This window comes from Hemicordylus capensis, chromosome 2 (assembly GCF_027244095.1).
Source record: "Hemicordylus capensis ecotype Gifberg chromosome 2, rHemCap1.1.pri, whole genome shotgun sequence".
In the NCBI taxonomy this organism is placed as follows: Eukaryota; Metazoa; Chordata; class Lepidosauria; order Squamata; family Cordylidae; genus Hemicordylus; species Hemicordylus capensis.
The window spans coordinates 420,621,137-420,682,084 of NC_069658.1; the positions used below are offsets into that span (position 1 = coordinate 420,621,137).

Consider the following 60,948-nt stretch of genomic DNA (forward strand, 5'->3'; position numbering starts at 1 on the left):
CCAGAATTGTACGCAGTACTCCAAGTGTGGTCGCACCATAGTTTTGTATAAGGGCATTATAATGTTAGCCATTTTATTTTCAATCCCCTTTCTAATGATCCCTAGCATTGAATTTGCCTTTTTCACAGTTGCCGCACATTGAGTCGACACTTTCAACAAGCTGTCCACCACAACCCCAAGATCCCTCTCCTGGTCCGTCACCGACAGCTCGGATCCCATCAGCATATACTTGAAGTTGGGGTTTTTTGTCCCAATGTGCATCACTTTACACTTGCTAACATTGAACCACATTTGCCATTTTGTCGCCCACTCCCCCAGTTTGGAGAGATCCTTTTGGAGCTGCTCACAATCCATTTTGGATTTCACTACCCGGAAGAGTTTGGTATCATCTGCAAATTTGGCCACATCGCTGCTTACCCCTGCTTTTAAATCATTTATGAATAAATTAAAAAGCACCGGTCCCAGTACAGATCCCTGGGGGACCCCACTTCTTACTTCCCTCCATTGTGAAAACTCTCCATTTATACCTACCCTCTGTTTCCTGTCTTTCAACCAGTTAGCAATCCACACATGTACTTGTCCCTTTATCCCATGACAGCTAAGTTTCCTCAGGAGTCTTTGATGAGGAACTTTGTCAAAAGCTTTTTGGAAGTCCAGGTATACTAATTCAACTGGATCACCTTGATCCACACACTCGTTGACACTCTCAAAGAAGTCCAAAAGGTTGGTGAGGCAAGATTTACCTTTGCGGAAGCCATGCTGGCTCACTCCCAGCAGGGCCTGTTCTTCTAGGTGCTTTACAATTTTATCCTTGAGGATGCTTTCCATTAATTTGCCTGGAACGGACGTTAGGCTAACTGGCCTATAATTTCCCGGATCGCCCCTGGATCCCTTCTTGAAAATCAGTGTTACATTTGCTACTCTCCAGTCCTCTGGTACAGAGCCCGATTTCAGGGATAAGTTAAATATTTTAGCAAGGAGGTAGGCAATTTCACATTGGAGTTCTTTGAGGACTCTTGGATGGATGCCATCCGGCCCTGGTGATAGTGGCCCAAGCAGATCTAAGTGGTTTAGATCTGCTTGTTCTGGAAGGGTTTACATCCCCCCTGAAAGATCAGGTACGTAGCTTGGGAATACTTCTGGACCCAAACCTCTCCCTGATATCTCAGGTTGTGGCAGTGGCCAGGAGTGCTTTTTATAAGCCTCGAGTGATACACCAGCTACATCCATTTCTTAAGACATCCATTTCTTTAAGACAAATTTCTTAAAACAGTGGTGCATATGCTGGTAACCCTGAGGCTTGACTATGACTACTGCAATGCGCAATACATTCGGCTGTCTTTGTATGTACTTTGGAGACTACAACTGGTGCAGAATGTGGCAGCTAGGTTGGTCTCTGGCGCCACCCATAGAGATCATGTTAGTCCTATTTTAAAAGAACTCCACCTAATGGCACAGCGGGGAAATAACTTGCCTAGGAAGCAAGAGGTTGCAGGTTTGAATCCCTGCTGGTATGTTTCCCAGACTATGGGAAATGCCTGTTTCGGGCAGCAGTAATACAGGAAGGTTCTGAAAGGTATCATCTCATATTGTGCAGGAGAGAGCAATGGTAAACCCCTCCTGTAGTCTACCAAAGACAACCCACAGGGCTCTGTTATCACCAGGAGTCGACACCGACTCAACAGCACAACTTTACCTTTACACTGACTGCCAATTAGTTTCCAGTGGGAAATACAAAGTGCTGGCTATTACCTATAAAGCCTGAAACAGCTTGGGCCCAGGGTATTTAAGAGAGCGCCTTCTTCTTCATGAACGCTGCCACTTATTCAGATAATCAGGGGAGGGGGTCCAGTTGCAGTTGCCACCAGCCCGTTTGGTAGTGACCCAAAACCGGGCCTTCTCTAGGCTTGCCCTGGGACCCTGGAACACACTCCCAAATGAAATCAGAATCTCCCCATTTCTGGTTGTTTTTAAAAAGACTTTTGAAAACACACCTGTTTTATTAGGCTTTTGGTTTGTGATGTTTTAAAGTTTTAACATTTTAATGTTTTACTTGTGGTAATTTTAACCTGTTGAAATGATTTTTAGGTTTTGGTCTGATTAGATTGTAAACTGCCCTGAGATTTTATATAGGGAAGTATATAAATGTGACAATAAATAAATAAACAAATACATACATACATACATACCTTAATGAGCCTGTATATTAGCCCTATGCGGCCATTCTAATCATGTGGATAGAACTTGTGTGGGCAGGTGGGGCGGCGTTGTGTGGTAGGCTCTGCCCCCACCTATGCACAAATTGATTACAGCATCCAAAATGCGTCTGCCTGTGAACAGTTGTGGCAGTAAATAGGTTAGTTTTAGGTTTTTTAAAGTGAACATTCCTTCAATAAAAGTATTTTGGGGATAATATTTCTACCCCTTGAAAGGAGCACATTCAACCAAAAAAATCAAAATGGGAGAACATTCAGTGCAGCTCTGATTAAAAAATATTAAGAGCTGGAGGCTGGCTGGCTTAGAAGAATCAGCCACCAATGTATATTATTGGCATATCTTTTACTGTTTATTTTGCTTACCTGTACATAACTCAAGATACACTGTGACAAAATTACAGTGCAATCTGTTCCTGTGCTATTTCACCCTGCCTATTTTGAGTTCAACTTTAATTATAAGCTGCATAACATCTGCGCAAACCAAGGAGAGTTGTGATTATCAGCTAGCACTGACGTTTGACCCATGATTATGACTTGGTTCCACACATGGCAATTTTGCAATCTGCAGATAGATTTAGGGGGGAATTGTATTGTGTAAATGTTTATTAAAAACAACCTGGGTCATCTTCTGTGTTACTGTTTTTACTAGGCCTGTGCAATTCAGTGCCCTGATTCTTATTTGGTGGCTGCCTCAGTTTTCAGTTCAGGGCTCTGGAGTGGTGAAGAGATCCAATTGTTTTGGCTGCATCACTTCAACCTGCCTTACCACTTCTTTGACAGCCCTTTCCTTCATGTTCTGTCTCCAAGCTCTTTAATTACAGGGAGAAGAAAGCTGCAGTGACACAGCTTATATTTGAAAATGATTTCCAGGAGAAGCGTTTTTTTCCTTTTCCTGCAGCCTTGGAAAAGTCCCAAGGTCTTTTGGGAATTGTAGTCTTTTCAGAATACCTTGCTACTTTCCCAGCACAAGAGGAAGAGGAAGAGGAAGAGGAAATAAACACTTCTCCCTTTTGCCCTTTTCAAATAAAAAGCTTTGGTGCTGCAGCTGTGTCTGTCTTCTCTCCGTAAGTAAAGGGATCTAGGAGAGGCATCGGGGGAGGACTAGTGAAGTGATCTGAAGCAAAGCTGGCCAGTTCAGCCTTATTGGATCTGAATTGGCCAGTAGTTTGATTCAGGTCCAAATGGGCTGAAACCAGTTAAAGCAGGCCTTTTGTTTTGGATTTGAATACTGGCCCAAATCTTCTGCCCTTCATACCAGGGCAGACCCCACTTAGCAAAGGGGATAATTCATGCTTGACACCACAAGATCAGCTCTCCTCTTTTCTGCAGGTTAAAGGACAAGATGAACATTCCTCTACTAAAGTATGGGCCAAACACCCCCCGCCCACTTTTCTTACACATTCTGAGTAATGTGTTCTATTTAGACATAGTCAATTAATTAGTTTATTCATTTATATTATATCCCACTTTCCTGCATTATGCAGAAATGTGGCCTGCACATCTTATGACCCACCAATAGTACTACAGCTCACAAGCCATGTCGGGGACCCACCAAGGGCTCACAAATCCTCCTGTTTGTTACCTGCTTAAGATTGCAAAAAGAGGGATATTGCACTTGGCAGCAAGGGGTGAATCTTCTATTAGGTGACCATGTGCAGTTAACATAGGCCACCCAATGGGGCTGGGCTGGGGGAGCCACCTGTCCACCTCTCCCCCAACACCCAATAGGGGTGTGCACAGAACCAGCTGGCCTGGTTTGGTTCGAGTCTGAACCAGACCCAAACCAGTTCAGTCTGGCCCCCCCTTCCCCCACCAGTTTGGTTCGGTACAGGGGGGTTGTGAATTTCCCCCCTATTTTTTTAAATCACTTACCCCCTCCGGGGAACTTCCTCTAGGTGGTGTGGTCATCCCATGACATGCAGAGGCCCATTGTGCAGGTGTGGTAGCCTCCAAAATGGCCACCACACCAGAGGCGGAAGGCCTGAATTATCCAAAGAGCTGGCCGAACAGATGATTAGGGAGACAAGGAGGCCGGCAACGGGTGGGGGGACCCTTGCAGACCCCCACCGCTACCTAGAGGAAGTCCCCCAGAGGGGGTAAGTAATAATTAAAAAATTGTGGGGGGGAGTAGAAATCGTGAACCCCTAGTGGGGTTCAGTCCAAAGTTGGACTGAACAGGGGGTGGTCTGATTCGACCCCGAACCGACCCAGTTCAATGTCAATCATGTTCGACATTGAACCTGTTTGCACACCACTAACACCCATGTTAGCACCAGCAAAGAGTTGGCATTCAGGCTAATGGCGTCACCATGGTTTATTTCTCAATTGTTAAAGCCCTTCCTTCCTTCCTTCCTTCCTTCCTTCCTTCCTTCCTTCCTTCCTTCCTTCTCCATCTCATCCTATTACTGTTATATTTTCTCAGGAGTCTGGTGAACAATGTTGTTGTTGTTGTCTGGGGTTTTTTAAAAGCAACATAAGGCTCATTTGAATGAGTGACAAATGTTCTTGTTCTTTCCCCTGACATCTGACATATGGTACAATAACCAATAATTAGCCTTAAGTCAGAGCAGACTTGCAGTATTGACATATCAGAAAAATAAATATGCTATGGCACAGTGTTGATGACATTTTGTAGTGTGAACACTTTCCAAACAGTTTGGATGCAGTTGTTTGCCTGGGCAGAGGAATGAATGCATCCAGTTGAAGCTCTGACTCAGCCAAACATGAAATGTCTTCCGGCTTTAGAGAAATGTACCTGTTTACCCACAGCCATGAGTTTATAAAATTACAACTGATGAAGGTATTTAAGTCCTGGATACACAGTGATCAGTCAGAGGTAGTATAAAAGAAGCATGTTAATGCTGAACTAACATGCTTTTCTTATCCTTCCCATCCTGGGGCATCAGGGGCTTTAAGAACCAGATACTAGATGTTGGGTAATGTGAAGTGGATGACATCATCAATAGTGTAACAAAGTCTGGGGGGCTCCATGTCCCATAGCTGAACACGGACACCCCCACCCACTTCATTTTTATTTATGTTTTGGTGGTATCATAGGTACTGCCATATTTTTCACTTAATTGGGGGGGGGGCTCCCACCACTGCCACCAGCCACCTGCATGCTATGCCGCCACCAGCAGAACAGCCAGCAGACAGCTCCCCTGGCCCTGGTCCCATGCACACTGGTTCTTTACTGGGGATGAAGGACAGCTGGTGGCAGGTAATTGGGGTGGGGGAAGGCAGGTAGGTGAGCAGCCCTTGGTGGCCCCTTTTCTAAGAAGGGGGCAGTGTGGCTTGAATTATTTGAGTCTTATAGATACACCCCTTGACATAGTAGAAGAATTTTGCTCAGACTTCGAGTCTGGCTGATAACAGCCAACTAATGGAAGCCCTCTCCAGGTAGATGAGAGATCCAGGTGGCTCAGCTATGATCGCCCTTAGCCAGAAGGGATGGTACTGGAGTATGACACATGTAGAACTGGGCTGAATGTTCTCCAAAGAAAACTTTTGGGCAAATTGGTAGGACTTTGCATGTCAAGGTAAGATGTGTTTCCCCATCAGTTTTTGAAAGGTGGGGGGCAAAGTTGGAGTGGAGGGCAAACTCAATGGCCTAGTGTAACCTCCACCATTACTACCAGTGTTATTGCTAACTTATGGTGAGGATTAGCAACAGAGGATCCCTGAATCTGGCAACTAAAGGATGTGGTGAGTTGCCCTCCCCTTTCTTAATGAGTAGTGGAGTGTGTTCAGAAGGTCTTTAGAATCTTCTGGAGTTTGCTGCACCAGCAAGAAGCAGAGTTGCTCCTGATCTGCGAGTGGGAAAAGGAGGCTTTGAAACACTTTGCTTTACAAACTTGCTTCTAATGTTGCAGGTAAAGTGAAAGGGGTCCTCCTGTTCAGAAAGAAAAGGGCAAATAGTTTTATGTAGGAGAGTGTTAATCTGAATCTAAGAATAAACAGTGTTAATTTGAATCTGAGAAATACAGTAAGGGTGTGCACGAACTGAGGTCCGAGCACTGGTTCGGTGCCAAACTAGTTTGGACAAGGTCCAAACCAGTTTGGCGCTGCAGGAAGGGGAGAAGGCAGTGGGAGCTTTAAGAAAGAGGAGAGCAGGTCCTTACCTACTCTCTGCCACCCCATGCAGCTTCCAGCCCAGGTACTCACATGTGGTGCCAGCATGCACATGGCATCTACGCATGTGCAGATGCCATTTGTGTGGTCAGCATGGTGTTGCCGACCATGCATATGGCTCTGCACATGCATGGATACCATATGTGTGCTGGTGCCATGTGGGCATACTTGAGACAAGCAGTAAGCGGTAAGGTGTGGTGGAAAGCAGGTTAGGACCTGCTCTCCTCTTTCTTAAAGCTCCTGCTGTCCGCTCCCCTCCCTGCGGCATGGAGCCTCGGTTTGTGCACACCCTTAAAATACACAGTTTGGTTGAAGAGTTCATATTGTTGTCACACACCATTGCTAAAAGACAATAATGATAATGTGAATGAATGTGGTGGAATATTGTAATTGTATGCATTTATGCAGATTCCATCAGAAAGTCTTTAGAATCTTCTGGAGTTTGCTGCACCAGCAAGAAGCAGAGTTGCTCCTAATCTGAGGAAGGGAAAGGGAGGCTTTGATACACTTTGCTTTATGAATTTGCTTCTGCTATTGCCGCTGAACTTCAAGCAAATTTGTGGTTTGTCCTTTTGTAAACTTGCATTTGGAATGTATGTCTACTTGCATGTAGATGAATTCATGTATTTGCATATGTATCTTGGAACATACAAGTCCTCTAGAACAATGTTACATGATGAAGGATAAAATTTTGCGGATGGTAAAATTGGGGAGGCTTTTCTTAAAAAAATAATTTTTATTGAGAAGTAAAGAAGACAAAGACAAATCACCATAAAGACAATACAAAACAAATCATTTTTCGTAATGAAAAACTTCATTTTTCTAATTAATTACAGCAGTAAAGAAAAAATATCTAAAACAAGATCAAGCAAAAGAAATTCAGACTCTTAAAATTGTAAAATCTAATCTATTCATCTTCTTGTAAGTTACATATCGAAAACACTATAAGTCAAATCCAGAAAATGGGAACAAAGTTTGACCATAATGGATATTATAATTTATAAAGGGTTCCCAAACAGACATGAATGATTCAGTAGTGATACCATGTACATAAGCCGAGACTTTTGAAACTGAAGCATAGTCCCACACTTTCAAAAACCAATCGTTTAAGGAAGGAATTTCCAAAGCACGCCAGTTAGATGCATATATAACCTTAGCCGCTGTAATCATATATAAACACAATTCATTTGATTTGGCAGGAATATAAGGTTTTATCATACTTAAAAGAAAAATTTCTGGAAGGAAGGGGATCTTAACTTCTAAGATTTGTTCAATTCTCATATGAATTTGTTTCCAAAACTGTTGAGCTTTACTGCAACTCCACCACATATGGTAAAATGAACCTAAATGTGAATTACATTTCCAACATTCTTAGAAAAAGAATCATCTATTTTATTAATACTCAAAGGAGTTATATACCATCTGAAAGGAGTTACATACCATCTGAAAAACATCTTATACCAATTTTTCCCTTAGATTGGTACACAAAGTAAATGTCACATTCTTTTTCCATTGGTATTCCCAATCCAAGAGATCGATTGATCTATTAAAGTTCTGCATCCATTTTATCGTACATTCTTTTATCTGCTCAGTCTCTGTTTCATACTTCAGTCATAGTTTATAAATTCTGCCTAATAAATGATCAGTGTTTCGGGTGATTAATTCTTCAAATTCAGTCAGATCTCTAAGTTTCCCACCCTGTAGCTGTAACTCTTTCCGAACTATTGAGCTGATCCGAGCTTGTTGAAACCAGGATGCTTGTTGAGTTGTTTGCCCAGAAGAAACTGATTGATCCAGAGCTAAATATTGGGCCAAACTTTGTAATCAGTATAGACTGCCTCATCAAAAATTATACTTAGAAGAAAATTCTTCTTCATGGAAATAAGCATTCAGTATAAGAACCAAAGGTGATAATCAAGGACTTATTCTTTTCTGATATTTATCCCAGATATAAAAAAAGACTGTGTCGGATAGTATGTTGTTGTATCTCCAAATCTTTCCTCAAAGCAGAAATCCATAAGTAATTATGCAATCCTCTAGTAAGACCAAATTCCTCATTCGAGTAAAACTTCCATAAGGGGATAAAATCCAATTTGAAATCCAAGTCAAGCTACTAGCATGATAATAAAGTTTCAAGTTAGGAACTCCAAGATCACCTCTTTCTTTGGAATCTTGCATCACCTTAAATCGAATCCTGGGTTTTTTATAATTCCAGATAAATGAATTAAGCTGACTCTGCCATCTATTCAATATCTTGTCGTCTATCTTTATGGGGATCATTTGAAAAAGAAAGTTCATCTTAGGTAATATGTTCATTTTTACTGCAAAGTTTCTTCCAAGCCAAGATAGAGTCAGCCTCTTCCATTTATCCAGATCAGTCATTATTGATTTCCAAATTGGGATGTAGTTATTCTTAAACAGATTTTTATTGCTCCTCATAAGATTAATCCTCAAGTATTTTATTGGCTTCTTCATTATTTGTAATCTTAAAACTTTAGAGAAATATTCTATCTCTTCTTCTAAGAGATTCCATGTCATGATCTGAGTTTTATCTCTTTTCATCTTATAGCCAGAAATTGAACTGTACTGATATATCTGAGTCATTAATGTATCCAAGGAGTCTTTGACTTGCGTGACAGTAAGCAATACATCATCAGCATATAGTTTTATTTTATGTTCACAATCACCTATTTTGATACCCTGAATCTGCTGCTCTTGTCTAATTTTAGCTGCCAAAGGTTCAAGAGCAAGTATAAACAGCAGGGGAGGCTTTTCATGCCAGCCATAGGCAGATGGCCATGATGCTGGAAGGCAATGCCATGCATCTGAGCAATATGGAGGAAGCTGGAGGGGAGGGGAGATTATCCAACAGGAGGGGGGAAAGGGGCAAAAAGCCCTTCATTTTCTGAACTAGGTAATTGTGAGTTTCCAGTAGCATTACTAAAACATCATTTTTCCACATTGGATATAATCTTGACACGAAGAATCTTTTTTTAAAAAAACTGCCTGCATGAAAACTGAAGTGGTACAATCCCCACCAAGGACTGCATCACCTCAAACTCATGTTGCAAGTGTACAGACAGAGGGAAAGCTTGAGAAGCAATTCCTCAATTAATTTTTTGTGTGTGGAGGAGGAAAGGCACTTTGGGAGGAACAGTTACAAGCACTGTTCCCTCTAACATCCCCAGGTGTTGTTGACTACAACTCCCAGAATCCCCAGCCAATGGCCATTGCAGCTGGGGATGCTGGGAGTTGTAGCCAACAACATCTGGGAATCCCTGTTAGAGGGAATTCTGGTTACAAGGCTTGGTTTGGGGGGGTTCAGTGAGGAGGAAACTTCTCAAATGCTTAGGGAGATGGGGCACACACAAACAAACACACACACACACACACACACACACCGCCTCACTGTGCAGTTGAATGTGCCTGATTTGTACCAGACTTTTCAGTTTTCTATCAAGCATCAGTGGATCATTTTCCTATCTGGTATTTATCTGTGGAACTCCATGCAATGCAAATGACATCTCAGCCAGTTCTCTTTGACATGCCGATTCCCTAAACTCTCCCCCTACCCTGTGACCTCATCTCAATTTCAAATGGAGCTAAGAAGTTATGCCTCCAAGTATTTAACTGTTTTCCATCCTCTAAACTACCATGAAGTCTCTATTGCTTTTGAAACCAGCGTAATTGGTGGGCTGAGACTTCCCAGGAGGTGATTCAACTAGATATAACTAGAAGAAATGGAGTGGATAATTTCTTTGTTTGTTCACTAGCATTATTGATGTTGTTGGTAGCACAGATCTGGAACTGGGTTTGTTAATTAACTGCCACTGCAGAAACTGCAGGAAAAGGTGAAAGTGTATAGCCCAGTTACACCCAAATACGACATTAGCAGTAGCATGCTACTGCTACTAATAATGTTTCATACTCCTTTCCGAGTGAAGGGTTAGCTGCATTGATATCAAAACCTGAAATCAGATCAGAGTAATGGTGTTTCTTATTGAGAAGATGTCCTAGTTCTGATACAGTTCTTCTCAAGTCCTGATTCACGGATGGTAATAAAGAATAATTATTTTTTAAAATGGCATCATTTGTAATGACTATAACAGTATGATCTTATACTTTCTATTTTCATCATGATTGACCTATATTATACATCTTTCATAGCTGCCCACCTTTCAGCTTCAGTTGTCTTCTAATACCCTAATGTTCTGCCCCAGATAATTTAGCATGAAAGATAGCAGGTCTTAGTTTATTGGCACTGACCCTTTAATTCCTTTCTAGCACAATTCTTCAGTTCCTATTGATAATAAGCCACTTCATCACGGCTTAATTCACAAATGAAGTTGCCAGGGGAGACCTTTGTGGTTATTCAATGAAGACAGAAGAGGTGAAGCAGTATTTAGTGAAGATGGAGGCTATGTTGTCCCTTTCCCTCCCCCTAGGATGTTACCAGTCGGCGATTTTACTTTCCTTCACCACGTGAAGGGCAGGTGTGCATTCATATATAGTCCAGATTTATGTCGAAGTCCCTGCAAGCTATCAGGGAGCACTCCATACACGATTCAGGTTTTTCAATGTGCATTGGAGCTTTGCCCAATTTATGTCCAGGGTTTAAACCCCCCCTTTTTTGGGGGGGGCAAATTCAAAATATCTGATATGCCCCATAACTCGCAGTACTTCACCCCTCTTAATCCTGCAGTAAAACCTGCTCTCTGGGAAAGGCCCTGGGTTTCAAACCACACATGATTATTCCTTAGGAGCACCAATAGCTCTGGTTACTATGTGGTATTTAAAAAGTGTCCCCAACCAATGGTGTTTTTTTTTTTTTTAAGGCACCTCTTTGGTAATTTGATCTTGAATATATCCAAGAACAGTCCTTTAAAACTTGCTGTGGGCCTGGTCCTTCCAGAAACATCACCTGTGAGAAGATGTGAGAAGATGCAATTTATATATGTTCAGATTTGCTCTTTCCCCAGACAATCATGCAAAGAGTGTCACAAGTCTTGTCTTTGTCAGGCTGCTGTAATGTTCAGTGTGTTAAAGAACATACAGAGACGCTCTTACCCCTGGACTTTGGAGCTGAAGTCAAGGGCCTCCACAGCCCCTGGGGCCCCCCAAATCTTATTTAGTCTGTCCTGGGTGGTGTGGTTGCCAGGCTGAGCATGATGATGCTTAATTTGCAGAGTATGGGGCGGCCTCCAAAGGCCTTTAGATCCAAGCTCCAAAATTACCTAGGTGCACCTCTGAGAACATAAAGGTAAGGGTAAAGTGTGCTGTTGAGTCAATGTTGACTCCTGGCAACCACAGAGCCCTGTGGTTTCTCTTTGGTAGAATACACAATGAGGTTACCATTTCCATCTCCCGCGCAGTATGAGATGATGCCTTTCAGCATCTTTCTATATCGCTGCTGCCTGATATAGGTACCAGCAGGGATTTGAACCGGCAACCTCATGCTTGCTAGGCAAGTCATTTCCCGCTGTGCCATTAGGTGGCCCACTCTGAGAACATAACCCTGAAAAAATATGGGAGGCCTGGCTTATCAAAATTCAATCAACTCTATGGAATGTAACTAGCTTATGTAACTCATCCTCCAGCTCCATGTGTCCAGCTGAGTAATGAGAAGGAAAACACCCTAACACTTCTGTCCCCATAGAGAGAGGGATGTGTGATGTTTCTTCTGGTTGGGAGCCATTTGCTTACACATCAGCCAGTCATGTTTCCAGCCATCTCATCAGTTCCTCTCCCAGCTTTCCTTCTGCCTTGCCCAGAAATCTGAGGCTATGGTGTGAAAGCACATGATGATACAGCAACCTAGTTGAAATAAACTTGTCTGGGTCTAGTCAATGGCAGGATGGGAGGTGGTTGGGGGAGACTATATACACAAACTTGAGTTCCAAGATGGAAGAAAGGTGGTATAGAAAAGCAATACATATAATAACAAAAAGTAAACAAAGGTCCTAAAGTTGCCAGTCCTTGGGATCGTTATGACCATGTTATCTCTAGACTGGCTGGTTATGTTCTGTGGCACCATACAACTAACCCATTAAAGCATTTCTTGGGGACTGGTTTTATAGGCAAAAATGAAGCATAGCACTACAAATGCCTCATGAAATATAAATAGTGAGTTTGTTTTCCCTTTGTTGTAGCTCAAAAAGCAACCTGACTTCACAGAAGTAGCTAAACAATACATGACATTCCCTTAGATATGGGAATGACCTATATGGACACTATTTGTTATGACAGTGGGCCCTTTCAAACATAGTGCAAAACTGCGGGTTGACAAACCTGGAGTTAATTCTTAAACCCAGGAATTGTTCCGCAGACGATCTTCCAATCCAGGTTGGGCAAGCTCCAGTTTCAGGGCAGAGGAGCCCCTACCTCTTCCTGTTCCACCGAGGCCGCATCCCAGCAAGCTCTGTAATGTCCGCATCACCAGACTGCGGGCAAGGCATCAGGGCATCAGCAGGGCAGCAGCCATTGGCCATGATATTCAAGGGGGTGTGCACAGCACAATTGAGCCTCTTCTGCATGGACCGCCTGCCCTAGGCAGGGAAAGGGCATTTAAAACTCTTTCAATGAACCCACCCCACCACCACCCCGCCACCGGGGTGGTTCTTAAAAATTTGTGGAGACCTTCCGAGGGAGTTGTTGGAGGCAGTGCGGGTGGGGGGGTACTGTGGAGGTTTCCCCTTCGCCACCAGCCTCCCTTGATGACCATACTGGGCAGCTGGCCAGCTCTTCGGACCCAGGTCACGAAGAGGCCAATTGTGCAGGCATGGTGGCCTCCAAAATGGCCACCCAAATGGGCCAAAGAGCCAGCCGAACGGCTGGTGGCAGCATTAAGGGAGGCCGTCGGGGGAAGGGGGAACCTCTGTGCCCCCCCGCCACTGCTTCCAGCAACTCCCTTGAAGGAGGTAAGTTAAAAAAATTGAGAAAAAAATCCGTGAACCCCACTGTCGGGAGGTGTTCAGTCCAGGGTCGGACCATACAGGTGATGGTTCGGTTTAACCCTGAACGGTTGAACTGAACACGTTTGATGTCTAACACGTTCGACATCAAACACGTTTGCACAAAGCCCAGGTGGTGGCAGAATTAGAACAACGTGATGCCGCCTTCAAACCTCAGCTTGGAGCAGTGAAACTCACTATAAACTGAAGGCTCATATCATGGTTTTGGCTCGAAAACCTCAGGTCCCTTTTGTGGCAAAACTGCAGTTTCACACATTCAGACGACCTCTGGTTTGTTCACCTCCAGTTTGGCATTATGTGTGAAGGTGGCCATCAAATTCTTGTAGAATAGAGGTAGCAGTGTCTTTGAAGAGAATGCTGTTCTTTAGCATTAATTCAACCGCATGATTAATATTACGATTAACACATAATCTTTGGCCTAGCCTGGAGAGTCCTAGCTCCAGTTAAGCTCTGCTCATGTTTATATATTCTCCCTCTATCATTCATTATAAAAGGTCCATTTAATATCTGCAAATGCATTATGGCAATGCAGTAATTTGCTCTGATATGCCAAATCAAAATGCAATACAGTGGGTGGGGACTCTTGTGATTTCCCCATTGTCAAGAATGGACCACCATCTGGTCAAGGTTAGGCTTACAACCACTTTCCACCTCCGCAGGGGTGAAGGGCCTATTAGAATGGTCCTCCCGAAGAGGTTATTGGACCCTATAGGATTCCAAGAAGCCTTGGAGGGATTTAATGTTGGTTTTGCCAGTGATCCTGTTGATGCCCTGGTGGAGATCTGGAACAACATGCTCACAAGGGCAGTCGACACGATTGCTCCTAAGCATCCCCTCCGACCTCCTTCAAAACTGGCCCCTTGGTATATGTAAGATCTGCGAGGGCTGAAGCGTCAAGATAGGTGACTGGAGCGGAAGTGGAGAAAGACTCAACTCAAACCCGACACAGAGCCAGTGTGGTGTAGTGGTTAGAGTGCTGGACTAGGACCGGGGAGACCCGAGTTCAAAGCCATGAAACTAGCTGGGTGACTCTGGGCCAGTCACTTCTCTCTCAGCCTAACCTACTTCACAGGGTGGTTGTGAAAGAGAAACTCAAGTATGTAGTACACCGCTCTGGGCTCCTTGGAGGAAGAGCGGGATATAAATGTAAAATAATAATAATAATAATAATAATGACCTTGAAGAGCACCTCAACACCATAGGGGCCACAGAAATCACCATAAGCCAATTACAAAAAGCAGCTTTACTGGGAACAGCCTACATTCTGCGACGATATCTATAACAATAACAACAATATTGACAATAAAATTCAGCCATCCTAGGTCCTTGGGAAGGACTTGATGTCTGGATAAAACAAACCAGTCAATAACACCTGTCTGACTGTGTAAACAAGAAATAATAATAATAATGACATAGAGCACATTTAAAGATCTATGCTCAGGCAATATGTGCGGCAAAGAAGCAGTTCTTTTCTGCCTGTATTGCATCTGCGAGTTCACATCCAGCAGAGTTATTCAGGGTTGTGAGGGAGCTAGTATGCGCCCCCCTTCCTTGAATCAGAATTTGGAGCCATCAGTTACCCGCTGTGATGTGTTTAAAGAATTTTTCGCAGATAAATACTGTCGGATTCAGGCTGACTTAGATGGCGACTCCACAGTTAATTTGATGTCTGAACTGGAGGTATCCAGAAACTCCTCTTATGTGGTTCAACTGGATAGGTTTCAGCTTGTGACTCCTGAGGATGTGGACAAGCTTCTTGGAGCAGTGAGGCCTACCACTTGTTCTCTTGACCCTTGTCCAATATGGCTTGTTCTATCTAGAAGGGAGGCTGTTGTAGGAGGCCTGGTAAAAATCATAAATGCTTCTCTGGGGGAGGGCAGGATGCCTCCTTGTCTTATGGAGGCAATCATTAGACCTCTTCTAAAGAAGCCTGCATTAGATCCCTCAGAGTTGAGCAATTATAGGCCTGTTTCCAACCTCCCATGGCTGGGCAAGATAATTGAGAGGGTGGTGGCCTCTCAGCTCCAGGCAGCCTTGGAGGAAACTGATTATCTAGACCCATTTCAAACTGGCTTTCGGGCGGGCTATGGGGTGGAGACTGCCTTGGCCAGCCTGATGGATGATCTCCAACTGGGAATTGACAGAAGAAGTGTGATTCTGTTGGTCCTTTTGGACCTCTCAGCGGCTTTCAGTACTATTGACTATAGTATCCTTCTGGAGTGTCTGACGGTGTTTGGGTGGGAGGCAGTGTTTTACAGTTCTGCTCCTACCTCTCGGACAGGTTCCAGATGTCGATTGGAGATTGTCTCAGACAGGTTCCAGATGTCGATTGGAGACAGGTTCCAGATGTCAATTGGAGATGTCGATTGGAGACTGTTGCTCTTCGAAATCTGAGCTTAAGTATGGTGTCCCTCAGGGCTGCATACTATCTCCAATCATCAGGGGATTTGGAGCAGCATGTTATCAGTATGCTGATGACACCCAGATCTACTTCTCCATGTTAACTTCTTCAGGAGATTGCATAACCTGCCAAAATGCCTGCCTGGAAACAGTAATGGGCTGGATGAGGGAGAAAAAACTGAGACTGAATAGAGATAAGACGGAGGTACTTATTGTGCAGGGTCAGAACTCCAGAGACGATTTTAATCTCCCTGTTCTAGATGGGGTCACATTTCCCCAAAAGGAACAGGTTTGCAGTCTGGGAGTACTTCTGGATCCACACCTCTCCCTGGTATCTCAGGTTGAGGCAGTGGCCAGAGAGGCTTTCTTTCAGCTTCAGCTGACGCCAGCTGTGTCCATTTCTTGAGATGAATGCTCTCAAAACAGTGGTACATATATTGGTAACCTCCAGACTTGACTTCTGAAATGCACTCTATGTGGGGCTGCCTTTGTACGTAGTCCGGAAACTTCAGTTGGTACAGAATGTGGGAGCCAGGTTGGTCTCTGGAGCATCTCAGAGAGACCACATCACTCCTTTGCTGATAGAGCTACACCGGCTGCCAATAAGTTTCCAGGCAAAATACAAAGTGCTAGTTATAACTTATTAAGCCCTAAATGGCTTAGGCCCTGGGTACTTAAGAGAATGTCTTCTTTGTTATGAGCCCCACTGCCCATTGAGGTTGTCTGGAGAGGTCTAGTTGCTGCCAGCTCGGCTGGTAGCCACACAGGGACAGCCCTTCTCGGTTGCTGCCCCAAGACTGTGGAATGTGCTGTGGAATGTACTGAGATACGATACTCCCCATCTCTGGCCATTTTAAAAAAGCACTTGAAACCCCACTTCTTCACCCAAGCTTTCTCAGCTTTTTAAATTGTTTAGATTTTAATCTCTGGTTTATTTTTAAATCGTTAAATTGTTTTAAGTTTTTGTATATGTTTTTAACTTGTTTTATGCTATTATTAACTGCCCAGAGACAAAAGTTTGGGGCAGTGTACAAATTTGATAAATAAATAAATAAATAAAATAAAATAAAGAAATAACATTCTTCTATCTGTAATAGGTAGCTTCATCGGCCTCTACTTCACTGGCTGCATCCTCTTTCATGTTGTACCTGCTCTATGAACCCTGTGAATTATTGAGACTCAGTGCTGTGTCTTGAGGGTTTTGGAAAGTCTTTGGGAGCCACTGAAGGCTTTAGATATGAGCATAATAAAATCTTCAGTTTCTCCATAAACACCACTTTTAATAAGCAATCAGATGGGAATGTGTCTGCTTCTGTTTCCTACAAGTATTTTGTGAGTTGGTCACATATTGCCTTTTGTGACCATACAGTGCAGTGCATTTGTTTGTTTTTCGAACTTCTCTTTTATAGATAGAAGTTTCTAGATGTACCTCAGGAAGGAGCACACCCATCAGCCACCATGGCTAAGAAGCAAGAGAGAGGGAGGGGAGGGAATTAGGATAAGCCTATTCCATATGCTCCACCAATGAAAAATAGAAGCATGCCTGTCAATGTGTCAGGGACATGGCCAGGCAACCTTTGAGATGTGGTGTATAACATGTAGGGGATGAGGCCAAGCAACCTGAGATTTGGGGATGGAGGGGATCCTGAACATGTAGGGGATATGGCCAAGCATGGCGTACAATTCTGACTTGCAAGCAGAGCACATCCTTCCAGATCACCAAAGCAGATAAGCCAGGTCTAAACACTCCATCATTTTGCAGATGAAAATAGGGGTACATGTGGAACAATCAGTTCTCATACTAAGGACTACTGCTCAACCCCACCCCCTGCACCAGTACACATTGCTGAAAGCTGGTTGCAGCCGCTATATGCTGTGCACTGCATAGTGCCTTAATGTTGTGGACCCATTTACATGCAGGTGCACTAGATGCATCCACCCCTAAGTCTGACTTAGGGAGCAATGTTTGCTCCCTAAGTCTGACTCATGAGAAGAACCATCTGGGGAAGTGGTCAGAATTCTCATGTGATGCATGTGTGGCATCTAGGTGTTGCCCTGGCATTACAGACCAGGACTGCTCTCTTATGAGAGTGACAGGCCATGGAGGCACACATGCAGGCCAGAGGGCTGCAGATACCCAGCCAGGATACTATGTCCCTGCAAGCCTTGGGGAAGGGTACCCCAGCAACACCTTTCCCGGTCTTAGGAACATAGGAAGCTGCCATATACTGAGTCAGACCCTAGGTCCATCTAGCTCAGTATTTTCTACACAGACTGACAGTGGCTTCTCCAAGGTTGCAGGCAGGAATTTCTCTCAGCCCTATCTTGGAGATTCCAGGGAATGAACCTGGAACCTAGATGCTCTTCTCAGACTGGCTCCATCCCCTGAGGGGAATATCTTGCAGTGCTCACACTTCTAGTCTCCCTTTCATATGCAACCAGGGTAGACCCTGCTTAGCAAAGGGGAGAAGTCATGCTTGTTTACCACAAGACCAGCTCTGCTCTCTTGGTCTTGGTGGATGGTTGAATGCAGGATTACAATAACTCATCTGGCAGTCAGGTCAACCCACAGCACATATTCATGGATTTATCTGCTCACCACACCCAGAGTGGGAAAGGTGTTGTTCTTGCAAATGTGGGTTTTCCTCTCCCATCCCACAAAGTGGAATTTCACCACCACCACACACCCCCCCCCCCCCCCGCTTCCTCTGTAAATCAGTGTTTGAGTGGTGCAGGAACACTTGTGGGAGGGTGGTACTATGTCTGGTGTTTAAGGGGCTTTGGGTGTGCTTCCCCTGCCGAGGGCAGGTGGGATGCTCCAAAAATGCACGATGGTGCTCGTCACACCCCCTGGAGATCATGGCCAAGTGTGGCTAAGCGGCTGATGCAGTGATGCTTTGCCTACAGTCTGGCCATGGAGCTGGCTGGGATCAGGCTGGGAGGCCGAGCGGCAGGGAGGGGCTCCCCTCTCCCTCTACTCCAGTTAGGCTAACAGTGGTTAGTTGTTCATCTGTGACACGAATTGGAGTGAGGGATTTTAACTCCTGTTAATCCTAACTACAGTTAAACTGTACGTGTGAACCAGGCCCAAGAGGGGGAAAATGGGACAATTATTTATAGGGGATAATTTGCAGAAAATGGGGGCTTTCCTTGGCAAATAGCTTATGCTAATCCCTTTCCTTACTCCTCTCCCTCTGGACATCAGTCACCCCTTACTGGATGCAGTTGAACTGGATGATAGACTAGTATAGCTATAAAAGAAATGGTGAAGTTGTGAGCAAAAGTTTTTCTTTCTTCTGAGCACTATATCTGGGTATGTTTAGACAACAATGAAGACCACTGAAAATGGTGATTACAGTATTGTCTGAGAACAAACCTCTGACCAGGCTGGAATGAGTGCATATTTTGCCTGGTTACACCAATACTAAGGAAGTTCTGTCTTCTAAAAGTACATTGCATAGTCATGTCTTTGTTTATTTTACCCTCTGCTCCTCTGCTTCTCTTTTCCACACACCATGGCCTGGATTGTTTTGGAGTGTAACTTGTTTACTTGTGAGTAGGTCTGTTAAACCAAATGGATGATTACCCCCCAAATTGCAGTCTAAATAGCTTTAAAGTGCCCATGCTGGGGAAAGTAGCTTAACCAAGTCGCAGCAAAGTACATTTATGTGACACAAGTCAATTTGTAAAGCTATACGAATATGTTTCAACTGAATAACAAAATAAGAACTTTCTCCTTTCATAAGTACCATAAATCTAAGGAATGCACTATAAAAATTGGCAGAGTTCCCGGAATCTTCAAAAACTCAAGACTTAGAATGTGGCCTGTGAATACAGGGTGAACACCAATAACAACAATGGTTCTCTTGATTTCCACATGATATTTAGGAAGTAACAGTTTGTGAGATTTATAGATCCTTGCTATGAATTGCTGCATCTCTTCACTGTCTTTCATTTTAAAGCATTATATGCGCGCGCGCACACACACACACACACACACACAGACAGGGTTTTTTGAGGGGGAGGGTCACAGTTGTAGAACATAGGGACAGCCCTGCTGGATCAGGCCCAAGGCCCATCTAGTCGAGCATCTTATTTCCCACAGTGGCTACCAGATGTCTCTGGGAAGCTGTCACGGGCCAGTCTCAACCAGCCCTGTGAACTTAAGCTTTGCTGCTGCCACCAAGTAGACTTTTATATTTTCTCTGGCTGTATGCGAACAGCCTTCCAAATCTCTGTTTCATTTAAAAGGTAGGTAGGGTAGAAAGGCTCCTAAGCGTAGAATGGCGGCTACAGACAGATTCAAAGAGAGAAATTGTACGTTAAAACAGTTTAATGTAAAACAGCAGTTCTTTTGGAAAATTTAGTACAAAGCAACCATATGAGCACAAGGAACAAATAAAATATAAAAAAAATGCATCCAGTCTAACCTGCATCTAATACTGTGCCTTAACCTAACCAGGAGTTTTCTTATAAGCACCTTTGATCAGCTACTAAAGCAAGCCTGCCTTTCCCCCTTGTTCAGCTGCAGGTCTGGCTCATTCTTTCCAGTACTGGAGGTTCAATTCCAGACTGATCCTTCAGCTGCTTTGTGGGTGATTTGGGTATCAAGGGAGTTTTCAGCTTAACTCTCCCAGTGATTTTTGAGCTCTTAATTTCAGCAGCACTTCTCAGCTCTTCTCTCCTGGCTCTCCCAGACTCTGAGGCTATTCACACATGCAGAGGAAACTGGGCTAAGGGAGTCCAGCCCAGTATCCCCACATGTGTGAACCTCCAGGAACTGTGTGGCTGCTGGAGGTTAGTGCACTTAATTGCCCCCAGCCCTTAAACAAGTTTAGTGGAGCGAGCGCTCTGCTGACCCTGTTTAGTTGATTGTGAGTTGCCACGGTGTGGCTCCGCACTGTGGCAACTCAAGAGGAGACCCACTAGCTGGGAGGCAACAGCATGCCTCCTGGTCTTGGGGGGTCTCCCCAGAATGTTCCACTCACTTGCGCAGGGCATTCTAGGACTTCCTGGGGGGCCAGGAGGCCCCCCATCCCCATCACCCCTACCAGCTCCATGATGGAGCCAGTACTTGTGTGGGTGACCAATCCGGCCATTCAGAGCTAGCCTGGTGATTGTCTGTGGGGAGAGCAGGCTTGACCCACTCTGCCCGCAGAACCCTATTAGGCTCTACACACCGATTGTGTGCAGAGCCTCTCCAACTCCAACCTGAACTGACTCTAGTTCTTCAGCCCTCACTGTTCAACTAACCAGCTCTACATCTTTCCAACTATTCAGCTCTACAGCTTTTGGACTAACTATCTACTGCAGGCAAACCTCCTTTTAGCCTATCCCCCGCCCTCCAAATAAGAACAACTCAAGTTCCCTCCATTATTTTAAAACATATCCAGTCAAATCAAACCCTCTCTTATTTATTTATTTTATTTATTTAACTTCTATACCACCTGACTCCCAAAGTCCTAGACGATTCACAAAAACAAACACAACAAAACCAAAACAAAAACAACAATTAAAACAGCAGTTAAAAAATTCAACATATTCAAAGATAACAGCAATTAAAAAATTTAAACAGTAATTAAAAATTTAACACATTCCAAAGGTTAACCAGTAAAATTCTTTCCCCTTCTAAACCAAAATGTAGAACAGGAGGAACTGTGAACTTTTGACCCCTGCACAGCTTTTTGATACTGAACATAGGGAATAAGCAAAAACATTGGCAGTAGAGGAATACTGAAGAAGAGGAAGTCCAGGCCTCATTCCTTCACAGAAGTCCACAGGCAAGAGATGAAGACATGCCCCCACTCCTGCCATGGCTCCCCTGCAACTGATATGTGGAGGCATCTTGACTCTGAAGCTGGAGTTGGTCTATAGCCATCTCTAGTAGCCATTGATAGACGTGTCCGCCATGAACTTGTCTAAGCCCCTTTTAAAGCCATATAAGAACCTAAGATAACATAAGGAACATATAAGGACATAAGTTTTATTTATCTGTCATTTGCATTGATTATATTTTCCCTAATGGTTTTTTTCTTGATTGATGAGCCAAGGAGAAGGAAATGCACACTGAAGCCGCATCATGTAAGGAAGGCAGAACAGCTGCTCACATCCAGCACAAGATCTCAAGGCGAACAAAAACAGAGACCAAGAAATAGGCAGGCCATAGAAAGCTGTTCAGAAGCCCATAGAGGAGCTGCCCTTTCAGTCAGTGGCAGGAACTCAAGTCAAGGCTCTCCAGTGCACACTCCACAGCTGATGGGTTACAAGGATGCAGTAATTATATCTGAAGAAATCTTTTCATGTCCGTCTGTAAAGGCTTCTCTTTAACCACATCTCTTCCTGAAGTAGTCTATGGGCTTGTGTAGTAATCAGTCACTGAACAGCCTCTCCTTCCCTAAAGAGTGAACGAGAAGTGTACCCTGTCCTGACTGACAGGTGGTGACCTCTAGGGATGTGCGTTTCATTTTGGATACAAAATGTTTTGTGCACAAACCAGGCCGTTTCAGCTGTTTTGTAGCCAAAACAAAACACCCAATGCTCAAAAGAAAATTTTTTGTAGCTGAAACAAAACGTCCCTGTTGCAGGGGAGTAATGGCAGGAGAGAGGGCATACCCTCAACTTCTGTCTGTGGCTTCCAGCAGCATCTGGTGGGCCACCGTGCGAAACAGGATGCTGGACTGGATGGGCCTTGGGCCTGATCCAGCAGGGCTGTTCTTATGTTCTTATGGATACAAAATGTTTTGTTGTTCCAGCTGTTTTGGAACTCCATTTTGCAATCGCGAAAAGTCTTTCTCCTTCGGTCTCCATTTTGAGTTTTGACATCTGTTTGAATTTCCAGCCCTTCCAGCCCGCAGATTGGCCAGTGAAAGCATGGGCTGATCTGCTGGCTATGTATGTATGTATGTATGTATTTCCTCCTTATTCCTTTTAAGGAAATTTGAGGGTACAATTTACCCTCATTGGCCAGTGGGGCAGTGTGCATTTACCCTCATTGGCCAGTGGGGCAGTGTGCATTTCCTTGTTGTTTCATACTGTTGTGTGTAGATGAATTGCATTTCGGGGGGGGGGGATGTGGATGTGCATGACCTTTGGAAATCTGCATGGTTCTTTGCAAAGCTCTGCTGTTGTTGATGTGTGATGTTGATGTTATTTGGAATGGATTCGGGACAGATATGGGGCTTTGGGGGCAGAAGAGTGGGTCAGGTGGTAGTGCCCCAATGGGTGCCTGCTGCCACCCAGATTCCAAAGGAATTAGGAAAAGGGCTGATTTTTAAAGAATTTCTGAAGCTGACATGACATTGGGGCAGATTTGGGGCAGAAAGGGAGCCTGTGGGGCAAAACAGTGAGTTGCATGGCAGTGCCCCAAGGGGTGCCTGCCACAACCCAGATTCCAAAGGAATAGGGCAAGGGCTAATTTCTTAGGGATTGTTGAAGTTTACGTGTCTTTAAGGTTTTTCCCCATAGGGAATAATGGAGGTTTCAACAGACCCATAACTCCACCTAGGGGGCACTGGGGTATCTGGGAGCGAGTGGTGGTGTAGTGCACATAGGGTGCCAACCACCCCCATGGATTGCTAACCCATGGGGTGCTGGGTTCTGTTGTTTCTGAGGTGTTCTGAGTGTAGATTCTCTGGTAGCATATGATATTTTCTACAACAAACAATGAATCCACTCTCATATCTACACTCAATCTACACTCAAAACATCTCAGAAACCAGTACCCCATGGGTTAGCAACCCGTGGGGGTGGTTGGCACCCTATGTGCTCTACACCACCACTTGCTCTGGGCCACCCTGGTGCCCCCCCCAGTGCAATTATGGGGCTGCTGAAATCTCCATCATTCCCTATGGGGAAGAACCTTAAAGACGCATAAACTCCATTAAATCTTTAAAAATCAAACCCTCTGCCCAATTCCTTTTAAATAATTCTGGCAGCTTCCTTGCCCCCGCTGGGCACTACCATGCACTAGGGGTGTGCAATTCGGGATTTCGGGTGATTCGGCTCGGACCCGAACCGAATAACCCCTGTTCTGTTTTGTGCCCGAATCTGGGTCACCCGAATCACCCTTGATTCGGTTCGGATTTGGATTTAATCCGAATATGAATCTGAATCGATTCGGGGGGGTAAAAAGGTGCCCGGGGCAAAATTTTGGGGTGGGGTGGTAGTGCCCAATGGGTAGAGTCTACCACCCGAATTTCAGGGGGATTGGGCAAAATCCTGATTTTTGGTGAATTTTTAAAGTTTTAGTGACTTTGGGGCAGTTCAGGGGCATAGAATGGGAACTGGGCAAAAGGAGTGGGGTGGGGTGGTAGTGCCTAATGGGTGCAGGCTACCAGCCCAATTTCAGGGGGATTGGGCAACGGGCTGATTTTTGGTAAATTTCTGAAAATTTCATGTCTTTGGGGCAGATTGGGGCATATTGGGGCAGAAAGTGGGGCCTGGGGCAGAATAGTGGGGTGGGGTGATAGTGCCTAATGGGGGGAGGCTACCACCCCAATTTCAGGGGGTTTGGACTAAGGGGTGATTTTTTGAGAATTTTTGAAGTTTTAGTGACTTGGGGGCAGTTTGGGGGCAGAAAGTGGATCTGCCCCAAAAGAGTGGGGTGGGGTGGTAGTGCCTAATGGGTGGAGGCTACCACCCCAATTTCAGGGGGATTGGGCAGAGGGCTGATTTTTTGAGAATTTTTGAAGTTTGGGTGTCTTTGGGGCAGATTGGGGGCAGAATGTGGATCTGCCCCAAAGGAGTGGGGTGGGCTGGTAGATACTGCCTAATGGGTGGAGGCTACCACCCATCCCCAATTTAAGAGTGATTGGGCAGAGGGGTGAATTATGGTGAATTTATTTGTATGAGGTTTGTCTTCATAAAGTGAAGTGTGCTAAATAGATTACTTCCTCATATTATTCATAGTAAAGGAAAGTGTGAAAAAGTGAAAGTGGGGTCATGAGAGTTGTTCAATTGAAAAAAATCTCATTTGCTATGATAGAATGAGAATTCACACCTCAGAAGTTTTTTCTGAGGTGTGAATTCTCATTCTATCATAGCAAATGAGATATTTTTCAATTGAACAACTCTCATGACCCCACTTTCACTTTTTCACACTTTCCTTTACTATGAATAATATGAGGAAGTAATCACTTTAGCACACTTCACCTTATGAAGACAAACCTCATACAAATAAATTCACCATAATTCACCCCTCTGCCCAATCACTCTTAAATTGAGGATGGGTGGTAGCCTCCACCCATTAGACACTATCTACCAGCCTACCCCACTCCTTTGGGGCAGATCCACTTTCTGCCCCCAATCTGCCCCAAAGACACCCAAACTTCAAAAATTCTCAAAAAATCAGCCCTCTGCCCAATCCCCCTGAAATTGGGGTGGTAGCCTCCACCCATGAGGCACTACCATCCCACCCCACTCTTTTGGGGCAGATCCACTTTCTGCCCCCAAACTGCCCCCAAGTCACTAAAACTTCAAAAATTCTCAAAAAATCACCCCTTAGTCCAAACCCCCTGAAATTGGGGTGGTAGCCTCCCCCCATTAGGCACTACCACCCCACCCCACTATTCTGTCCCAGGCCCCACTTTCTGCCCCAATAGGCCCCAATCTGCCCCAAAGACATGAAATTTTCAGAAATTTACCAAAAATCAGCCCTTTTCCCAATCCCCCTGAAATTGGGGTGGTAGCCTGCACCCATTAGGCACTACCACAGCACCCCACTACTTTTGCCCAGATCCCATGCTATGCCCCCAAACTGCTGCAAAGTCACTAAAACTTTAAAAAATCGCCAAAAATCAACCGTGAACCGAATCACCTGAATTTTTCATGCCCGGAATTCGGGTGATTCGGCTCATGCCCGAAAAATATCGGGGGACATCAGGGGTGATTCGGTTCAGCCCCGAATCACCCGAAATTGTTCATTTCGGGCACAGATCGTTCTGTGCCCGAAATTTTTTGCACATCCCTACCATGCACCCTACTCTGCTCTGGGCCACCCCTTTCCCCCCATCATGAAGCTATACTTTTGGAATGGAAACCTCCATTCTTCCCTATGGGAAAAACCTTAAACTTCAAAAATTCACCAAAAATCAGCCCTTTGCCCAATTCCTCTGAAAATTAGCTGGTAGTTTCCACCCATTGGGCACTACCACCTCCACCCACTAGTTTTACCCTGGGGCCATTTTTAAAAATCTAAAACATTTCAGATTCAGATTTTGCCATTTCAAACAAAGAACAAAATGGGGGGTGTTTTGGATTCCGGCCAAAAACAAAACAGAAAAAGAAAACAAAACGCACAACCCTAGTGACCTCTAGGGATCAGCCATGCAGCACATGGTGGGTGGGACATAGATGGCCATGAGGCAGGAAGAGAAGTGTATCTTTGTGCAGTTGAAGCTCGGCTGGGCTGGCAGCCAGATGTGTGGCCAGGAAAATGATTGCAACAGGTAGGACTGAAATTAATGGAAGATAAGGACTGCAGGGGCTTGAATCCTCTGCCATGGTTTTGGTGAGTTCAAGAAGGAAGCCAGGGCTTTGATTTCAGGGAAAGTTTAACCTAGAGAACAGTTTATTAGTCAGTTTGCATTAGACTTATATTTTCCTTTTGTGTGCCTTGCATATCACTGCAACTGTCTATTGTTGTTTTACCTAGAATACAACTAAGAAAGCAATAGCTTGCACCCATTCATCCAGCTAGGGTGTTGAAAGTCTATGTAAACTTTAAAGGTGCTTTTGTATTTTCTTACATCCATATTCTTTGCAACTGGGTAACCATGATTTTTAAAGTATGCCATTCCAGTATCAGCTGGAGTGCTTTTTGGAAGTAACCTTTTAATCAACTGAGTATTTTTACCTGTAACTAAAAGCTGAGAAATCCTCAGACGGAAACTGTCTGTAGTATTTTCAATAAAGTTTATTTTTATTTTGATTCTTTGCAAATTTTAACCAGCCTCCTTGTGTGGATTTTTAATTCAGGAAAGCGGGGCTGGGAAGGGTTTACTCTGGTGCAAACACACCTTAATTTGATCATTAGCTGCCAAGGATTCTCACCACATGTAAGCTTGCACGTGGAAGGTTTTTGTACTTCTCTAATAGAAAGAGAAGGAGAGTTTCCCTGGAATTCCACCCCAAATCTAGGGCGTGTGTGTGTTAAACTCTGTAATAATTGGGTTGGGCAGCAGTGAATCAGCTACTGGAGAAACAGGAAAGTTTAAAGGAACAGTCTTTGCGGGTCAAAGCATAGAGAGGGGATGATTCCGCATTTTTTCTTCCCCTCATGTGGGTTTGCCCTAGGACAAAGGCTGGGTTATATTCACTACAGCTTGTTTCTGGGGACTCTTCTGATTCTTCATTGCTAGAGCTGGTGTCCTTGGGGGAGCTTCCACAAAGCCAGGTGTGCATTGCATTGCATTACACGCTGCAACAGTTTTGCAACTTGTCCGCTAAGTGTGCTTCTGTACTGCCTGTGATCTGACATCACTGGCAGTGAGGTGCCGTCGATATTTCTGATGCCCTATTTTGGGTTACCCTAACCTTCTGCCATTTTGTTCATTTTTCTGGATTGCTTGTGCAAGGGTGCAATGCTGCAATAGGGATGTGCACAAAACCAGCTGGACTGGTTTGGGGCTGGACTGGCCTCAAACCGAACTGGGCCAGTTCAGTCTGGTAACCCCTTGAATCCCTCCCCCCCAGTCCAGTTGGGGGTGGTGGTTCACGAGCTTCATTTTGTTTTTAAAAATTACTTTTTTAAAAACTTTTACTCCTCTTGGGGAAGATCCTGTAGATGGGGGGGGGGGATCTGCAGAGGTTCCCCCTCCCCCCCAGCCTTCAAAATGACCTTCTTGGCCAGTTCGACTGCTCTTCAGCCAGTTTTCAGCCTTCACCTGGCGGCCGTTATGGAGGCCGCACACCTGCGCATATGGCTTCTGCATGGCCCAGGCTACCCAGAGGCCATGTGCACAGGCACACGGCCTCCAAAATGGCCACTGGGCGAAGGCTGATAACTGGCCGAAGAGCAGCCGAACCAGCTGAGGGGGCCATTTCAAAGGCCAGCGGGGCCAGGGAAACCTCCATGTACCCCCCCCTCCAGGAACTACCCCGAGGGTAATAAAAGGTTAAAAAATTTTTTTAAAAAGTTATATGTTTTTAATAAAATGAAACTTGCGAACACCTTGAACATTCGGGGGTGTTTGGTTCAAGGTCGGACCAAAAAGGGGCTGGTTCAATTCAACCCTGAATGGTTGAACCGAACTGGTTCAAAGTAAAACACGTTCAATGTTGAACCTGTTTGCACACCCCTATGCTGCAATTATATTCTCATTTTGGAGCAGCTCTTTCCCAACTGTTGGTTTTTTGTTGTTGTTGGATTTTTTGCTGTAGTGCTTGTGCAAGGGTGCAATGCTGCAATTAATTTTTTGTTTTTGAACGGCACTTCCCCCTCCTGACAGCTTTGCACAAGGGAGACAGATCAAACATAACATACATACAACAAGCAGCAATAATACAATTATCAGAAAAAGGAAAAGAAAAGAATAATGCATAAAACATATCAATTAAAATTTGTTAAAACATTTCTTATTTTTATAGCATCTGCACAAAATCTGGCCCTGGCCAAGGTTATTCCCTTGTGCTGACCTGACAGGAAGAGTTCAACATAGAACTTATCCTGATGTCCCAAAAATTTGCACAAATAAGGTTCGAGCCAGGAGGTATGGATGGTTTTGTAAAAGGTAAAGTGTAAAAGCACATGTGCAGTTGTCTCAACCACTTCTGCACCACAGGGACATAGTCGATCCTTATAAGGGATGCCCTTATACCTTCCCTCCAAAACCACAGATGGCAAGACATTAAATTGAGCCTGGGAGATTGCTCTCCTTTGGGTCAGAGCAGACAAGTACGTAAGATACATTGCCAGAAGTGAGTAACTTGAGAAGTAATCATTATAAATTTCAATAGAGACCCTACTCAGGTTCCTTTGTTTCTCCAGGTCCCAAATTCTCTGTTTTAAAACTTTTTTGACTAAATCTGGGCCTAAGGGGCATATGAATTGCTCAGAAAACCCACAATTACCCAGTATGACCTATACATTTTTCTTCCAAATAGACTGATATTTGTCCTTTAAAACCAAAGGAACCAAGCCCAACCCTTGAGAGTTAATTTTGTGCCAGTAATTAATTAAATGTAACCACATCTGGGCTACTATCCTGGTAATGCCTGCCTCTAAACGAAGCGATGCATTCAAGACACAACAAGGGAGTTGGAAAATACCTCATAGAAATCTCGTTTGAACCCGTTCAAGTGACTGTAGATTTCCTGTAAAAAAAATCTGTATTCCATAGAGCATCTAGGCTAAAATTTTAGCTTGATAAACCTTCAGCGCAGCAGGAATGTAATAGGCCCCTTGGGTGTAAAAAATTTTTAATACAGCTGTGACTGTATGTTGAGCCTTAGTGGCTAAATAGTCACAGTGGGGTCTCCATGAGAGATCCTCATGGAGCACAAGGCCAAGATATTTATACGTTTTAACTTGCTGAACTCTATTACCATTTATGGACCAGCAATGCTTTTTTGATCTCTTACCAAACACCATCACCTTCGTTTTGTGAATATTAATGGCCAGAAATTCCTCAGCACAAAATTGTGCAAGAGTTCTCAGAGCCCTCCTCATGCCAACAAGCGTAGTAGACAGTAATGCTGCATCATCAGCATACAGCAAGATAGATATCATTCTGCCTGCTAGCTTGGGCTGATGAAAAACAGGGTCATCTAAGAGGGGGATTAAATAATTAATATAAAAATTAAACAGGAAGGGAGCCAATATACAGCCCTGTTTAACCCCTTTCTAAACTTTTTTTTAAAGTTGTCACATTTTTCTCCTGCCCCCTCTGCAATCCCACTGGCCCAAAATGGGGCAGGAGGAGGGGGCAGATAACTGGAAACCACATTGCAGTGGACAGCAATATGAATGGCCACCAGCCTACCATGAAGCACTGAACAACCTTTTACACGCAGTTTGAAACTTTTTCACCATTCCGTCGCACCTCGAAACGCTTCCACCGGCGCAAAGCTCATAATCCGGAAAACATCCTGGAAATCACCTTTGCCTGAATGCTCTTGCTCTGTCTTTTTTTCTGGTATTGATGGAGTAAATCTGGAAGTTGGGCTGTGAGTGGCTCTGGCACCTTGGTTATCTGAGGCACAGTAATTTGGATCAGAAATCTTGACAATTGGTAGTGGGGGTGGTCTTATATTTCAAGCTTGAGGACTGTGGTTCCAAAAGCAGGTCTTAATACCTGATCTTCCTCATTGAAAGACAACTTGGTCCAGATTCCTGTGAACAGAGGTAGGAAGAGCAGAGTTGGCAGTGTTGGTTGGTTGGTTGGTTACAGAATACTGACAGAGTTGGTTATGAAATACTGGGTAGGCAACAGCCTGAATGTTCAACATTGGAAGATATTCTGAAGCAGGGTCTTCATATTGGATTGTCTAAAAAGTTAGGGGCTGAGGAAGTTTAGGTTTTGTGTGATGCTGGTATGAAAGGCAAAAAGATTCTAGTACTTCTTTGGCATCCTGGGGTGACTTCAAAGTGGAACACCCCAGGTTCTAGATCAGGCCTGCTCAACCTAGGCCCCCTTAGCTGTTTTTGGATTACAACTCCCATAATCCCCAGCCACAGTGGCCAATAGCCAGGGATCATGGGAGTTGTAGGCCAACATCTGCAGGAGGGCCGAAGTTGAGCAGGCCTGTTCTAGATGCATGATACCAGTTTCCATCTCTGTCAGATGATGGAGTTGGATCAAATCTGCTTTGTGTGCCACCTAAAGTATTTGGAGTCAGGAGATACATAAAATTAAAAAAAATAAAAATATACACCAGTATTCTCTTAAGCCAAGGATTTCCAACCTTGGGCACACAGATGTTTGTGTATTATAACTTCCATCATCTCCAGCCATAATAGCCATAATGACTGATGATGATGGGAGTTGTAGTAACATCTAGGAATCCAAGGTGGAGAATCCCTGTTCTAAGCTTAGCACAACCAGGTGTTTGGATTCTAAGTCATCACTGTAAGCATCTTGTCCCAAACATAATATATCATTATACACCAAGCATATAAGCAATTAATTAGCAAGATTAGAGGGCAAAGCACAATGCTTAATTAACACTGCTCAGAGCTTTAAATTTACTGAACAGGTAACCAATTAAGTAAGTAACCCACAGAGAGGATGCAGGAAACAGAATGATATGCAACTAATTTCTCTTTGGGGTCTAGAGCAGTCCTGTAGGTTACAGCAGATGGGGACAAGTGCTTAGACTATTACAATACCAGTAGGGATTAGGTGAATATCTCTTGATTTTGGCATTGTTAAAGGAAAATGAGCCCTGTCCAAGCTGACAGGTGGCAATGCTAATTTAAAGCTTGCGTGGTTACCTGAAGAAATATGTTGACTTCTTCCTCAATGTTCACCAAATCCTTCTCAATTTCCCTTCCATCACAGATCTAATGAACAAACATTAAAGCCTACTGAGAGATGTCTTGCTGTGTCTTCCAAGTTTAATGCATAATGGTCTCTCTGCTACCATTTCATTCCCTCGTCCACAACGCCTCACTACGTGTCCTGTGATTTTTTGTTTAAAAAGCACCCTCATTTTACTACACAGCTAATTTTCCGTGAATGAAATTATAAACAAGGTGATTACCAAATATAATTCATGGCCCATGTAATCATATAGCTGTCAAAGCAATGGCTGCAGCTCAAAACAGGCTTCTTTATATGAAGTCTGCACTAGTTCTCCTGTTGATGTAAATTACCCACTGAGATAAATGTATCTCTGTTGTATATGCATGTTACAGACAAATGCAGAAGCAGGGACGAATTTGAATACTCATGTCCCAGGAATGCACATGAAATGGATTTTGTGTTTTGTTTCGAGCTCGAAACAAAACTTAGATGGCTAAAACATTTCATCGAAACAGCAGTCAGACCAGTTGTTTTGATGAAACAAAACCTGAAACGTTTTGAGTGTTTCAGCCATAGGGAACAATGGGGGAACACAAAACTCCCCTTGGGTAGCTTCTAGGGACACCAAAATGCAATGCATTTTGCAACCCTGCCTTGAAAAACACTACAGTAGCACACAGTAATAGGAAAGTTGCTCTCTCACACACAATTATGACTCCTTACATCCTAGCATTGCAACAGCTGCCACAGCAGCACCCTTAGCAGCAAGCATAGCCATAAGCTCGACTAGAGCAACTTCAGCCACATTTTGACTGAGTATACCTTGCAATACTCAGGTATACCTGAGTATACCTTGCAATGCACAATGCAGAGCAGACCAGAGATGTGAGTGAAACTCAAGTTGGTCTCAAGGCCATACATGGAGCTCATCACAGCAGTCACCAAGAAATATCACAGACACACACACACGCACGCACTTCTTGCCACAATACTATCTCGCAGACAAAACCAACCAGAACTCAAGGCACCCAAGTTCTGCCTTTTTCAATCTGAGATCCAGCAAAACCAGATAGTTATAGTAGCAATAGCACAACATATTCTACTCAGTGCTGAGAAAACCACAAAATCAAACCTTCCTTGATACCTTCATCCTCTCCTGATATATCCTCTTCAAGAGAGGCTCTTCAAGGGCTCTCTCTGCCTCCCAGTCCCTTTGTATATATTTTGAAACTCTCTCCTTTTGTGTTCCCCCCTCCCCTCCCCTACCAATGGGGGCACAGTTGCCCATGACAACACTTGATTTGTGTAACAAGCCAACCAAGAAGCGAGAAGATAGCAAACCAATTGAAAGTCAGTGCCAGAAAAAAAATCAGCAAGGTAAAAACAGGCCTCCAAAATGGTGCTTAAAATGTTGAAACATTTCAAATAAAAATGGGATTGTTTTGTTCTGAGCTCGAAACAGGCCCTTTATTTAAAGGGCATTTCATTTTTAGTTTGAAACACTCAAAACAGCCCATTTTCAAGTTGAAAATGTCCAAGCAAAATCCAGAAATGCCTGTAGTCTCTCAGCATTTTTTGAGTTAGTAAAAAAGAGTCATGTATTTAAAAACTGAATGTTTCTATAGTTTTTTTTAAAATAATAATAATAATAATAATAATAATAATAATACACAAACAGCAAGTGCCGCCTTTGTAAAGAAGCAGATGAAACCATGGACCATCTAATCAGCTGTTGTAAAAAGATCACACAGACTGACTACAAACAAAGGCATGACAAAGTAGCAGGGATGATACACTGGAACATCTGCAAAAAATACAAGCTAGCTGTAGCCAAAAATGGGTGGGACCATACAATTGAAAAAGTGGTAGAAAATGAAGATGCAAAAATATTATGGGACTTCCGACTACAGACAAACATCTGCCGCACAATACACCAGATATAACTGTAGTCGAGAGGAAAGAAAAACAAGTCAAAATAATTGACATAGCAATACCAGGGGATAGCAGAATAGAAGGAAAAGAAATAGAAAAAATCACCAAATACAAAGATCTACAAATTGAAATTGAAAGGCTGTGGCAGAAAAAGACCAAAATAATCCCAGTGGTAATTGGCGCCCTAGGTGCAATCCCAAAACAACTTGAAGAGCACCTCAACACCATAGGGGCCACAGAAATCACCATCAGCCAATTACAAAAAGCAGCTTTACTGGGAACAGCCTATATTCTGCGACGATATCTATAATAATAACAGCAACATTGACAATAAAATTCAGCCACCCCAGGTCCTTGGGAAGGACTTGATGTCTGGATAAAAAAACACCAGTCAATAACACATAATAATAATAATAATAATAATAATAATCAGAAGTGGATACTGGGGGAAGTCCTAACACTTCTATGCAAAATCTTAATCAATTCAATTAACTAAAATTTATACATATTTGAATCAGAAGAACCAAGAAAAAGAAATTAGGGGTGAAACACATCTGCAGAGGTCTTCTCTTTTCCAGGATTAATTCACATGAACACTCTATATGAAAAATGCACGGGGGCGGGGAGCAACCTAGAACACAAATACAAGCTAGCTTGGCTTTTTGAATTAAGTCCTGCAACTTCATAGGTGATACCTTAAAAACATAGGGTCCCAGGGGCGTACCATCAATAAGACAAAGGGAGACAAATGTCTCCTGCCCCAGCCTCCTCTGAAGGCCCCCCAAGGCCAGTCCCCCCAACAGCACCGAAGAAGCCTGGCAGTCGGCTCCGCCCCCCTTGATTTGCACTCACCCCATCAAGTGATGTAATTACATATCTCCCCACCCTGCTTTTTCCCACCCTCTCCCCCACTTGCAGGGAAGATGGTATCTCCCAGAATGCTGCCTATTTTTTGCAGAAGAATAAGAGTCACTTGCTTGCTGTCAGGTTCCAATGGGTGGAGACAGCAGCGGTGGCTCTGTGGAAACTGCTGTTCCTGAGTGGGAGGCTGGAGAGGGGCAAAGAAAGCAGCATGAGTAGGAAAGAGTCGGTGCTGAGAACCCTGAAAGGTGAGAGGATGGATGGCAGTGGGGTGGGGGGGCTGAGCCACTGGTTTGTGAGAGGTGGGAGAGATGCAGAACATTGGGTGAAAAGAGGCGCGGGATCCCACCTGACCTCTTTCAGCCACAAGTCTTTAGCGAGAGCTGAAGCTTCCCTGCTCGAATCCTCCAAATAAGCCTAGAGAATCACCTCATACTGGGAGATTGCCCCCTTCTGATGTGCACAAACATTCACAACGTGGTTTAAGGCAAGGTGAGAAAGCAGCAGAGGATCTCATGCCATTTTTACTCTCCCCCTCCCAGACACTGTCCTGACCCCCAGATCCTCCTTTCACTGGTCCTTCATGGTTTCAGAGACAGAAGAGGGAGTGGGTATAGCAATATGTGGCGATTCTCTTTATTTAGCAGGGAGAGAGCAACTGGCCCTGTTCCCATAACAGCATCCCTGCAGTGGCTGTTGCCACTGTTGAAAAGTGGTATATAAATATACCACAAGAGGCCCATTTTAAGATCTCATCTCCGGGCCCACTCCAGACTTGGTATACCCCTGTGGGGGCCCCCTCTCAGCGTTCCCTGTAACAGGGACTCCCAGATGTTGTTGACTACAACTCCCACAATCCCCAGCTTTGTAGCTGGGGATGCTGGGTGTTGTAGTCAACAACATCTGGGAGTCCCTGTTACAGGGAACACTGGCCCCTCTCCTCATTGTATATTTTTGTTTGGTACCATAATAAGGAACTGAACTTATGGGGCCAGTTCAGGCAATACTCAGAAACATGTAGGGAAAGAACATGGGCATGCATTTCTTCCCCCTTATGCATCGCCTTCTAATTGCATGGGGATTCTTCCGAATTGCCCCATCACACAAAATGCTACTTTAATGTAGTATTTGATTCACACATTTAGGAGCAGCTCGAATGAACCATCCCCATGCAATTAGGAAGTGGTGCAATAGCATGCTGTGAGGGGAGTGAGGAAGTGCGTGCCCATCTTCTTCCCCTTTGTGTTTAGGATGGGCTGACAGACATAGTGTCTAAATTAGCCCATGGCAAATATTGAATGGGGAAATGAGAAAAAGTAAAATCTCAAGAGAAACCCACAAAAGCATCCATGTTTAATTACTACAAGTCAATGAGGACTGTGAATCATATAAACAGTTTGTTCCCAATGGCAGTAGTTGCAAAGGCAGTCAATATGAGTGTGTTAACTCATAGCAGGAGAATGCCAGTGTCCTACAGTCCTTGAAAGAACAAACACAAGCCTGTGTGTGTACTTTATTCTGGGGCGTACAGTCCAATCTCATCTCCATAGAAATGAAATTCTAACTGGGCACCACAGATGTCATGTATGGTAATCCAGATCTGAGTGAGAGGTTCCCAGTTGACACATTTTGAATAAGAAATCAAACCTCGGCTTGAAGTGGGGAAAGGCAGGCAGGCTGGAGTGAAAAAACGGTGCTGATCTGACATATCTTTTAAAAGAGAGAGCTGGAAGATTTCTACTGTCAAAGGTGGCATTGATGGATCTTGAAAAATCATTGTACTCAAACTAATTCCCAAACACATAATTCCAAGAATCAACAGCTTTCCTCCTTAATAATACAGATCAGCATTTGGAAACAAACATAGAAAGAAGACAGCAGAGGTTGAAGTATTGTGTACTGCCTCTTTTAAGGGGCAAGCCTAAGAGGCCTCAGGATGAGAAGACCATGCGAGAGACTGGGGAGATGGTTTCAGTTGATTGTTCTAGATACACCATGTGGACCAGCTGCATTAATGTCCTTATACAAATAACTCCTATGTGAAGCTTCTCCAGTCACCAGTCTACAAACGTCAGACATGAATGCATTCAAGAAATACAACCCTCTCCCCACCTATCTGGCTCTTCTTTTGCATTCCCTGAAAGCGACACCACAGTTAATGCATCTTCTGAAGAGCTCAGGGCATCTCTGCCAAGTCAAGTCTGATGAAAGCAGGTGTGAATTTGCCTAACAAGGACAACTAAGTTCTAACAAGGAGGAGAGATGTGGCATACTGTCTGTTTAAGAAGCAAGCCCAGAAGGCCTCAGGACGAGAAGTCCATTTAATAAAAGTAGTGAAACAGTTTCAGTTCTGCAGCACAAGCCTTTGTGAAGCAGTTTTGCAGCAGAAGTCTCCCTGCACCCATCTACGTTTTATGCAGGGGGCTTTCTCAGTGGGTTGTTGTTAACAATAAATAAATAGTTGAGTTATTAGAAGAGGTGTGCCACTCTTCTCACTTATTCAATAGAAGAGCAGCATGAAATAATTTATTGACAGATAAAAGGAATCTCTCTGAAATTTGACTAAGCTTACACTAAATAGGGGAGAACCCTCTTCTTCTCAAGTCTGTAACTAGAAACTGAGAGGCGAGACTGCCACCTGGATGAGAATCTAATTTCTATGGAAATTAAAAACCAAGATTTCCTTTCTAGGATTAAAGCAGAAATTTATCTGTATTTCAAAGGCGGTTGCTGGCAGTCAAAGCTGTATTTCAGGACTTTTATGCTAATTGCATTTTTGCTTGTTATCTACTAAAAATGAGAAATATTCGATGGTACTATTATAATAAAATGCATTTGATACACTACTAGAATTTGCTTTTGGTAATTATATTTGCATATCTAGCCAGAAAAAGACAAAGGGTAATACTGTTCAATGTACAGGCGAGGCTAATTCAGGCAACCCTTTGAGCATCATTTTGTGCTATGCCTAGCGCTGTGAGTGGCTGGCTGTTCCCCAAGCATGGATTTGCACCAGGAAATTGGAATTGGTCAATTGAGCACCTGTGAGTAGAAATTGATGTTGTACATATTATTGCTTAACCTCTTTAGGAAGGTTTGCAGTGACATATAAAATTGTAGTTTGTGCTTATGACTAAACAGTTCACATGGCCCATTTGCAGCTTCACAGGGCAGCACAGGGCAGCATTCTGCAACACAGAGAGCCTTTGTCGGGTTCTAAAGAAACTCATTGTCCTTCCTTGCAAGTTTTGGTGCTCCAGCCAAACAGAGAGCACCTTCCCTGCACTATTGCTGCTTGCAGCACTGCCTGTTGGCCAACACTTACTTCCTGTCTCGTTTTATAATACTTCAAAATCTGGAGGTAGGGATGTGAGAGCCAGAGGTCACCAGGCCGAGCTCAACATTGAGCCAGCCAGGTTTAAGCAGTCTAAGTTAGAACTGGGCTGACCTTGCCCTCAAAGGGGGGGTGCTGGTCTGAGTTCGAATGAGGCCACCCCCTGGTTGGAATAACCAGCTCACCAACTGGCTCAGGGTTTATACTTGTAAAAGGGAATCCAGCTAGGATTCCCCTTTACAAGCAAAGGGAATTCCCTAGACTAAGAAGGGGGATGGCGGCTGGTTTCGAACCAGACCACCCCCCTGGTTTCAAGAACTGGCTTGTGGGCCAGCTCATGGGGTATAGTTGTAAAGGGGAATCTAGCTAGGAAGGGGAGTAGTGAAAGGGGGATATTTATCTTTAGTTTACCACCAGCAGGGACAGCAGAGGAGGAGGCAGCAACATTGGAGGAGGAGGCGGGGCTCCTCCAACCCACCTGGCAGCTTCCCAAATGGTTCGGGCCTCTTGGCACATGCAGAGACCACTCTAATGATCTCTACATGTGCACAGAGACCCGAACCAGGCTGCAGCTGGCCTGGCCTGTCATTTGGGAGGCTGGCAGGGGGGTTGGAAAAGCCGATGCCGCCGCCACCTCTGCCATCCCCACTGGAGGGGAACTAAAGGTAAATATTCCCTTTTCACTGCCCCCCCTTCTTAGTCTAGGGAATCCCCCTTTACTTGTAAAGGGAATCCTAGCCGGATTCCCCTTTACAAATATATCCCCTGAGTTGGCCCATGAGTTGGCTCAGCTGGCTCAGTGACCGGACTACACCAGTCTGGATTTGAACCAAGCTGGCCAAGCAGCAGGCTTGCATACCCCAACTTTCAGGGAAGCCCATCACTAAGTGAGGTGAGAGCTTGAAAAGATACAGAATAAACCATCATCTGGAAAATCTCACAGAATTGTTCTGTAAATCTGCCCTAAATGTACAGTATATGTTGAGATATTGTTCTTCACTCAAATGTCTGACCTTTCTTTCTAATGGGAACAGCAGAACACATAAAACACACCATTTTATAGAACAGAAGGGAGTAAACAGGAAGGTAACATTAACAGGAAGGGGCATAAAAGCCTATAACATGTCCATAATAAGCAAGTGTGCCGTTAATTATTACATTTGTATCCTGACCCTCCTTCAAAGGTGGCACATGTGGCCTTATCCCATCTCACCAGTACTTGTGAGGTAGGTTAGGCTAAAAGACAATAAGGCTAATCACATGACTGGGCAGGCAAGAGGGGGGAGGTGGGGGGGGGAGGGAAGCAGGGATGAACCTACCTTCCCCCCAGACAATGATGGCTTCATTCTTTGGCATTCCAAAATTCTGAATTCTTGGAGCAGTGTGAATCAGTGGAGGTTGGGACTCATTTTTCCGGCCTCTAAGAATCCATAATGCAACAGGCAATGAGTGCTGTGCACTGGGGAATTCCCCTGGGAGTCAAGCGCTTTGGGCATCCGACTCTTTGTATGCTCAGGTTGCGTGCAGCCCAAGCATACATACGGCCCAGGGTTAACCCATATGGCCCTGGGTTAAGGGCTTGTTTGCGCCCTTAAACCCTGGCTAAAGGTCTGGGTAAAATGTTGGGCTACCTGCGAGGGCAGCACTGGGATCAGGCTAAATTCTGGCAGTGCACACAAGCAGCCAAACTCAGGCTGGGCTGCACTAGCCTGGGTTTGGCTGTTCATGTGCACAGGCTTAATGCCTCATATAAGTTCTCTTGGTTAGCTTTAGGGATGAGCTAGGTTATGGACCCAGGTATATAAGGACTAGGGTTGCCAACCTTCCAGTATTGACCTGGAGTCTTCAGGAACTCTCTCCAGGTGACAATTGAAAGCAGCCCTGGAAATGTTAATGGCTTGATATTTTGAAAAGTGTTGGGAAAAAATTATTGGGCAAAAAAAAAGTCTCCAGGCCACTTTCCAGATGAGCTGATCAACAGTAGCAAAATGCCTCCATTCAGGCAAGTCACGTAAACAGCCGGGGGAGCAGTCTCGTAAAAACTAACAACCTGAAAAAACAGCTACTTTTTAATGCTGGATATACAGCGTCCTAGCTCTATATCGCAGTGATTAAATTTGAGACAAGGCATTGGAAATGTGAACGGCACCCTGCTGTCCACATAGGGGCTGCGGTGTCACAACGCAGGAAGTGTGGAAGCACACCTCCAAGATATGACCTGATCAGAGTCGTAGCTCAGTAACTGCTGGAGGGCCCTGATCTAAATTGAAAACAGCAGCTTATTTCAATGAATGGGGTTAGAAGAGGCCTGGAATTTGTAGTAAAACAGTTGGTTAGATCCATTTTAAGAAAGACCTATAGTCAAAGCTCTGCTCTTTATTGGAGCTTTAAATCAGTAGACCCTTCTAGGGGGAAAAGAGGAAGAGGCTGGATGTAGTTCCAAAGGGGAATAATATTCCATTAAACCATTTCTCCATGCCACAAAACAATACAGATTTACCCATTAACATACTGGGCAAGCTTGGTAGTTTGGTTTACATTTACTAAATGAGATCAATTAAAATATTATTGTAGTCAATGTCTTAATAAACCTTTGGCATAGTTTAAAATTTATAGAAATGGACCCCTTCCAACTGTTTATCATGTTGTTGTCCTGGTGTTTCACATGTATGATATGTACCAAATATATGAAATACAAACACAGACGGACAGATATTTTAAAGAGCAGGTTAGATGTTTACCCTTCCACTAATTCAGAATAACATTAATGGCCTCATCCATACTAAGCATCCTCTGGGAAATTAATAATCATAGTAGGTTTAACGGTCCAGGCCAGTGAACTCTTCCAAGCAGTCATTTAATGTGCCTTGATTATTATTGCTTCATTACTGAATACAGGGGAAAGCTTCTCAGTGTACAAAATAAGCACCCCTTTGGTTCATACTTGCCAACTTTAATCTACCCTTATGGAGACAAAACTTCCAAATGCAGATTAAAGAAATCATATATAAAAAGCTCTCAAACGGTTGGTGTTAGGAGGCCTCTCTTGCCATCACTGTATGGTCTTTTCTTTTATAGTCCTTTAAGCCAATGTTTCACTTTCAGCCATTTATTGAGGTCATTCACACACCACAAGGGGGTGGGCTGCTAGAGGGAAGGCAGGAACCTTCCCTGCCTTCTTCCAGATGACCAGAGTCTGATCATGGCTCCCTTGCTCACATGCACACACAAGTGGTGCTGTGCCAAGCCCAGCGGAGATCAGGAGTGGGGAAAAGGCAGTCAGGGAAACCAGGTATCCCACAATGCACCACATGTGGAGTATTGTGAAAACTCTGCAATGTCTGGCCACTCCTTCCCCCCAGCTCTATGACAAAAATGGCTGCTGGCAGACTGGGAGCAGTTCCCAGCAGCAGGAGCTACATATAACTGGCGAGTGTGGTGAGAGGTAAGCGCTTGTTCTCCTACCTTACTTTAAGCCTGGGTAGCAGATTAGGGCTACCCAGAGGAGGAGTGACAGGATCGAGAGTGATCTTGGGGCTTCACATGACCAGCCCTACTGGGCCTGCCTTGTTCTACCCAGGTAGGGCTGGTCATGAAAATTACCTCAGTAAGTTATATAAAATACAGCCCTGCACTAACTTATTCTTGTGCTGCCTGTTGCTGAAACTAATTAGATGAGCTGCCTATTATATGCACCTCATCACAAGTTCCATCTGTCATGAGAGTTCAGAAAAAGGGAGACATTATAGGCTAAGACTTCTTTACTGTGTTACAAGAAGAGACAAGTTGAACAAGAAGTGCAGGCAGGAAGTAAGAAGGGCTTTGCCTCCCATTATGATTACTACTAGCAAATGCTAGTGCCCCCTTCTGGCTGGGCATATTACAACAACATTTCCACACACCATCTGTGGCCAGTGTTTATTCCTTTATTGTAAAATTTCTATACCGCCTTTCATTAAAACAATCTCAAGGTGGTTCTCACAAAAGTTAAAACTAGACTACAAAAATTACACAATTAAAATATTAGCTAGATTATAAAAATACAGATCTGATTAAAAGATTAAAAAACAAGCACAATATAACCATGAAAGATACAAAGCAGCAGCAATAGGAACAATAATATAAAAGCATGGGTGAAAAGCCAGGTTTTTCACGTTTTCTAAAAATTATAATGGAGTCTGAGGAGTGGATGGCCACCGGGAGAGCATTCCAGAGTCTCCACGAGTGTTCCACTCCTGGAGATCACTGGGTAAAACAAGTAAATCTTTAAAGATGTTACCTTTGTGGCATTATTTAGTATGAAGAAACATTGTATAATGAGCCCCACCACTCCTCTTCCACTACCTGACTTCCTAATTTATTGTATTTTTTACAATCTTATTGAACGCATATCCAGCTGTTCAGTGGTACCCAAAAGAACAACCTTTCCCTTCATTCCTTTTCCCTCTGCTGTTGCACAGTCCCAGCTGTTTGCCAGCAATTGCAGAGAGATTAAGAGTGGATTCATTACTTGCCTCTGGCCTCTTGGACTGACAATTAGTACCACAATCTGTGGACCTGAAACCTGAGTGCTTAGAGGGACGTTGACCCCACTGGGCCCTGACAATGGCGCTGGTGCCTTGTAGCACGTTTGAATAAAGGCAGTGACAGCCTCATCATTGCTCTGTTGAATGTGATCTCTTTCATAGCAAATGGTTAGCAAGAACTTTCTGAAATCATGCAAAGGTTAACTTAGGCCCTATCTTACACAACACACACAGGCCCTATCTTACACAACATACACACACCAGTTTTATACCACTTTCAGTGTCATCATGGCTACCTACAAAGAACTCTGCAGACCGATGAAATGTTTAAAAATTCTCTTTTAGTGCTTAGCCTGTTACTAGAACTGCACAGGAGCAAAGAGCTAGGTGTTCCGGCTATGCTTTGGGGCTACAGTGAGGAAAACTCTAATCCAGCTAGTTTCCCCCACTTTAGTCCAAAAGCATAGCTAGAGCACCTAGCCAATTGCTTCTGGAAGCCCCACTCAGAATGACAGTTCCCACAGCTCCCTGGACAAAGGGAATAGCTGTTAGCATGGGAACCCATAGGACTTTTTCTGGGGGGTGGAAGGCAAAATCTGCAGATACCAAGTATGTGTATAGAAATCATAAAACAACAAGTTGTATCCAGTGCTAATACTGGTTCAGTTGGGAGAAGGACAACTGTCCCCTGCTTGTCACCAACCCCCAGACACCCATGACTGTTAGATTGGTTTAATTCAGCAGTGTGGTTATGTCCTTCATTTCAAAGAGCAGTTCAACAAGTAATTAAGAGCATATCCTCACTACTGATAGAAACGAGTTTAATCATGACTCCTTCTGCCCAAGGGATCCTGCAACAAGCTCTTTGACTAGGCTTCTGACCAGGCATTCCCACCTAGATGAGGAACTGCATGAACAAAGGGGCCCCACCACACATGTGATTCCTCTACGATTGGAAAGCCAGGGCTGTGCACATGGACCCTGTACAAAAATGGGAAGATCCCACACTACAGCTGTTTGGGAGGTGCAGCAGGGGGCTGGATTCAGTCTCCAAACCGGCTCTTCCCAACCAAATAGCTGTTTGGTGGGATTTTAATATTTTTGAAAGGGCCCTGTGCATACAACCCTGACTACTCTATTTGCAGTCCTTTGGATTAGGGCAAAATAAGACATATTCTCTTTCTTCCCCTTCACTGTAAAACACAAATGCTCTCAAATCCCTGCTCTCATCCATTTCTTTTTAACCCAATGACAGTGCTGTACTTTACCACTCACAACTCATTTCCTTCATTTTGTCATCTTTGCTATCAGGGTTAGTTCTATTCGGACAGTGATTAATTCAACATATACTCAACAAACGGTATAACTTGCTCACGTCTGGATGGGTAATTTAGACTCTTTAGCTACTGCTCTTGCAGTTCCAAACTGCTGCAGTAGATTTCCTGTCCTTGCATCATTGCTCTTGAGGCTGATTATGTATAGGAATGCATTTCTGAAATAATACTAGAAAACATCAAGTGTTTATATATCTTTCTACTTTTATTTTAATAGGATTTTTAAAAAATAAAATAAAAAATAAATTAGCTCAGCCATTTGAAATGACAGAGTCCAACATTTGTCATTAAATTAGACACACCAGGATGAATTGCACTACTGTTAGAGGGCTGGGGCTGTACCTTGCATGCAGAAGGTCTCAGGTTCGGTCCCTTATAACTCCAGGTAGGGCTGGGAAAGACTCCCACCTGAGACCTTGGGGAGCTGCTCCAGTCAGTATAGACCAGTTCCAGTCAAATTTTACTAGTCCATTGACCATATCCATGGTCCAAGAGATAAAGAAAACCGGGACAGCAACCCTGTAATAATCATGGATCAACTACTTCTGGTCACAAGGTTTAAAACGTTTGTTTCCAGTCAAGTATAGACAATACTGAACTAGATGGGCCAATGGCCTGACTCTGGTGTAAGGGAGCCACCTATATTCCCTATGGATGAAGGAGGACAGGGTGGATCTCTTCAACCTCAGGGATTCTCAAATGTAGGTCCTAGCTGGTTCTGCTTCCCTAATCATGGTTCTTGCCATTCTCTGTGGTTATAGCCCTGTGAGCAGAGAGACAGTAGTCCCAGTCACCTAGGAGGACACTCTGGTCCTGCCAGGTCTGTGATCCCGAAATCAGCAGGTATCAGCCAAGCAGGTAAGAAGCCAACACAGTCACCATCAGTTAAGTGAATTCCATCAGGGACTGTTCCATTTGTACCTGAACATCAGTTATTCAGACTTAGGAATCAGGTCAGAAATGGAAACTTTAGGAAATCCTAACAGATCCTGATGTCTTTTGACTCCTGATGAGCCAGATGGCTCTGCTTCACGCTGGCCATTCACATTGGTGGTCCTGAATCAAAGCAGTGGAATGCTTGTAAAGGGGAATGCTAGTAGATTCTATGGATGTGCATGGAACTGGAACAGGAGGCATTGGTGGAGGTGGCAGAGGTGGTGGAGAAGCATCAGAGGCAGCAGCGGTTGGCAGGGGCTCCTCCAAGCCCTCTGCTGGCCTCCCAAATGATAGCCCGGGCTGGCTGTAGCCCAGTTTGGGCCTCTGCACAGGTGCGGAGGCAATTTTCAGGACTTCCGTGCATGCACAGAGGCCATTTGTATTACCACACAGTTTGTGTGCTGGCACAAATGCCCTTTGTGCATGTGCAGTGTAACGAAAAAGGCCTCCATGTGTGCCCAGAGTCCAAAACTGGACTGCAGCCCACCTGGGCTGTCATTTGGGAGGCCGGCGGTGGGCTTGGAGGAGCTCCCACCACTTCCCCTACCACCTCTGAGGCACCTCTGATGCCTCTGCCACCACCTCCTGTAAAGGTACGGAGGCCGCTTTCTTTCTCTGCCTTCATCCCCGTGCCTTTAGATTAAAGATTAGGGATACCCCTTTTACTTGTAAAGGGGAATTCTCCAGGATTCCCCTTTACAAGTAAACCCAAGCTGGTCTGCAAAATGCTTCTTAGAACTGGGGAATGATCCGTTTTGAACTCAGACTGCCCAAATCAGGCTGGCTTGATGCTGAGCCTGGCTCAAAATGAGCCAGCTTGCTTGTCCCTAATAGATTCTAGGGTTGTGCGTTTTGTTTTGTTTTCTGTTTTGTTTTTGGCCCGAATCCGAAACACCCCCATTTTGTTCTTTATTCGAAGTCAGCCAATCCGAAACACTCCAATTTTGTTCTTTCTTCGAAATTGCAAAATCCGCATCCAAAACGTTTTGGATTTAAAAAAATGGCCCCGGAGAAAAACTAGTGGGTGGGGATGGTAGTGTCCAATGGGTGGAAACTACCGCCCAGATTTCAGAGGAATTGGGCAAAGGGCTGATTTTTGGTGAATTTTTGAAGTATAGGATTTTTCCCATAGGGAAGAATGGAGGTTTCAGCAAAAGTATAGCTTCATGTTGGAGGGAAAGGGGTGGTCCAGAGCAGAGTAGGGTGGGTGGTAGTGCCCAGTGGGGGCAAGGAAGCTGCTAGAATTATTTCAAAGGAATTGGGCAGAGGGCTGATTTTTAAAGATTTAATGGAGTTTGTGCATCTGTAAAGTTCTTTCCCATAGGGAATGATGGACCTCCATAATTCCTGCTCTATAACTGCACTTGGGGGGCACCAGGATGGCCCAGAGTGAGTGGTGGTGTAGATCACATAGGGTGCCAACAACCCCCATGGGTTGCTAACCCATGGGGTACTGAGTTCTGTTGTTTCTGAGATGTTTTGAGTGTAGATTCAGATTCTCTAGGTTAGACTTTTGATATGTTATTTTTTTAACTGTTATTTATATTTTAATTGTATTTTTTTTCCCTTGTTGTGCTGGTCATAGACCGTAATAAACTTTGATTCATTGATTGATTGATTCAGATTCTCTGGTAGCATATGAGAGTGGATTCATGGTTTGTCGTTGAAAATCTCATATGCTACCAGAGAATGTACACTCAGAACACCTCAGAAACAACAGAACCCAGCACCCCATGGGTTAGCAACCCATGGGGGTGGTTGGCACCCTATGTGCACTACACCACCACTCACTCCCGGCCACCCCAGTGCCCCCCAAGTGGAGTTATGGGTCTGCTGAAACCTCCATTATTCCCTGGGGGGGACCTTAAAGAAGCGTAAACTTCCAACAATTCCTAAGAAATCAGCCCTTTGCCCTATTCCTTTGGAATCTGGGTTGTGGCAGGCACCCCTTGGGGCACTGCCACCCAACCTGCTGTTCTTCCCCTCAGGCCCCCTTTCTGCCCCAAAGACATGTCAACTTCAGAAATTCTTTAAAAATCAGCCCTTTTCCTAATTCCTTTGGAATCTGGGTAGCAGCAGGCACCCATTGGGGCACTACCACATGACCCACTCTTCTGCCCCCAAATCCCCCTTTCTGCCCTGAATCCACCCCAAATAACATCAACATCACACATTAACAACAGCAGAGCTTTGGAAAAAATCAGGCAGATTTCCAAAGGTCATGCACATCCACTTCCCTCCACCCGAAATACAATTGATCTACACACAACAGTGTGAAACAACAACAATGAAATGCACACTGCCCCACTGGCCAATGAGGGTAAATGCACACTGCCCCACTAGCCAATGAGGGTAAAATTTACTCTTAGATTTGCTTAAAAGGAATAAGGAGGCAATTGCCAACAGATCAGACCATGTTTTCGCTGGCCAATCTGCAGGCTGGAAGGGCTGGAAATTCAAACAGATGTCAAAACTCAAAATGGAGACTGAAGGAGAAAGACTTGTTGCGATTGCAAAATGGAGTTCCAAAACAGCCGAAACACCAAAAGGTTTTGTATCCAAAACAGGGATATTTTGTTTTGGCTACTAAATTTTCTGTTTTGAGCATTGGGTGTTTTGTTTTGGCTACAAAACAGCCGGAATGGCCTGGTTTGTGCACAAAACATTTTGTATCCGAAATGAAATGCACATCCCTAATAGATTCCTCCTCCAATAAGCCATTACACTGATGCAGAATGTAAGCTGCCTGGATCCCATGGAAATAATTTAGGAATCCTGGTGTCTTGGGAAGGCAATTCATGCTCAGCCAGAGTTTTCTCAAAGACGGTGGGATAAGCCTTTCAAATTGACTAAAGCAACTGTCTTCCCGTTGTCACTACTAGCTTTTCACATGGGTGTTTCAGGCTGGTCTGGAATCCCCAAGGTTTCTAGCCTTCATTCTGCCCTTTACTGTTGACACTGGTGGGAAAGCCTCTGTAAAGGGTTTGCTAATTGTCCTGGTCTTGCATCGCTTCAGGGTTCTCTTAACACTCCTCTATTCCACTGAATAAAATGTTCCCCTGCAACTCCTAAGCTAGAAATAGTGTAATTTCTCATCCTCTGCTGAGTATATTCTCTTTCATATAACCCCCTCCTGACTACCGGTTGCATTGGCTTTCTTTTTCTAAGCAGAAGCCCACAGCACCAAATTGTCAAAAACAGAGGTGAGTGAAGTGAAATGGCTAGATGTGAAAATTAACATTGCCTGTGAAAATTAACATTGCTGTTTCCCAATAGTAATTAATGCATAAACAAACAGCATTTAAAAGCAGATAAGGCAGTGAGCCTACGTGCATTGAGAGGGAAGTACGGTTGACTCTAATCAAAGGGAATTTATTGCTACATAATCACCCCAATCCAAGGAACCAAGAGTAGGGATGTGCACAAAACTGGCTGGCCTGGTTCGGTTCAAGTCAGAACGGTACCCAAACAGGACTAGGCCAGTTTTGTTCCCCCCAACCCCCATCAAACCCCCTGGGGGTGCATTTCATGAGTCAATTAACAAAAATTAGAATCACCCGGTTTTGGTGTTCTTTGGTCCTTTCTTGGCCTTTCACCTTACAGTGGCCATTTTGGAGGCTGCCATGCATGTGCAATGGGCCTCAGCATTGTACATTCGTGACAGCCTTCAAAATAGCCACCATGAGGGGAAAGGCCAGGAAAGGGCCAAAGAACACCCAAACTGAGTGATTTTTGGCACAAGAAAGTCCGGCAGGGGGTGGGCGAACCTCCACAGACCACACCCCCACGCCGTGGCCTTGGAGGAGCCTCCCAGAGAAAAGAGGGTAAATACTAAAAATGATTTTTAATTGACTTGCAACCCCCTCTAACAGCCGTTTGGGGGGCAGTTCGGGCCCGGGTTGGACCAAACAGGGGGTGGTTGGGTTCAATCCTGAACGGTCGAACCAAACCGGTTCAACATCAAACTGTTTGCACATACCTGACCAGGAGCGCAGTGTGGAAGGCTTCCTACCTGCCACTCTGCTTGAAAAGCCCCTTTCCAAGATGCCATCAGTCAAATCAGCTCTGATAGCACTGATCACTCCTCCCTTCTTTGGCTCATGGGACATTAAAAGAGTTGTGCAGTCCCAGGAACTGCTGCCAAAGAGTCTTGTTTAAGCGTGTGGACCCTTTGGGGACTTCAGCATGGCTGAAAAATTAGGCTCCAGTTATTTTGGACATTGGTAGCTCTCATATGAAAATCTCCAGAGAGAACTGGGTTTTCAGCATTTTTAAAGTTCTAATTCAATTGGATGCTCAACAGGGAGCTGGATTTTGGTTTTAAGATGAAAAAATCTGGCTCAATTTTGGTTCCTGAGAACTTGAAACTGTGTCACTGCACAAGTTAATGCAGGAGGTCAAATTTCTGAAAAAGAGTTTAATTCATACAGAGTAGGTGCGGACTTTAATTCCCTGCCATTTCCTATTCAATTTAAGAGTGAAAATGAATTGAGAAGAAATGAGTCTATCCTTGATGCAACATTGAAAAGGAATCTGGTGATTCTCATTGTGCGCTCCAGCTTTTTGATGAATGAGGAAGCCTCTACATAATAAAATATGAGTGCTTAAAAATGAGATGAATGACAACTTCATTGCTGCATGACACCCTCGTGCTTACCTGGACAATCAAATGTGGCTTTTAACTGGCACTCACTTTTATTTCTACATGACAATAGCAATGAAGTACCAAAAAAGTTAATGGCATATCTATTATAATCTATAACCTCATCATCATCCCTTCTGATATTTAGCATGTCTAAGACTATATGACGAAAAATTCACATCTGAACATTTCATAACTGAACATTTCTACTAAATGTCTTCAAAAATATAACAACTTAGGCTAAATCAGTCTGTCAAATCATGATCACCTCTACACGGAATGATTCAGATGATGAAAATCAGTTCCATGTGATAATTTCATCTGTGGTCCTAAAGGTACTGCAATCATATGAAGGATGGCCTCTCTCTTTATCTTTCCTAAATTTGGGCAGCTAGAGCACCTGGCAGTGGATAGATCCCACAATACACAAATAACCAAACTCGTACCCCATACTGCTGTGTGGCTCATATCAAGGCCTACCTGGCATAGCCAGGCTAGATTCTAAGTGCTGATATTGATCTTTAAGGCCCTACACTGCTTGGAATCAGTCAGATCACATTCGCCCATACAGATCTGCTAGGACCCTTGTTCAGCATCTCAGGCTGTGTTCGTGCCCCTGACACTGACTGAGATTTGGTTGCCAATTGATTGAGATTTGGTTGGTGAGGATCAGAGGGGCCGTGTCCCTGGACACCCCATGGCAAGGGGATACCAATGGGAACAACTTGTGGGGCTTCCAAATGTTCCTGGTTGGTCTCTGCATGAAGTAGGATGCTGAACCAGATGGGCCTGATCTAGCAGGGCTTTTCTTATGTTCTTGTGACTAGAGACAGGCACTTTTCGGTTGTGACCCCACAGCTTTGGAATACCAACGAGTGAGGAAGGAGAAAGGGGGGGAGAGGAGAAAATGGAGAGAGGAGAGGAAGGAATCAAAAGCTACAAGAAAGTGTCCAAGATTTTGTTGGAAATTCTCTGTGGTGAGAGAATCCCTTTCTCATTATAGCAGAGTGCACAGAGGCACAACATACAGTGGATTTAGTTAGGCATGCGTATGTGCTGAGAGTAAAGTAACTTGGAGCCAATTCATAGTTTCAAATCAATATAAAAGGCATTTATTAAGGAACTCCATTCTAGATAGGAAAGTGAGGATTTAGGATTTCTAATCTATCTATCTATCTAGATGCAGATGGATTCTGCATCCTCTCTGCACATTTGGTGCAGGGAGAGAGACTTGCCATGTTGCAAGGTAGGCGGGCAGGTAGCAAGAGAGAGAGAAGGAGGAAGGAAGTTTGAATCCCCTGAGATTAGCAATCTACACATCAAAGGGATAGCATCCGAGCAGTGGAGAAGTGATGACAAATGTCTTGACCCTCTAGCCCTCTGACTTACTAGTCTGTCCTCCACTGTCTGAGACAAGAGACAGCGCAAAGTCCTTTAACTTTCCAACAGATTTTGTGTCCAAATCTTGTGTATTGTGTCCTCTTCTCTTTAATAGAAAGAAGATACAAGACCAAGTCCACAATGGAGTTTTCCTTGCCTAGGAAACACCATCAAATTTTAAGCTAGCTAGGGAAAAACTTTGCCCTCAGATCTGCTTATGAGGAAAATAATTTCTAGTATCTTAAACTTATTATTTAAAGTAATACAAAAAGTAGAAGTACAAGAGCAGTTTCATACCATCTTTGGTGACAATGTTTGCCATGAGCACCAGCATCACTCACAGATATGTTGTGTGTGGGTGTCTGTGTCTGTGTATCTGTGTGTATGATCAAATGTCCAAATTCTGTTTAATACTGAGTTCTAATAAATCATATAAATGATTTACCTTGTGTTTTACTTTTCCAATAAACAGCACAAGACCACTAATTTTCATTGTAGCAATAGTTATTTAAAGCAATGTTGCCTGGCTTCTTTAGTCCTTATATAATGAATCAATTTAGCTAAAATAGCATATCTGTGTATTTTGTCTCCCCCACTTCTTCTGTTGAGATACTTTTTCTAATCTCTAGTAGTTAGCAGTAATTGCTGCCGCAATCATATAAGATAGAAATTCATGGTTATTTCTAATTCAGTTCTTTGTATAGGTCAATCATAATATAATAGGGTCCAATTTTATAGAGATCTTTGTAGTGTTATAAACATTACAAATCTCTTCTAGGGAAGAGAGCTGGTCTTATGGTAGCAAGCATGACTGGTTCTGCTTAGCTAAGCAGGGTCTGCCCTGCTCTATATGAAAGGGAGACTAGAAGTGTGAACACTGTTCATACTTAGGGGATGGAGCCACCCTGGGAAGAGCAGAAGGTTCCAAGTTCGCTCCCTGGCAGCATCTCCAAGAGAGGGATGAGAGAGACTGCAACCTTGGAGAAGCCACTGCCATTCTGTGTAGACAATACTGAGAGAGGTGGACCCAGAGGCGTAACTATAGGGGGGCAGGGGGGGCACGTGACCCGGGCGCCATCTTTTCTGGTCATGTGGGGGGCGCCGCCATGACCAATTTTTTTTTTAATTTTTTGTTAATACAAATGTTTCCTGCTCAGTGCAGCAGTGCTGCAGCAGTCAAGGGAGCACGTCGGTGCCCCCTTCCCCACGAGCGGTCCCTTCCGCACCGCCTGCACCCCCCCATTGCTTTGCTGGTGCCTGGCGGCCAGTCAGTGGCCTGGCTTGGCGGCGGGCGCTTGTGAGGAAAAACCTAAGTATAATGTAGTATGTTGGGGGGCTGGCGGGGGGGCGCCATTTCAGTGCTTGCCCCAGGCGCCATTTTCCCTAGTTACGCCTCTGGGTGGACCTATGGTCTCACTCAGTATATGGCAGCTTCCTATGTTCCTATTTCTGGTATTAGAGCAATGTTTCTTTACAACTGGACATTTCTGCCATATCATAAAATGTACCTTTTTCATTCCTCTACTTCCAACATGTCTGGGGTGCCTCTGTCACAAGGAGGTGAGGGCCTCCGGTGGCAAATGCACCACAGGGCAGCAAGTGCAAGCACCTGCCCCACCCTGCCAACTGCAGGTCTCCCTTTTCTCAGCTCTTCCTTTCCCCTTCATCACCCTCCTTCCCAACTCTTTGTCCTGTTGACTTTCTTCTCTTTCTCTGCCCCATGAGCCAGAGACCACAAATGACACTCCTCTTCTCTCATCCCTCACTGGTCTCCCCCTCCAAGGGCACACTCTGCATGCCAGCCCACCCATTATCACTGCTCTTACTGTAGCAGTGTGGAGAGAAGAAAATGCTGGAAAGAGGGCTGGTATATGTGGGCTTTAGCCCAGGAGACTAGATTAGTGTGGCATGGTGCGGAGCTGATGGAGGGGCGGGATGGTGCTTCATGGCTTGCCTCAAGAGGACAAGTGCCTTGAGCCACCATTGAACATGTCTGATCTTAAGTGACAAACATGCCATATTAAACACTGTGGCGATTGGGGAACTAGTGCTCACTCCGCCCCACTTCAGCTCACAGAGCTTAGGTCTGAATCCTGACATGCAGCCTGCCTGAGATTCTGATCCCCCACAGGACTCAGCAGAGCAGATTCTTTCTGAGGAATCTTTTCCTTTCCTCTCACCACTGCTTTCTGCTGCTGATGGGCACTGGCAAGTGGCAGAACTTCCTGGGACTTGTTTGGCAACAACTATAAGTCAGTAAATGTATCCTCAAACCACTAGCTTTTCCCCTTCATCACTTACACCTTGGATCAAAACAGCATATTGAATCCCAATGCAAACATAATGAGCTAATGATTAGCAAAAAATGTACTGGGCAGGTAGTAAAGAGCCAAGAGAATGGATGCCATTTGTTTTTCAAGAGCAGACACATTTCAAATCAGATTCTGTTAAGCAAATCTTTCATTCTAGGACTCATATTAATGGAACATTGGACAATCCAATGCAGTTTTGCTCTGTTAAATCTTTAGCAAATTGAATTTAGCCAAGGAAAGAAACTTGCAGAAATTGTGCATTTTTATCGGGGGGGGGGGGAATCTATTAAATGTTTAAAAATAATAGATGATGGCTATAAACAATGATCACCTATGTTCTTCGTGAGAAACATTGGCGTGTTATTTCTTATATACAGCCTGACCCTAAGAATGTTTACTTAGAAGTTAATTCTCACTGAACGAAATTAGATTTACCCTAAATGAAGATGCACCAGACCACAGCCTTAAATGTAGCGGGTGGGTTGAGGGACTGAGTATTAGGCGATGGAGATGGACCATGAATTCATGGCCAAAGCTCTTCTGTTGAGTGATTTATATGGCAGAGGAATTGATATAAATTGGTCCTCATTTCTCCTTTGTGCATAGATCACTGTCATCTCCCCAGTCTTACTTCGGCAATGAATATGTGCTGGCCTATTTGTTATTATTATCTTCTTTCTAAAAATGTTTTCCTACTTTTCATGCCACATGCAGGGGCATAAAACAATTAACAATATATCCCAGAAATGCAGCTTTAAAACTGCATTACTCACTTATATTAAGATAATCGATTTACAGTCCAAGTCCCATATATGACAACAGTTAGAGGGGTCGTTAAGATCACAGGACTGTTTATCTAAAAACTTGCTGAAACAAAAAGCAGTGAACTGCTTTCTCAAAAGAAGTGAAGTCTTAGGTGGGCAGGGTGGATTTGATTTAAATCAAACTGATTTAAATCACGATTTAAATCAAACTGATTTAAATCACGATTTAAATCACGATTTAAATCACGATTTAAATCACTAGCAGGGTGGATAAAAATAAAAAAAATCTGATTTAAATAAAAAAATCCGATTTAAATTAAAAAAAATCTGATTTTTTTTATTTAAATCTGATTTTTTTGATTTAAATTGGATTTTTTTTATTTTTATCCAACCTGCTAGTGATTTAAATCGTGATTTAAATCAGTTTGATTTAAATCAAATCCACCCTGTAGGTGGGTACCTCTTGGGAGGGAATTCCAAGCAGGAACATGTAAAACCCAATTGAGCAATTTCTGTAGTCTTACCAAGACAGTCTTCAGACGTTTTCTTCAGGCAGTTTCCAAATTTAACAGCAATTTCCCCCCAAAGTGAAATTCAAAAGAGAATGTCAGGACTCCTCCAAGGAGAACCTGAAATTTGAAAGGAAATGTTAGGGTTCTTCCCAAGAAGAAGCATTGGAAGACATTTTCTCTACATTCTTCACCTTGACTTCTACTATGAAAGAAATCTGGGGGCATCCTAGGAATGTGCCATGCCAACCACCCCCACCTCCTGGAAACACTGCTTGACTTATAAAAACTCTTTTAGCATCCTACAATATTCCTCAGAAGTTTAGGCCAAGTTAAAAAAAAGTCAGTTTTAGCCACATATTTTACTTTTGGCAAACTTCAGTGGAAAATCTAGTTTGAGTGTCATCAGTGACAGAAAACCACTGGGCCTTCAGAGACAGAATACAGAGTATGATTCAACCAGCAAAGCTCTGGTTGATTGGTATGAAGTGTTCTCTGAGACATATGCATTACCCAAGCTATGTAGGGATTATAAGGATAATAACTATGTCTGGAGATCCTGACTCTTATTTGACTTGCAATTAGATTTGGCATACTGACCTCCCTACAAAACACCAGAAAAATAACTCAATTAATTTTGAAATAATTTGAAATTAAAATTATATCACCAGGGCCAGATGGCATCCACCTGAGAGTCCTTAAAGAACTCAAAGGTGAGATTGCCTCCTTGCAAAAATATATAACTTATCCTTATAATCAGGCTCTGTACCGGAGGACAGGAAAGTAGCCAATGTAACACTGGTTTTCAAAAAGGGATCGGGGGTGGGGGTCCGGAAATTACAGGTTAACATCTGTTGAGGGCAAATGGATGGAAAACATTCTCAAGGATAAAATTTTTAAGCATATAGAAGAACAGGCGCTGCTGGGGGAGAACCAGCATTACTTCTGCAAAGGTAAATCTTGTCTCACTAACCTTTTGGAGTTCTTTGAGAGTATCAACAGATGTGTGGCAGTGTTCCCTCTAACAGGGATTCCCAGATGTTGCTGACTGCAGCTCCCAGAATGCCCAGCTGCAATGGCTTTTGCTTGGGGGTTCTGGGAGTTGTAGTCAACAACACCTGGGAATCCCTGTTAGAGGGAACACTAGTGTGTGGGTAAAGGTGATCCAGTTGACATAGTATACCTGGACTTGCAAAAAGCTTTTGACAAAGTTCCTCAACAATGACTCTTGAGAAAACTTAGGAGTCATGAGATAAAGGGAAAGGTTCACGTGTGGATTGGTAACTGGTTGAAGGACAGGAAACAGAAGGTAGGAATAAATGTTCAGTTATATAAATGGAGGGAAGTAAGAAGAGGGGTCCCCCAGGGATCAGTTCTGGAATCAGTGCTCTTTAACTTGTTCATAAATGATCAAGAAGTTGGGGTAAGCAGAGAAGTGGCCAAATTTACAGATGACACCAAACTATTTAGGGCAGTGAAATCCAAAGTAGAAAGTTCCAAAAGGATCTCTCCAAACTGGGGGAATGGGCAACAAGATAGCAAATGTCGTTCAGTGTTAACACATGTAAAATGCTGCATATTGGGATTTTAAAAAATCCCAACTTCACATATGGATGGGGTCTGAGCTGTCAGTGACTGAACAGGAGAGGGATCTTGGGGTTGTGGTGGACAGCTCGTTGAAAGTGTCCACTCAATGTGTGGCATTTGTGAAAAGGCTAATTCCATGCTTGGAATCATTAGGAAGCAATTTGAAACTAAAACTGCTAATATTACAATGTCCATATACAAATCTATGGTGAGGCCACATTTGGAGTACAGCATGCAGTTGTGGTCACCATATCTTAAGAAGGACATTGTAGAACTGGGAAAGGTGCAGATCAGGGGCCTAGAGCACCTACCTTACAAGGCAGGGCTACAACACCTGGGGCTTTTTAATTTAGAAAAAAGACAACTGAGGGGAGACTCAGACATGATAGAGGTCTATAACATCATGCATGGTGTGGAGAAAGCTGATAGAGATAAACGTTTCTCCCTCTTGCATAACACTAGACCAGGGGTCATCGCATGAAACTGAAAGGCCGGGAAATTTAGGACCAACAAAAGGAAGTCCTTTTTCACACAACACATAATCAACTTATGGAATTCTCTGCCACAAGATGTGGTGATAACCAACAGCCTGGATGGCTTTAAGAGGGGTTTAGAAAAATTCATGGAGGAGAGGTCTATCATCAGCTACTAGTAGGAGGGCTATAGGCCATCTCCAGCCTCAGAGTCAATATGCCTCTAAATACCAGTTGCAGGGAGGAACAGTAGGAGAGAGGGCAGCCCTCAGCTTTTGCCTGTGGGTTAACCAGAGGCAACTGGTGGGTTGCTGTGTGGAACAGGATGCTAGACTAGATGGGCCTTAGGCCTGATCCAGCAAGGCTTTCCTTATGTTCTTATGAATCTAAAGGCAAAACTACACCTGGCTTTTAAAGTATTATTAGCCCATATAGTGGGATCATTCACACAACCAGTCTTTTCTGGGTAGGAGAGGGTTAACCAAGGCACAGAGGCTCATCTGGAGTCTCAGAACCTTCTCCTCCCTAGCTCCTGTCAAGCTGGGCTACCCAGTTTTCCTACACTGCCCTTAACCTAGGTAGGACAGAAACATCCACTGTCCTACCTTTGTTTTCAGTCATGTGGGTGCCTGTGGCAGCTTTTGCACCTCCCATCAATGGCTCAGGGTGGTCCTGCGGATCAAGAACATGGGCAAGAATAGGGGCTTTAGTACTCTTCCCTGTAGCAGTCCTGATTTGTGTGGGCACCCAGTCTGGCTGCTATTTACCTCAGAAAAAAGCTTCCATTGGCACTAATGGGATCCCCCCCCCCCGCTGGGGTAAATAGCAACTGGATGGGAAGGCCATGGCTTAGGACTGAGGGAGGTGAGATAAAGCCCCTCTCCCCTACCCCATGATCTTAATCAGGCCCCCTCCCAATCCAGCTTCTGTTCACTAAAGAATCTCTCTGAGCTCATAATACTTTCAGCATCATGCATAGCCTAATGCTGTGCCCAGTTAGGGCCCATCATGCTCTTGATTATATCACAAAGACTTAAAAATGCTAGAATGAATCCAGTGATACTTACTTTTTCTGGATGTACAATTCTCAGTCTCGAGACACCATGATTTAGACCTAGGTGAATGACAAGCTGATGATACAGGTTTCTGTGTTGCTTATCTTTCCATGCACATTTTAGAACATGCACATATTTTTCATTGGATAATGGACAGCAACAGGAAAAGACAAAACATTTCTGATGAACCCCAGATAAAATGCAGACAGAAACCGGCTATATCAACAACCCCAATCTAGAGGAGAACAATTCCTGTGAATTAGGTTTGTACCTTCCTTTTCATGCCAATAGCAGAACACGGAAACCCTCCTAGATTAAAATAGTGATTAGAAATGACTCCATCAATATTCATATGATTGCATTTGGCTCAGAGAAAAAGTTCTAGATAATTGTAATCAATTGGGCCCTCTTTTAACAAAGCCTACTGTACAATTTAATTAAATAAAGTGCAGTTGGAAAAAGCATAAATCACAGGCTGGATTTTGTTTTTGTTTTGTTTTTTTCAGATTCACTGGACTATCTTACCTTTCTATCTATAGCATTGAAGAATGGGTCATCAGAGATTGTATCTGTAATTAATACAACTATTCTTGCCCTGACCTACTTTTCTGCTGAGAGTCAGCCCTTGCCAAAGCAGTCCTGGGAGATTCAGATATATAAGCCATCCAAATCTCTACTATAACCTGTCTGTTTCTCAGCCATGAGATTTAAGATTTTGCTCATTGCAAAAAGCCCCCAGTGCTCTAGCTCCTCACCTGTAATGATTTAATCATTTCCATTATACTAAGGGATCTTTAAGTCACTTCAAGGTTCCCTGTTCCTTCTCTCAGGTGATATTTCTTACAGCATTAGTGATATTAATTATGAAACAGACTGAACTGCTCAGTATGCATATAAGTAGTTCAATTGAGAAACATGGGCCAGAACCAGATAACCTAACTGCTAACTGATTTAAATACGGAGATTGCAAACAGCTCATATAAAGTCAGGAAGCTCTAAACCAATCTCTTTGTCCGTCATACCAACGTAAAGCCAGAGCAAATTTAGAAAGTTCTTTTTCAATAGTAGTTTATCAATCAAAAACCACATTATACCTGAAATCCTGTCCTGTGACTGCCTTAACAGCAAAAAATCCCACCTCTGTAGCTTTTCCATGTCCGCCAGAAAATTTGCCTTTTTGAGGGCAGAATTTCTGAGCCACTCTGCAGGATATCATTCCCCCACCCCGCTATCACCAAGAGATGGTTTTACCAAACTGAGGATCCCATGTAGCTGAGAAGTAAATTCCTTGGTGGGGAACATATTCTGAGTTGCACTGTAGCTTAGGGGTGGGCACAAAACTGGTTTTGCCAGTTTGGTCTGAATCTATCTCCTCTAGGTATAGGGAAGTCCCCTGCCCCTTTACTGCTAAAGGGGAATCCTCACCGGATTCCTCTTTACCAGTATACCCCCAAACTGGTCTGAACCCTTTGGTTCAGTTCAGTTCAAACCCAGACCACCCGAACTGGGCTGTTTTGATTTGAACTGCGGTTTGGATCGAGCCGGGTCGTACTCCCCTACTGTAGCTGGACTAGAGGAATAACATGGCTCTTCTACAAACATATAAGACCAAGAGAACAAGGTTTTATATCTCAGGTGTCTCCCATATGGTTGGAAATTGTGCCTCCTTGGGGGTGCAACTTACGACCTGCCCTTTGATTGGACTAGGGTATAATGTAACTAATCAACAAGAATGCCAGGGATCTGGGGAGGTATAGCTCATCTTCATATTCTCCCAGCAGCTTCTGCTGAAGAGGCTGAACTCACCAGGGCTTACTACTGCATGCTCTGTCTACTAATGGGCCCAAAGGAGCACATCTTATGGAAAACATTCAATCATCTTGTAAATAACATCTCCTCACAGGGTTTCAGGAAACTTCAAGGAAGGGAGGGAGGGAGGCAGGAAGGAAGGAGCGAGCAAAGGTCATTCGATCAGTAGCGTTAAATTTGTCCTGCATGTTTTCTACACCATTTTCATCATCATTCATAAAGATAATACATTATATGTGCACAGTTGGTTATTTATATTAATTCTTACCAGGTTTATTCTGAATAACCAAGATGTAAACAAACAGATTGGTACGGAAGCTAGGGATGCTGATTAACTGGAGCAATTTAAGGTCAGACAAAACATCCAGTTTGTCACGTACAACATTATGTGCAGGTGGGTAACTTCTAAATTGACTGAAAGAACTTAATTTAAAAGCCCACGCAAAGCAGTGGATAGCTCAATGGAAATCTTTCAGGAAGTCAATGTGCCAGACTGTCCTCTCACACACACACTGTGCCAAAAGCAAATGGAATTCGACAATACAAAGCAAGACAAATGGAATTACAAAGAAAGACTAAAATAACATGGGATTCCCATGGTCTTGCTGAGGAGTAAGATGTTCAAGGCAACCTTCCAGAGCCAATTGCCTTCAGAGAAGAGAGTCTCTTTGTTTACAAATGTACAGGTTGAGAAGGAACAGCTAGGAAGCAGCCAACAACACAGGCAGCAGGACTACGTTCAATGGGAAATCATGAACACTAGCTCCAAAACCCAAGAAGACAAGTATATGTTTTGTATGCTCTCCCAAGCCAAGTCTCTAGGGGGCTTCTGTTGTTTCGCTTTAAGAAGCTGATGGCTGCCTGTAGGTAAAGTAAAGTTGTGCTGTTGAGGCGGTGTCGACTCCTGGCGAACACAGAGCCCTGTGGTTTTCTTTTTGGTAGAATATAGGAGGGCTTTACCACTGCCATCTCCCATGCAGTATGAGATGATGTCTTTCAGCATCTTCCTATATCACTCCTGCCCGATATAGGTGTTTCCCATAGGCTGGGAAACATACCAGCGGGGATTTGAACCAGCAACATCTTGCTCCCCAGGCAAGTTACTTCCCTGCTGGAGCCCTCTGTTAATAAAGAAGCTGTTACTAAGGATTTTATCCAGTTGTGTATGACCCATGGACTTAACAGTGACGACAAAGGTGGGATCCTCCTGGGATGGCAGTATTGCTGTTTTCTGCACTGGAAAAATCCACATGTGAGAAGCTGTCGTTAGTTATTTAGACCCAAAGGCCTTGCAGAGGACCAGGCCCAACAAGGCCTTTTGCAGGCAGTTAAGGGAAGGGCCCCTTGTAGGCAGTGAAGGCAGGCATGTGAGGTGGTCTGTTAACAGCCTTGCGAAATAAATAGAGACACCTGTCCCAAAGAGACAGTATGGACCATTTTGATGATTCTGTGGAGGGCTGGGCCACATATGTTGAGCGCCTGGAGCAATATTTTGTACTCCATGATACTCCAGAGGAAGAGAAGGTGCCAGCATTACTAAACTACATGGTAGATCAAACATACCGCTTGCTTAGCAGTTTGATATATCCAGATAAGCCATGCTCTAAGTCCTTTGCTGAAGTTACTACAGGACCATTTTTCACCTAAGCCCTTGGAGATTGCTGAATGTTTTCGCTTTCACAAAAGGATGGGGGGGCGGGGATTGCAGCGTATGCTCCTGCATTACAGAGACTAGCAGAATCCTGATATACCGCCCTTCCAACAATGGCTCATATGTCATTCCAATGGGGGCAGGCAGCACTATTTGGCTGCAGCTGGGTAAGAACAATCCAGTTAGACTGGAAATCCATCAAAACTCTCCAAGTATCTCAGAGAACTGATGTGCAGGCACAGCTGGACACCCTTTTGTCTACTGTTTCTCAGGTTTATGAGCAGTGTATTGGACGACTGAAGAATATTAAGGCTGGCATCATTTTGGTGGAAGGAGCCCAGCCAAAATTCTTAAAAGCATGACAGATTCCACTTGCTATAAAGAATGCTGTACCAAAAGAACTTAGAAACATAGGAACATAGGAAACTGCCATGTACTGAGTCAGATCATTGGTCTATCTGGCTCAGTATTGTCTTCACAGACTGGCAGCGGCTTCTCCAAGGTTGCAGGCAGGAATCTCTCTCAGCCCTATCCTGGAGTCCTTCCCTTTGGCCCGTGCGGTAGCATTTAAGGAGGTTGAGCGGGGAGGCCTAGCCCTACCTGCCCTGCAACCCTATTTTGTAACTGAATTCATGTCCTACAATTTTGGAAACTAGATTTTCGT

At 43.9% G+C, this 60,948-nt stretch overlaps 2 long non-coding RNA genes across 3 annotated transcripts; one reads left to right on the forward strand and one right to left on the reverse strand.

Moving 5' to 3' along the window:
* Positions 1-20,049: 20,049 nt before the first annotated feature.
* LOC128346188 (uncharacterized) lies at positions 20,050-41,102 on the reverse strand. 2 transcript variants are annotated; one of them, XR_008316829.1, is made up of 5 exons: positions 41,003-41,102; positions 31,149-31,217; positions 30,010-30,047; positions 29,758-29,907; positions 20,050-21,665 (listed from the first exon to the last, which is right to left on the reverse strand). It is a non-coding gene; the product is annotated as an uncharacterized LOC128346188 (long non-coding RNA). The 2 variants fall into 2 exon arrangements; XR_008316828.1 differs by having other exon boundaries at positions 29,758-30,047.
* On the forward strand, positions 40,677-48,681 carry LOC128346189 (uncharacterized). The gene is made up of 3 exons (XR_008316830.1): positions 40,677-40,751; positions 43,928-44,024; positions 48,579-48,681. It is a non-coding gene; the product is annotated as an uncharacterized LOC128346189 (long non-coding RNA).
* The last annotated feature ends 12,267 nt before the right edge of the window (positions 48,682-60,948 follow it).